This window comes from Peromyscus eremicus, chromosome 19 (genome assembly GCF_949786415.1).
Source record: "Peromyscus eremicus chromosome 19, PerEre_H2_v1, whole genome shotgun sequence".
Taxonomy (NCBI): Eukaryota; Metazoa; Chordata; class Mammalia; order Rodentia; family Cricetidae; genus Peromyscus; species Peromyscus eremicus.
The window spans coordinates 10,186,404-10,258,492 of NC_081435.1; the positions used below are offsets into that span (position 1 = coordinate 10,186,404).

At 40.2% G+C, this 72,089-nt stretch overlaps 1 protein-coding gene across 2 annotated transcripts; it reads left to right on the top strand.

The window, feature by feature from the left end:
• Positions 1-12,579: 12,579 nt before the first annotated feature.
• Dsg1 (desmoglein 1) lies at positions 12,580-45,148 on the top strand. Of its 2 annotated transcripts, XM_059246465.1 has the most exons (16): positions 12,580-12,627; positions 22,091-22,126; positions 22,599-22,730; positions 24,061-24,216; positions 26,002-26,146; positions 27,854-28,020; positions 29,310-29,444; positions 29,722-29,907; positions 32,550-32,809; positions 33,143-33,282; positions 35,395-35,535; positions 35,569-35,766; positions 38,712-38,848; positions 39,179-39,251; positions 42,823-43,031; positions 44,069-45,148. In XM_059246465.1, exons 1-16 carry the CDS (start codon positions 12,580-12,582, stop codon positions 45,146-45,148), a joined length of 3,243 nt encoding a protein of 1,080 aa, XP_059102448.1. The 2 variants fall into 2 exon arrangements, with proteins under 2 accessions (XP_059102448.1, XP_059102446.1); XM_059246463.1 differs by having other exon boundaries at positions 35,395-35,766.
• The last annotated feature ends 26,941 nt before the right edge of the window (positions 45,149-72,089 follow it).

Below are 72,089 nucleotides of genomic sequence, written 5' to 3' on the forward strand. Positions count from 1 at the left end.
CTTGGGCGTTACTGTCATACTGAATGTCTCTGACCATATGCAGATTCCGCTGGGTGTCTGCTCACTGCCTGGAAGTCCACCACTCTGTGACTCAGAATATACAAGTTGGACAGCTTGGATGTGAGTTTGCAGAGGTTAGTCATCAGCATTTCAAAGTGCCTCACTGATTGTATCATGGAATTTTGATGATGTTTGCAGTAGCTTGAGTTGAAAAAAAAAAAACAAAAAAAACCTTCTGCCAAACCAGAAACATGTTTTAAAAACCTGTTCTCTGGTTTCTTGTTGTAACCCTTGTCATAATTGCCAGACTCTACCCTCTGCTCACTCACTACAACTACAACTGAATCCTTGAAGTCATCAATAGTAGAAAAGTTATATAAAATATCAGTGTACATATACATGTTATTACATACCTATCTCATTGTTTGAGACCAAGTAATGAGAAAGCAGTTGATTTAATGAACATTAATTATTCAATTATTCATTCAAGAAACTGTAATGAGGTTGAGTTTGTACAGAAGTTACCATGAGGCAGAGTTGAAATAAATACTACAAGAATAGGATGTCAATTTCTAAAAAATGGAACTTAATTTAACTTATATATTTTGCACACTTATGAGGTCCCCATGCAAGCCAAGCCAAGGGAAGGGAGGAGCTTCTTTGAGGACCTGGTCACTTCAGGGAGTATACACACAGTTCCAGACCATAATTCATGCATTCATAAACACCAGTTCCCAGAGCCACACCCTAAACCTTTTGAGATCCGACTTCCAAGCATGTATACTCTAAGTGAAGGTTTGGGGCCTCAATCTGCTGTCCTGGAGATCTCATTCACATCTGATGTCTCTTTTTACCCCAGGAGACCTCATGCCTTGTGTATCCTAATCACCACTCATTGGTCCATTCACAACTTCCTTTTCTTTGCCTCCCAGAGCAGCCCTTAGTCCAGCTGTGGGGGCACTCTTTCCAAAGTCCACCCTCTCATTATCCGAGATGGTTCTAGAATTCACTAAATTCATTTGTTGTTTCTAGGTACTTAATTTCACTTGCTCATGTTTCTCAATAAAATTTGAAACACACATACTTTATTCTTGAACCTCCACTTTATTTTTTATTGATTTGTCAATTAATTCAAACGTATTTACAAAGCAATGTCATTTGCTTTGTTTCCAGAACCTGCACATAACAGTCCAGTAGAAAGCATAGGTGTTAAGCAATCAAACATATAAACGTAAGCTGCTTCTTTACTAATTGCAAAGAAGCTGTACCAAGGCGATGGTCACTCTTACGTGATATAAGAATGAAGTATAAGTTGAACCTGGAAATCAGGCAGGTGCTAGACAATCACAGACCATATACCTGAGACCAAAGTCTTTTCTTTCCCTTTATTCTAAAGGTCTGTGAGTTTTTTAAATTGCTAGCTTCTTAACTGGTTGTCTCAGGGTTACTCTTTGACATTACTTGCAGTCACTAGTATGGTGAAAAGATCCAGACTTACCACAGTGGAAGCAGACCTGGTAGTATGGTATATCAACAACCCAGGGGAAGGAAAACAGTCGCTTAGTTAAGTTACCAAAATGGAGAGAAGGGGTATTACTTGAGATATTTTAGATGAAAAATCAGGAGACCTTGGTGATGGATCAAAACTAAAAGAGTAAGAAGAAAAAGAGTCATAATGCTTGCTGGGCTTCTGTCTTACACAAATAGTTAGATGGCTGTCTTCATCCACATCTGCCCAGTGGTGATGATGGGAACATGAGTTTTGAACCCACTGAATTCAAATCATATTTGCAAATTCTAAGCTATCAAGGAAACTTGTAAATGTAGAGGTCTGGTGTTTGGGAAAAGGCTGACTCTGGATGCAGTTCCTATAGGTTGGTATTGTGTGAGATCACTTTTAGAAGAAACTATGAGTGAGAACCAAGCCTTAGAGGACACATTTGGATGACTGGTTAAGGGAAAATATAGGAGCAGATAAACAAAAAGCTAATAGCTAGAAAGCTCAGAAGGAAAATGTTCATGTTTGGGGACCTGGGGGAAGGGCTCAGGAGATAAAATGGTGACAGCACAAACATGAGGGTCTAAGTTCCATCCCTAGCAACCACACAAGATCATAGTGTGGTGGCCCATCCCTGTAACTCCTGTGCTGGGGACGGTGCAGGGAGCTCCCAGCCAGCCAATAGAGTAAACAAGCAAGTTCCAGCTCATGGAGAGATCCTGCCTCAAAAACAAAGTGAAGGGCAGTAAGAGAAGAAAGTGGATGTGGATCTCTGGCCTCCCTCCCAACACATACAACCTGCACACATACACTTGAGTGTGTGTGCGCGCGCGCACGCACACACACACACATAAAAACACACTGGGGGGGGGGGACAGCTCTCTTCCCATGTTTCTCTGATCTTCTAGACTCTTCTAGGAGCCTTTTGTGCTGAAGCCTGACTATGATTTGAATTACATGGAACAGAACTGGCTCAAGCACTTCTTTGCAGCAGCTTTTCTGTCTTCTGTGTTGACTTTTTTCTAAGCAAATTTAAGGAGGAGTTTCCCCTCAGGTACCATCTTCTGCCTTTCTCTCTAGGCTCTCTTTAGACAATTTCTTCCACTGAGCAATTTCGTTAGTGCGTTTCAACTGACAGTCTTCTAATACCTCTCTGTTGCAGATGGTCATTCAACATGACTATTGGCTTACACCACACTAGAATGACAGCCATGAAGCCTAAAATATTTTCATTGTTTATTATAAAGTAAGAGTGTTTTCAACTATCGAAATAGCTTGAAAGAGTATAAAATTAAACATTTCCTTGTACTACATGAAGATTTATGTGAAAAATTTCAGATAAGTTTTAGGCATCTATAAATATGTATCCATAACATAGTTTTCATTTCCATCTTGTCTCAGTTACCACACTTACTATGACTTCGACATCTTCCTCTATTGGCACCTAGATGTATCTCCTAGTTTTTTTATTATGCAAATATACAACAGTTTACTTTGCCAACTCTGTTGTGATTGGCATGTAAGTTGTTGCAATTTTTCACTATTCTATCAGCAATGCAGCAAATATTCTCACATGTGGTTCATAATCTCTTGAATTGCTATACCTGCGGCTAAGTTCAGAGCATGAAAATTGCTGCATCAGGGGCTGGAAAGATGGCTCAGGGCTTCAGAGTTCATATTTCTGTAGCAGAGGGCCTCAGTTTGGTTCTCAGCACTCACATTGAGCAGTTTCAGGGGGATCTGACACTTTGGCTTCTGTGCACATTCACACACACACACACACACACACACACACACACACACACACACACAGTTAAAATATATCTTGAAAGCTTGTTGCAACAAAGTGCTTATGCACTTTTAATTTTTGATAGACTTTGTCAAATTGCCAGTCCAGCACATTAAGCCAACACAAATTCTCACTTGCAGAGTGGTGCTTCCTGGGTTTCCTATCCTCTTCCTCAAAAGGTATTGTCTAATATTTTGATGTCAAAGGCTCATGTGACTGGTGAAACACTTTTTGTTTGTTTTGTTGTCGGTGTTATTTTTATGTTTCTGACTGAGGTCAACCATCTTTCCGTCTGCCTGTTAGTCACTGCACATCTGTTTAGTTACAGCTCCTGCTATGTTTGGGTCATGGACTTTCTTACTGGTTCGAAAGTACTCATTTTGTGTTATGGAAACCTAACCCTTGTATTTTACACGTGTAAATGGTCTTGCCCTAATTTACCACTTTTCTTCTGTGCTAATGTTTACTTATCAGATAGACTTTCAACTTCCATGTTGGCAAAAGTCACCAGCCTTTTATTTTATGCGTTCCGGGTTGGCACGGGTAGTACTCAATTCAAAGTACTTCAAGTACTTAAATCTTCACTCAGTTGTTTTCTCCTACAACAGGCGTCTTTTTTTATTTTTTTAAAAACCTTTATTAATTCTTTGAGAATTTTGTATGTTTTGAACATATTCACCCCTCCCCCAACTCCTCCTAGATCCAGCCCACTTCCCTACCCACCCAACTTTGTATCCTCTTTTTTATATGTCTTTCTACCCATCAGGTCCAAATTTGTGCTGCCCATGTGGAGTACAGCAGCTTAGCAGGAACTACACAGTTCCCGACTCTGCCTCCAGCAGCTCTCAGTTGCCCATAGCTCCTCAGACAGGGGTGGGACCTCATGTCACCTCCCCTCCCCATGCTGGGACTTAGTCTGGCTTGAGCTTCCAGGGATTACAGAGTAGGCTTCTCTTTCAGCAAAATCTTCACTCTACTGGAGATTTCTCTGGTATAAGGAGTAGGCTAGCTTCCTTCCAAGAGCCTAGTCATGTTTCTCAGCATTAACAAGATGTCTTTTTTTAGACAGGAGATCATTTCTTAATACACACATGCACACACATGCACAAGCACACCTACGCACATGTATGCACTTAGGGGTCTGCTTACAATATTGAGTTTCTCTGCACAAAAGCAAAGTTGTTTTGTTTTTTTTTTAATCCATGTTGTCTCCATATCCCTGAGGAAATTTTCAAGTTTCATCACATGAGCTCTGCACTCTTCTTAGCTTCACTGTGAAGTACTTTACATTTACAGCTGGTACTTTGAGTGGCATGTGTTTCTTTCATTATACACTGCATCTAATAACTGAATTATTTTTCCTTCACTTGAATAATGTGACACTAAGAATGTTGCTTTTATGATACAAAAGTTTTAGTTTGCTGACTATCCAATTTATTTGCATTCCAGCTTTTCATTTTAAAATGAGGAGTAACATCAAAGTTTTCTAGTTCTGTTTTCGCTCTTTCTCAGCTGTCGATAATCTCTGAGTGAGAGCTCGCTTTTCTTCGACTTTCTCATCCAAGGAGCCCCACGAGCTCATGTGTCTTGCGAATTCTTTTTCAGTCAATGTACCAGGGATGATAAGCATCATTATTCTTTTGATACTTCTTCCATCAAAGACACTTAGGCTATTATTATGCAGCAAAAGTCTGTTATTAAAAGATACAAAGTATAGCACTTGGAATTAAAGTAACATGCTACCTTCAACGTATATTCAAATCTTTTAACAAAATCAAAACAAGAAATATATATGTGGAGAAATAGACAGACAGAAGACTAACGTGACAAAATGTTAATATACTTTAAATCAATTATCTTGCTTTTGCATCTAATTTCTAAAGAAAGAAAGCTTTCCTCCCAAACCCTCACTTCCCCAATCCTCTACTCCCATGTAGCCTCCACTTGGATAATCTACTTCAACTCCATCATGTCTCCAGCATCCTTTCCTAGCTCAGGCTCATTGCCTTAACTATTATGATTGCTTCCAGAGTGGCTCCCTAGCATCTCTTTTCTAACCGTTCCTCACAAAGCTTACTGGACAAACTCATAACACATAATGTTGACAGGCTGATACCTTACAGTGGATCCCTGTGCCATAGAGCACCATACTCATTCCTCAGCAGGGCCATCAGAACCCTTCATAGTCAGTCCCTGCTCTGTCCCTCACCAACCTCTCACAATTCACGGCTTGAGACATAAAAATTCCTTTCTGCCTTTGTTCTTCATTTGTTGTGAGCATGGTCATCATGGAAAACCCCAAATCTCCCTTGTAGATTTCTTCATCTAGCTTCCTTACTATGGAAATTATTATCCTAAAAGGGAAATTTAAGATCTAGACAAATTACCATCATCTTTGTGATGAGAACCTTTTAAATTTTGTTTTTATTGTTTGATAATTTCATATATGCTTATAACATGTTTTCATCAAATCCACATCCATTCCCTCCCCTCCAGTTCCTCTTCTATTACTCCCACCATTCATCCCTCCTAACTTCTTGTGTTTTGTTTTGTTTTGTTTTGTTTTTTAATCCACTGAGTCTGCTTGGAGCTGCCTGTGTGTTCTTGAATATAAAACTCTCTACTTGAGCATAGGTTACCTCCCTGAGACTGTATCCCTGGAGAAAACAGATTCTTCCTCCCCCAGCAGCCATCAATTGCCAATAGGTCCTCAGCTGGGGGTGGGGTTTTAGGAGCCCCTCCCTTGTCCTCGCTGGGATTTTTGGCTGGCTTGATCATGGTCAGGTCTTATGCTTACAGCCATAGCTACTGTGAGTTGATGTATACAACAGCCCTGGAATATCTGGAATATCTTCGCTACAGCCATCTACTACTTCTAGACCTTACAATGTTTCCACTTCTTTTTCCATGATAATTTCTGTGCCTTGGTGAGGGGGTCTCTGCAGGTGTCAGACAGAGAAGTGAACAACAAGGAGATGAGAATGAAAACTTGGGTCAGATTGACTTCAGGAACCTGGATCAAGACTTCTAAAGAGTCTGATATTAGGAGATTTATTCCCAACACATTTAATCCCAGTATAATTTTGGGGGAAAAATCCTGGTATAATACAATTCTTAGTGCACAAGGAAGCCTATTCACTCAACTCAGGGTGCATGTCGTTCCTTCCAAGAAGGTGGGTTCTAGAGATAGGCTACCTGTGCTAGCTTAAGGGCCTAAGGGTCTGGCCTGGTCTTGGTCCTCCAGACATCATAGAGGTCATTTGGGCTATTAGCCACTCCTGGTCCTAGTTATGGGACCTTGGGGAACCCCTGACTGTAAGGGTCAGTTAGGTTTCTTACCACCTCTGGTCTTGGTTGTAAGAGCTTGATATGGCCTGGCCCAACAAATAGCACAGATCATCAGGCTACTAATCACTTCCAATTCTCAGCTTTCTGCATAGAAGAACACATTTTTCATCTTTCCTATTGGTAAGACAATCCTGTGAGCTTAACATTCCTTGTTTGTCTGGAAGTCTGTGAGCACAAGGACCTTCATGCTGTGCTCCCAACAATGTGGAAAGAGGAGTGTGATATAGATGTCCTATTTAGAGATGACTGCTCCAGTCTCTTATTCTCCACACATGACCAATTCTGGGCCTTTGTGCTAATGGCCATCTACTACAAAAGGAAGCTACTTTGACGAGGGCTGAGAGATGCACTAATATATAGGTATAAAGTAAGAACTTAGGGGGACAGTTTATTACTATGGCCATTTTGCAAAATAAAAGGATTAGGTTTTATGACTTATGGACTTTGCATGTCACAGGTTTTTTGGTTCAGTTACTGATACCAACATGAGTTCCATCTTATGGAGCAGATTTTAAATCCAGTAATAAACTGATCTGCCACTGTCTCAGTAATTGTTCTATTGCTGTGAAAAGACATCATGACCAGGGCAACTCTTATAAAGGAAAGCATTTAATTAGGGACTTGCTTACTGTTTCAGAGGGTTTGGTTCATTATCATCATAGCAAGAAGCATGATAGCAAGCAGGCAGGCAGGGCACTGAGAGCTTACATCCTGATCCACAGACAAGCAGGCAGAGAGAGAGAAAAAACAGAGACAGAGGCAGAGGCAGGGAGACAGAGACTGGACCTGGCATGGGATTTTAAAACCTCAAACCCACCCCAGTGACACACTTCCTCCAACAAGGCCACACCCCCTAATCTTTCCCAAACAGCTCCACTAACTGGGAACCAAGCATTGAAACATCTGAGCCTGTGGGAGCGGTTCTCATTCTATCCACCACAGTCACTGCTGTGACATTCATGCTGGTATTGAACCAGAGCATCCTCTGTCAAGCCAGTTGTTATTGTAGCTTTCAATGTTCGAGGTTGGCCGGTGAGACTGTCCATGACTTTTCTTCCCTCATAATATGTGTAGAACACCCAGCACTATGAAATCTAGGCATTTGGGAATGAAGCTTCTATGTCAGTACCAGCTTGATTTCTCATTGTCTATTTATCCAAGTGTGTGATGTCTTCAGCAATATGGTCTTACAATCAAGTTCTGGGGAGTAACCAAGAGCAATGACAAGAGCCTGCAAAGTTTGGGGTGTCGATGAGAGCCTCAAGCACTGGGCTTTTCATTTAATAGCCTATGGTGTCTGTGGGAAGCATTGTGTCCTTACTATATGTATGTATTTTAGGAAGTCTTCAAAATAATAGATTTCCATATGGATTTTTCAAAGGTTAAGTGTTAAAACCTCCCCATACTCTCTCCTCTAACCTGTCCTCCTACCTCCTAGCCCATTTAGCCCTTCCTGATCTATTATTCCCATTTCCTCTTCATACCACCTGTGTTCTATCCCTCTCCCATAAAATTCACCTCCGATGGGCCTCACTAATTTCCTGACTTCTACATGTACTCCAATTTAAGCCCACATATCGAAAGATTCAAAGCTGGCATCCATGTATGAGAGAGAGCATGAGGTTTTTGTCTTTCAGGGTCTGGAGTATTTCACTCTGAATAGTTATTTCCAGCTCCATCTATTTACCTACAAATTTCCCAATTCTGTTTTCTTTACACCTGAGTAATATTCCATTGTGTATGTGTACCACATTTTCATTATTCATTCAGCAGCTGCTGGACACCTAGGCTATTTCCATTTCCTGGTTGTTGTGAATAGATCAGCAATAAACATGAATGGGAAGGATCTCCATAGTAGGATAGAGAGTCCTTTGGAACAAGGCACAGGAATGGTATAAATGGGTCATATGGTCAGTCTATTTCTAGATTTTTGAGAAACTTCTATCCCAATCTTCACAGGGGCTGCACCAGTTCACACTCTAACCGATGGGAAATGAGTGGGAACTTTTGTGATGTGTATTTATCTCCCCCACAACCACTGTAGGTCCATAATAGTCCTAAGAAATGGTGGAACTGAATTCTAAAAACACAGCAAAGACAATAATTTCTGAAAAAAACTGAAGTGAATTGTTTACCTGTTCCCAGACTGTTCTCAAAACCTTAATGAAAACCATTCTGAACAGATTTAAGTCACCACTGTCGATAAAGGTTAGACTGATATTTTTTAGCTTTTCAGACACCCTGCTGTGACAAAACTCACTCTGCCTATGCAGAACGAAATTACCCATAGAAGCTGTAAGTCTGGCAGCCTTCCAATTATTGACAAAAACAGGCAGAGAGCCAGATTTGATCTATGTTTATAATTTTTCACACCTACTCTACTCTATTACTTTCATTTTATTATAGAAAGTTTCAAATAAACAAAAAAGAGAGAATACCTTATGCTACCATTGAGCATTAATAGATGTTAACATTTTACTGTATTTAGTTCATCTATTTTAACTGCTGAATGATCAGAAAGAATTTACATTATTACAAGAGTTCTTTTCATAATCAAGCATATATGATACATATGTGTGTGTATATAAATATGTATTGTGACCTACCCTAGCAAACCTTATATTAATTCTCTAATAATCCTGTTTAAACTTCCCTGAAAGTCCCCATAACTACTACCAAAGCAGCTTTGTTGAGCCAGGAATCTAATAAACATAAAACTGCACTTTATTTTTTTTTTCATCTAAGGCAGAGATGCATCTTTTGGATATCGTTGTGTATGACACTAACTCATTAAGGCATCATCTCATTTTGAGAAACATGAAACACTCTATCCCTGGAAAGTTAGTACAGATGTAAAACAAACTTTATGAACTGGCCACAAATTTACTCTGTAGCGAAGGACGATGACGACAGAATGTCAGGATTACAGGCCTTCACCACCGGCTGGGTTCACACAGCACTGTAGTTGAAAGCCCCTCATCGGTTCTATATAAGAGAACGTGTAGGGCTGGGGAGGATAATTTTGACCCATATTGAAGTCAGAGGTTCACATATGTCAAAATAGCATATTCTCAAAGGTTCCTCCAAACTGTAAGCACTCTGCAAATGAACTTAGATGAGCAGTGAATTCTGTTAGTTATGCCAACAGAATGCAAGCTCTGTAAAAATCTATTACCCTTACGGATTGTGTGTGTGTGTGTGTGTGTGTGTGTGTGTGTGTGTGTGTGTGTGTGTGTGTCTTCCAAGAAAGGGCTATGTTATCCCAAGTGCTGAGCAAATGCAGAAATGTCACCCTTTAAGGTAACATTCTGGGGTTTAGAAGAAAGTCCCTTCACCAGAATTCTGATCCCGTTGTCGAACTTGGTCAGCTCACTCGGGAAACTCCAACTCAAAAATACCCTCTGCCCCCTGCCAAATTTCATGAAATTTCTATGAAATGAAACTCACATACATAGTCACTAACACTGAGGGGTGACTTGGAATGTGTGGAGATGGACAGATGCAAATTGTGTAACAGTTACACCACAATGAGGAAGGGACCACCACGAGGAGACCACTTGAAAGAGCTGGGAACACGTGAAGAGGGGGAAGACGAGCTACGCAGTCTGTTTGAAGGTATCTTCTCTCCTCAGCGTCAGGGCACAGGAGCAGTGCTGAGGCAGGAAAGCATCTGGGCCTAGGATTCAGGGAATTCCTGAAAGGAAAGGGAATGAAAGGATGAGCAGACACTGCAGCACACAGCTCCAAGCCCAGCTCTAGGGGGGCTGTGGCAAGGAGGCGCTAAGTTCAAGGCCAGCTTGAGCTATGTAAAGACACTTTGCCTTAAAACTTAAGTGCTAGTTGGAAATGGGAACGAAAGTAGCACACATGTGCAAACACATATATGCACTACATACGAAGTAAACAATTGCCCTTCCTCCCTTGCAATGGTCGAATTTCAAATGCTCATCAGGCAGTTAACAGTCAGTGGCCTCCATATTGGACAGAGCGGTGACTATCTCTGCGTTGTTGAAACTTAGACAGCACTGAGAAAATGAAAAGACAAGGAAAGAGGCCAATGAAGAGAAAGGATGACTTGTAAGCACCCGCCTCACTTTGCTTGATGGAGCTCCTCTCCTATTGGGACTGCCACTACTCAGAAAGATTGGGGCTCCACCCTAACTCCTCCCCCAAAAAGCTGCTAGATAAGTTGCTGTCCCCCAAACCATCTGGTTGGTTGGGATTGTTGGAACAAGGCCTTGAGTTAGGGTGGAGCCAGGGATGGGCTCAGGGAAAGATAATTCAATGGATGAAGGAGGTCCATGCACTCCCTGGCACCAAGCCCAGAATTCCAGATGGATAGACCAGATGGATAGGCTGTCGCTGACAGCCTACAAGAGTCAGTCCTCCAGCCTTCAGTGCCCAGTGAGTGTTCTGTCGATACTGGCCACGTGATCCAACAACAAATGCGTTGTTCAAACTAAATCATAGTTTGGAGTGTCATAGATGGATACTCACATTCTCATTTACTAATGAGGAATTTTGTCTGCTCCTCTCTTACGTTGTTTATTTACACCAACCAATCCCTACCACAAGCATTTTTACTAACTGCACACACAGGCTCCCTTTATCCACCCCTCTGAGTGCTACAATGAGTTATGTGACATTTCAAACCACTGTCAAGTAACTGTTGCCACATACCCAGAGCAAAATGACAACATTCTGTAGACTGGCCCCCAGAGAGCTCTCTCTGTTCTGGGATATGTTTAGCATTCTCTGACAATAATCTACATATTATCACACAGGTCTTGTTTCAGCGTGCCATAGCAAATGCTGGTGATATCCAGCTCCAACAGGGTTCCTGAGACAGTATTTAAGAGAAGATATCCCAAGAGAGTTTCTGAACGTTGCCTTGTATGGGTCAACGTTCTTGCTAACCTCAGGCTCTTGCAGCTCTGCGTGTGTGGGCAGCCTTTCCCTGTGTTCTAATTGGCTCAGTGTGCAGTCTTGGCTTTGTGCTTGGGAATCGTCACTGACTTTTAACCCACCTCACCTGGAGTGCATCTGCTGTTTTCTCATTAGTATTTCAACACCGGACCTCAACAGGATTTTAACTGGGGGCTGTGGTTGTTTCCTTTACATCTACCTGGGCTAAATTTTCAAGTTTGCTTTACTGTATTTTCAAAGGATGGACTCTGAAAGAGGAGAAAATTGAAGACGGAGAAAAAAATATCCATAGAGAGAAAGTTGAGGCCTCCCGGGACTTAAACAGGTCACTGAAAGGAATTACACAGAGAACCAAATGATTGTAAGGGTTATGTCTTATCTGTTCAGAAATGCTTTTAAAAAAAAAGTCGTCACTAATCATTAGCAATTTTTTCTTTTAAGAGCTTAGGAAATAGCTGTACCTTTCCTAACATCTACTAAAATGAAAAGCTTATGATTTTCTCCTGTGACCTGAAGGTTTGGCTCTGAACAGAAGCTGTACAAGCCTATGAACGTACACCGACACTCCAGATACACTCGTCTTCGCAATCTGACGAGGAGCTAACTTCCTAGCAGCTGAGGAGCCCTCAGCATGAACAGGAGCCCCCGTGCTTTGGCCATTTTGACTGTCTGTCACCAAAAGCCTTCAGTAGAGGAGAGGCACATCCTACCCCCATAGAGAGCAGCTTTCCAGCTGGCAGAAGGGTGTGTCCCTGAGTTTTTACCTGGGAGCAATGATGATCTTGTCAAGCATTTCACTGAGACCAGCCCAAGTTTTTAGGGTGGGGATCCAGACTGGTTATACGTACCTTCCCTCCTTCTCCCAGTGGAAGGCAGAAACACCTCAAAGCCTGCATGTAAGAACATCTACTAGGAAATTATTTTAATCAGACACCAGCTGAGTGGGAGAAAGGAAAAGAGCAGAGAAGAACAAACAAAACTCCCTTGGTCGTGGATGTAACAGAAGCCAGCGGCAGCGATGGACTGGCACTCCTTCAGAACAGCTGCCGTGCTGCTCACTTTCCTGGTAAGTGGATTCTGCTGAAAGCCACGCTTCACCCTCTAGCCTCAGCATAACCGAGAAGGCCTTTTCAGAGAATGTTATTTGCAGGCACTTCTCTGCTAAACCATTAAAAGTTTATGTTAATGACAAGGTGGTTTTTTACGAACTGGGATTTTAAGTGGTGTTTCTCTCTTTAATTGAAGACTCCAGATCATATTAATGCCGCAGAGTCCACTCATCATACCACGTCTCTGGCATCCCAGATACTGATTGGTCACTCTGGGAAAATATTGAACCGAAAAAAGTCCTAAAGTTGCTGTATTTGCTTGTTCAAATTCTCATTGGCGGGGATGGGGCTTTTGAACTAAATATTCCAGGTGTGTCTGGGTTTTCAGTCTAAACACTTTCCCCTTCTTTGGGTGTTTTGATTGACAGACTGATGGCATGTTTTAAAGCCACGAAAGACTTCATAGACATTAGGGTTGCAGCTGTTGTGATGAGCCTCACCGTCTTGGCACTCTCTTCCCTTCCAGATGTTGTCAGACTCCATCCAACTAACACCCAAAACCCTACGCTGTTTGCAACTTGAATTAAAATGTCATTGCTAATGTCAAAAACTGCAGGTACAGGAGATTTGTAACTAATAGAGCAGGTGAGGGAATGAGCATAATTAAGGGGTAAACGTAATTATTGATGTGGCACAGAAGCTGCACATCTGATGCTCAGACCATGCAGTGCAACGATTTATTGTCGCCCCTCTATGGGTCATTCGTTTTCTCTTTGAGTTGATAAAGGTGCCACACCAATATATCAACGTTCAGCAGTAAGCTTTAAAGTCATAGTCTCTCTCAAAGTTCAAAGTAGGATAAATATAATCTTAAAAGGCAAGTGCCAGGTAAATCTCCCTCCAGCTTTGGCAGGATGTGGCTCTTATCTGTTTTTACTTGCTTAATTTTTGAACTGAAATGTTGAATTTGTATTGTAACAAGTTAGAGTTTTGGTTTCCTATATGCTGGCTAATTTGAATTCAGTTTATTTATTAAGAGGGGTCATAGGGCTGGGGATGTCGTTCAATGGTGGGACACTTGCCTAGCATACATGAGGTCCTGAGTTCACTTCCCAGAAGTGAATGATAAAAGGGCAAGGGAATTGTGAGCAGTGACATGTAGTTATAAATGACTCTCACGGGCTTTAGTTCTCAGCTGCCCTTCAAATGTGACTTTTATTCTATAGGCTTTTTAGTGGATTTTTAGGTTCAGTTAATGTCACAACCTGGACTATGGCAAAGATCAATGAGTATTATATACAGATCATTTGACCACAGGAATGTTTGTCTATTGCTAAATAATCAAATACTTTAATTTTTAATTTCATATAAATTTGGCTTATTGTAGCATTTCCATTCATTAATGCAGTTCCAACAACTGTGTGCTTTTATTGAATTTACAAGTAATTCTTTATTTATTGATTATTTCTAATTAATTGCATCTTATGAAATTCCTCCAAACAGCTATTTCCTGGTTAGTCATTCATCAGTAAAATACATCATTTTATCAAAGTTCTCATGGAACTGTCAGCCTGGAGAGAGAAACTTCTGGGGATTTGTACTTTACTCTCTAAGCTTGGATAGTGTGTGTGTGTGTGTGTGTGTGTGTGTGTGTGTGTGTCTGCGTGTCTGTGTCTGTGAATTAGTTTTGGGAAGAGGGGGAGTCTGTGACCATATATACTGTGGAATCTAGCACAAATTTCTCAGATGCCTTACAGTATTTATCTGTTTTCACTTACATGTATGTACGTGTGAGTCTGTGTAAATGTATGCAACAAGTGTGTGGGTTCCCTGGAGCTGGAATTATAGGCAACGGTGAGTCAATGAATGTGGGTGCTAAGAACTGATCTCAGGTCCTCAGGAAGAGCAGTGTGTGCCCTTTACCACTGTGCCAGCCCATCTTTAGAAAGCTTTACTATAATGAATTAAAACACTTTATTTTCAGGTTAATATGGCGTTTTTGGTAAGATGTTTCACTTTTGAAGGTTTTGAAGGTCCTATTTTCACTATTAATTTTAGCAGATGACTTGCAATCCCATCTTCTGTCTCTAGTCTCACTGAGTGTGTTTTTCTTTATCAAAGGAAAAGGTTAAAAATAAGTAAAAAAAATAAAGTTTTTATAGTCTTCACTGCTCAAAGTCAATAAATGAAAATACATGGTAGGAATACATTTAGAAAAATGCAAATATACTTAAGATGTTTAAAATGATAATATTTTCATATAAAGCTATTTAGAGAGCTTAGCAACTATGTGTTGGTGGTATATTGCATGACCTGCTCAGCACATGTGGAAGTGGATGCTTTAAGCCTTGTCCAAATTAGTAAGTTAGACCACAGAGACTAAGCAGAAAAGCTGCTCCTAAAGGGACCAAGGCTGCTGCATGAGCTTTCTACCAATCCAGACTTCTACTGGACAGATGGTAGCTCACATCTGTTACAGCACTACCAGCTGAAGGCATGGGTTGACTCTTTCCCCCTCCTCTTTCTTCTCTGCCTTTTCCTCCTCCCCTTCTTCCTCTTCCTCCCCTTCCTTCTCCTATTATCTATCTATCTATCTATCTATCTATCTATCTATCTATCTATCTATCTATCATCTACTATCTATCATCTACCTATCTACCTATCTATCTATCTACCTATCTACCTATCTATCTATCTATCTATCTATCTATCTATCTATCTATCTATCTATCTATCATCTACTATCTATCATCTATCTATCTATCTATCTTTCCATCTATATATATGCAGGGAGTAGTTATAATTTTCTCCTACCAGAGAACAGTGTTATACCTGTGCATCAAACAGAAAAAAAAAATCTGGGCAGATGGATGTGACAATTATGAAAGGAAATCCTTAACCTCCATGAGAAGGAGCACAGTAAGATCTGAGAACTCTGGGGATTGCTGGGAAAATCACCTGCAAAGTCATCACGTCTGACTACTCTGCTAAACATGAGCACAAATCTGATGACATCCTTTTCTATAGAGGCACATTCTGCAGATTAAGTTCAAAGAACAGATAAAAAACTTATTTTATCTGTTAACAAAAATGATGCTAATCATAGTTTTGGATTTTTCTTCATTTTAGATTTTTGATTGAAGGTCTTACTCTACAGCCCAGGCTAGCCTGCACTCACTATGTAGCCCAGGCTGGTCTTAAGCTTCATGTTCCCCTGTCTCAACCTCCTAAATGCTTGGGTTGTAGACACGCACCACTAGACCAGGCTCTAGTTTACTCTTTTCATGATACTTTTATGAGATTACCACTTCATTCAATTAACTAACACCCAATAAACTAACCCTACAATTTGAGCTTTGTTAAACTTTTTAAGAATACAAGCAGGAGTTAAAATGGTACTCATTTATGACACAGTTGATTAACTTTCTTTATTTGAACCTGATATTGTAAGTTCTTTTATTTACATTCACTGACACCAAAAAAGAAAGTACTGAAGTTCACTGATACCAAGAAAAGTACTAAACAGCTGGCATAGACCCAACAGAAGACAATCCTGAAGGGACTCTGACACTTTCCTGTACATATATTAAATTGTTGTGCACTGCAGAGGAGAGCATTTCAGCCCAAGATTTTATAGGGAATGACATGGGTGTTTCTATTCCTCTGGTTAGTGAAACAGGAACTGTAGTTAAGCAGGATCATCTTCGCAGATGTGGTATTTGCAAAAGCTTTCTTTATTCACTGAAAATCTAGAAGTAAAATCTTCCTCTTCCTTCCACTTTCCACAAATGGGGAGTCAAATCCATCCCCACTTAATGAGGGCTGTGACAGTGTAGAAGGCATTTCAGTGACAAGAAAAGCTAACACATAAATGCTGGAGGGATGAATCAAGATGCAGCTATTGGAAGATGCTGGCAGATGATGACAAAGGACACTTGGGTCTCTGTGCATGTCATTTACTTTCTGATACTTCTCTACTGTGCGTTCAACAAAGACTCTGGTGCCGAACATCTGGTGTCATCAGAAGAGACATTGCTTAACATACAGGCAGGAAGCTTGATCTGCTAGGCATTGTGCTTAGATTTCTTCTACTCCTTCTGCTGAGTTAACACCCTCCAGGGTACTGGGTCATGCCGCCCATTCTAGTTATGCTTGGCGTGCAAACTCTTGTAATGGACCTAGACAGGTCCAACCTTTCTCATGCCAATGGCTGGTGATCCATGCTCTTAATTGCTCTATGAGCGTGGAGTACAGTCTTTTATACTTGTCTAATTAGAATCACATCCCTACAAATTAACAGCTGATTGCTGCTTGTGAAACTCTTTGACTCTAAGCCATTTGAAGGCAAGCTTCATGTCTGATTAACCTTTGGATCACTCACAGCTCTCTCAACAAAGAGACTCCATACAAGACTGAGAGCCACAGTATCTCACTCTACTGAACAGAAACACCAAAAGGGAAATTGGGGGTAGCTCAAATTTCCTTTCTCACACATAATCCAAAGAATATCCTCTCAAGGTAATCAGTGTAGAAATAATTGTGTTGCCTTTTCCTAATGTTTTGTGGTGTTGTGTTGCATCCACTTCAAATTTCATTCTAAGTTTACCAGAACTTTCAGGGTCTCAACCTTCCCAATGCTGTGATCTTTTAACGCAGTTTCTCATGTTGTGGTGACCCCCAACCATAAAATTATTCCATAGCTACTTTATAACTGTAATTTTGCTACTATTATGAATAGTAATGTGAATATCTGATATGCAGGATATCTGATATATGACCCTTGTGAAATAGTCATTGGACCCCAAAGGGGTCATGACCTACAGGTTGAGAACCACTGTTTTAGCACCATTATGCTGTCTTAGAACATTGTAGTGCACATTTCTCAGAGAAATGAACAATCGTGAATAAATATGAGAAATTCACCCACTGAGGTATAGCCAATCCCAACGTCACATCCTTTGTCAAAGAAAGACAAAAGAAAGACAAAAGAAGGATTTTGTTGTTTTGTTTTTGGTTTTGTTTGGTTGTTTTGTTTTTGTTTTGTTTTTTGGTAAAGAAACAAATTTTATTTTACTATTCTTTCTAGCTTATCCTTGTGATGTACCTAATAGCTAACAAAGACATTTTATTCAACAAATTGCCATTATCTCACTATTACTAAATACAAAAGATTTTCCTCAGCAAGAAATTACCCTTCAAGTCAAATTTTAGTATATGGAAAGGACAAATTTTAATTTTAAAAAAACTTGCTGAAATTCACTTTAACTGGATAATCATTAAAAATGTCATGAATTTGCATCCTGTGGCTTTAAAATAAATATACTTTGATTGGCTGTGGAAGCAGATGTGAAGGGAAGAGCTCATTGAGATGAGTTATTTACTGTTGTTACAGAACTTTTGGACTCCAAGAGAATTTAGTTTTCAATGTTTGTGACAAAACTGTGGCTCAGACATATTAAGTTTCCAGTGGGCAAGAGAGCAGAGTCTTTTTAAACACCTTAACAACCCATGTCTCTAGGGGGAATCTCCATAACTGTCCACATTGCACAAAATCCAGAATTGTTTCTGAGCCCAAGTTACTCCACCGTCATCAGAAAATCACCATACCTATGCCAGGGAAGAGGGCTCTGTCATTTAGAATACCTTCTCTCTGACTTTGCTTCCCCTATCAATGTATCAAAATCCCTATCCTTCCTCTCTCTACCCATCCTTCCTCTCTCTACCTACCCTTCCTCTCTCTACCCATCCTTCCTCTCTCTACCCATCCTTCCTCTCTCTACGCACCCTTCCTCTCTCTACCCATCCTTCCTCTCTCTACCCACCCTTCCTCTCTCTACCCATCCTTCCTCTCTCTACCCATCCTTCCTCTCTCTACCCATCCTTCCTCTCTCTACCCATCCTTCCTCTCTCTACCCACCCTTCCTCTCTCTACCCACCCTTCCTCTCTCTACCCATCCTTCCTCTCTCTACCCACCCTTCCTCTCTCTACCCACCCTTCCTCTCTCTACCCATCCTTCCTCTCTCTACCCACCCTTCCTCTCTCTACCCACCCTTCCTCTCTCTACCCATCCTTCCTCTCTCTACCCATCCTTCCTCTCTCTACCCACCCTTCCTCTCTCTTTGCTCTTTCCCAGCCTGTCTTCTCCTGCTCTCTCTGTCACACTTCTTTTACATGGCTTTTTTCCAATCAAAATCCCTTCTCAACCTTCAAACATAGTATCTCCCTCACCCACACAATTTTCGCTGATTCCCACACCTAAAGCTCATTTGGTTTTTCTCTTTTTTATCATCAAAATTCCTGGGAAAGTAATTTTCTGTCTTCCTTTCCTCTCCACCCCTTATTCTCTTTTGAGAGGGCTGATCTTTGTCCTGTCTACCTGAAAACATCCTCTAAAAGGACACTGAAACTCTACTATTTCCTCAAATTTCTCACAGTTCCGTTTTTTTCAGATCATCTGACTTTCGTGTCTCATCAGTCTCTCAACGTCCCTTCTTTGACAGCTGCAGATCATTTTATCTCCTCTGGTCTACATGGCACACTTTTGTTTCTGCCTTTCTTCCTTCCATCTGCCTCCCTCCCTTTTACTGTCCTTCCTCCCCCAAGCCCCCATCTCTCTTTTTCTCTCTGTGTCTCTCTCCCTCTCTCCAACCTCTTCACAACCACTACCATCACTCCCTCCCTCCCTCCCTCCCTCCCCACACCCCCACGTTGCACTTATTCCCAGTTAAACAAATGTAGGAGTTCCCTGTGCCATCCTCACCCACAGGCTGTTTCTTTACTACACCCTCCTCTAATTCTAATTCTCCCATGATTTTAACAGTTCTATGGGAGTGGATGCACCTCGACATTACATACCCAAGCTAGGGTTTTGCTCAATGGCATTCTTCCAGCACCTCAAACATTGTCCTACCTCTGGCCCTAGTCTACTCTTTAGGACTGCTAGCTCCAGGGACCCCCCCCTGCTCTTTATCTGGCATCCCATCTGCTTTCTAACCTTGCAGATCCTGTCCGTCCAGATCTTTCCCTGTGGCTCTCACTGCCTTTGCATCTACTTAGCTCTTTCTCACCTCTACTTTGATTGGTGCATAGGACCCAACAGCCTTCAGCCTGTAATTTCTAAGTCTTCCCACTGCTCCTACCGACTATTGTCCAAGTAAGCTTTCAAACCTATAATTTTAGCATACCTTTCCCATGACCAAAATACCTCAATATCCTTCTACGGTACATAAGGATTTGATATTAGGACTGGAAAGGTATTCTTGTAGAGTCTGTCTACCCACATCCCAAATGAGATAAAGCTCAGAGAATTACTATACATACATACATACACACACACACACACACACACACACACACACACACACACACACACACATATGTATATCGTTTTCTGACAACCCAATGATCTTTCCATGTCATTATTTTGTCTTTAAAAGCCTAATACTTTGTATCTGAATTTATTCTACACTCTTATTTTTAAAAAAAGGAAGAAGAAGAAGCTCTCATCAACCCACCACATTTTAAAAAGCAGACTAGGCGGTTTTTTAATTACCCATCCAATTGTGAGTCTGACACTGTGGTGAAACCTACTTGGTCTTTTGCCTAAGTTGCTTCTCATGGGAAAGAGGATGACCTGGCTTCATAAAGTTGGGAAGAGTTCTTAGTCACCTGGCCAGTTACCCAGAGCAGTAAGCCCTGGCGCTTCACTCCATGAAGGGAAACGCAGTAACAGACAGCAGATGAGTAAACAAGAGGTGTAGCTATGAAGAAATGACTTCCAAACAGACAGATGAGGCAGTCCTGCAGACCTGTCCCACCCACAAGCAAGAGCAAGAGAAGGGTGCCCAAAATACCACAAGCAGCAAGAACTCACTGGAGTAAGTGAGGTCTCTAGTCAAGCTCGGCTCTATAGACAACATTGCAGTTGTCCACCCTAACCATTAAGCTGTGTGGATTCCTTTGTTGCCTTGTATCACTGTTGTTGTTGTTGTTGCTGCTGCTGCTGCTGCTGCTGCTGCTGCTGCTGCTGCTGCTGCTGCTGTTTCTATATAACCAGTACCAGTGGGTCTGGGGAGATGGCCCAGTGGATGAGAGTAGTGCTGCTCCTCATCCATAAGGATCTGAGATTGAATCCTCAGCATCTACATAAAAAGCTTGGTGGTCACCAATGCCTGTGGTCCTACTGCTGTGGAGATGGGGACATTCCTATATCAAGGGGATAAGGCTGAGAGCATTAGATCACAACACTCAGTGTCATTTTCTCTCCTCTGCACATGTGCACAGGCATTCACCTGGACACACATGTGCTCATACACACACACACACACACACACACACACACACACACACACACACACAAACGATGATGATGATAATAATAATAATGTGAAGTTAGATCAAAATAGTAACTTTTAGTTTTCAAAGACATATTATCAATTCTTGCTAACGTTTCACTTAATAATTTATTTGAGCAAACAGACTATCTTATACTTGATTGTAAAACAAACACATATGTAGGATGAACTGTATGGGACTGCATTTGCCATAAGTTAGTAGCCAGGCCTTAGTTCCCTCCCCTGTGTAAAGGAGACAATAATAATAACGTCCATTACTGGGTTTGTAATGACGAGAATGGACAGATTTTTGTGACCACATTGTCTTATACTTAGTTATCATCCATTTAATGGCAAAAGTAATAATTACAATGACTGACATGGTATCATGGATAATAATTCTCTTCATGATACTCATGTTAATCATAAATACATGTTTGTTTGTTTGTTTGTTTAACTTTTCTGTTTTGACATTTTATTTCAAAAAATCTTCTTAGCAACTGAAATTTATATTTTCCTTAAGGATGAAACTGAAACCAGGTGTGAAAAACTAATCACTATGTTTAAAATTATTGATATTCATTTTTCAATGCACACTATAGCTAACGTCTGATTATGGGCATGGGTTTCAGACTTTGCTGTTACAAGAAAACTCAAGTAGAAGTTCCATACCTCTTATTTGAAAAGATATTTACAAAACTTAAGGGTGTACATTGGTGTTAACTGATCCTCAATGCAATTTAAAACAATGAATGCAAAAAAATGCTTAACTTTTAAATATACATTTGCCATGTCTTAAACAAATATAGACACATTACTTTGACATGTAAATATTGGTGTTTTAAGTGATGACTTTTTTAGATTTTTAGATTCAAAATAATTTAATATATCCTGATACTTCACCACCAGTTCTGTGCAATGCTCAAATCTGGAATTTAACTTAAATGGAGCTCTATTTAATAGCACATGCTTTACTGCAGAGAGAAGTTCCCTAATCAGAAAAAAAAATGGCTAAGAAACATCTACTGCCATTAACTTAGCCCGAATTTGCATTGTTTGGGTTTTTTTTAATGTGTTTTTAGTTATCTGTTAACATAGAATTAAAAACACTCATTAAACATGAACTATTATGACTGCTTTTTACAGGTGGTGCTTGAAGTTAACAGTGAATTTCAAGTCCAGGTAAGAAAAAACAAATTTATTTTTTCCATACTGAAAAATAAAAGGGCCAGGCATAAAGTGCATGCCTGTAATCCCAGCATTTCCAAGACTGAGGCATGAAGATTGTGGATTAGAAGCCAGCTTTAGCTACATTAAAAAAAAAAAAAAAAAAAAAAAACCTGTCTCAAAAATCACATAATAAACAAACAAATTAAAAATAAGAAAAAGAGGGAGAGGGAGAGTGGGACAGAGGGAGAAGACCAAAGGGAAAGATAGATTAGCAATGCCAACATATACTCAAGAAAACCCTCATTCTTCTAAACACAAAATTACTGCAATGTTATGATTGCAAATGTTAAAGTTATCAGAACTCTTAATTTTCCGCTTAAGTGTCTTCTCTTCCTGACATAATTAGTCTTCCCTCAAATCTCCAGTGGAATACCAATAATAAGTAATAGTTAATCGACACTATGTTTTACTCTCTCTATTCAAGGTAAGAGACTATAATGCCAAAAATGGTACCATTAAGTGGCACTCCAACAGAAGACAGAAACGTGAATGGATCAAGTTTGCCGCAGCTTGTCGGGAAGGTGAAGACAACTCAAAGAGAAACCCAATTGCCAAAGTAAGTGTCAACCCCAAAGCATGCATCCAAACAGCACAATGGACAGGGTCACAGTTCTGGAAGGACCCAGCTTGCATATGCTTTGTGCACACATTCTACTGAAAAGTTATGGCCTAACAGCACCTCCCTATTCAAATTACGAAAACCAAAATTCCTAAAGGGATAAACCAAGAAAGTTAGGTACTTGGGTAAACAGCTAAATATTGTCTCATCTCGTTGGCAGAAATAATGCACATGAATATTTGTTTTACTAGACTCCAAAAAGACCATGGTTTACAGATGGATTTACAGTTCAACATTTTCAGAGTGTGTGATCTCTCTGATTAGTAATCTATTAGAACTTAACTCCTATTTGTCTGTATTTATAAACATTCAAAGCATGCCTCATTCATAACGTCAAGTTCCTATCATTTTCCCTATTCTCCTTTCTTCACACACAAACTCAGGAAACTACTCTGTCCATACACACAGATTCACACCTGTAGACATATAGAGACATACACAGATACAAACACAACCATTCATACAGATAGATATGGCAACTGCCTTGTAAGATTTGCTTATATTCATACGTTTATTTGAACAAAAAAGCCAGACTTTAATCCTTTATTGAGATGGGCTCTTTACTTTCCCACTTTCAGAGTTAAAAGTTTCAAATGACTTGTTACTACAAAAATCTATTTAAATATTTTTCTGTTCTTTGTAGTTTTTAAAGTTTTTTTTTTAGTTAAAGATCAATATTATGTGATAACTGCATTATAAAACTCTCTAAGAAAGCAAGGAATAACCTACTTTAGACAAAGAGCTAGCATAGAGTCCAAAAATAATACAAAAATAAAGCTATAAATGTTTTATGATTATGGCATCTATGCATGACATCTATGAAGACTTCTTAGGGTCACATTTGATTTTTCATTGTTTGGTATACATAGAAATAGGGTTTGGCATGGTGGTGCACTCCTTTAATCCCAGCACTCAGGAGGCAGAGGCAGACAGATCTCTGTGAGTTCAAGGCCAACTTGGTTTACAAAGTGAGTTCCAGGATAGCCAGGGCTGTTACTCAGAGAAAGCTTGTCTCGAAAAAACAAAAGCAAAAATAAACAAACAAAACAAAAAAGACCTAGAAATGGAATTATTTTATTACATTGTTATTTACCATTAAAAATACAACACTGACCATGTACCTACTACTCCATTTCCATGTTTTTGACACCTCCCAAGTGATGTCACAGACAACACATTCAACAATTCCCAAAGACAACAGTTGTCATATGTCACATTTAGAAGTGGACACGGCCCCTGTAACATCTTCACCTGTCTCTTTCTGCAGATTCATTCTGACTGTGCCGCAAACCAGCAAGTGACTTACCGCATCTCTGGAGTAGGAATCGACCAGCCACCTTATGGCATCTTCATTATTAATCAGAAAACTGGCGAAATCAATATAACATCCATCGTTGATCGGGAAGTCACCCCCTTCTTCATCGTAAGTGGGCTTTGTTTCAATATCTGTATGCAGGTGTAAATGATTCTTGGAAAAATCTTAGACCATACCAGATTTGATTTCAAGAGTCCCCAAATCAGGATTTCTGAGATCTCTCTTAATTCACAGATACCCTAATAGATGAGAAAAAAATTAATACAGAAACGTTTCCCTCATATGTTAGCAAAAAAGCTAGTTAACATCAGCTCCATGACAAACTAGAGTATTTGTTTGGAAGGGCAAATCTTTAGCTTTTACTCAATCTTAAAAAAGAAAATCAGTGGAAATCAACGCTTCCTTTTAGCTCTACTGCCAAGTGATGAGCCCAGAGCTGCTTGCTATTTGTTCCATGTGAACGTACTTCATCATAACTTTACACTGTTTGAGATCATCTGAGCTCTATAGGAAATCTGAAAACTCACTCATCTTTAATCTCCCCCCACCTCTCTCTCTCTCTCTCTCTCTCTCTCTCTCTCTCTCTCTCTCTCTCTCTCTCTCTCTCTCTCTCTCTCTCTCTCTCCTCCCTCTCTCCTTGTAGAAGCTGTCACACAACTTACATAGCCTCTCTTCTAATGCTCCACCTCATTTCCCTTTAAGCAGTTCACCCTCTCCCCAACCATGCCACTTATCCCAATACCTCCCATTCATACACATAGCACTCTCTTTCTGGCTCAGATACAGTCGTAGCTGAGTCTAAAAGCATGATCAGCTTTCTGCCTTCCTGGAGCTTTCCCCAGGACATGTCTGCCACCCTATTGTTCCTTGTCTCTCGAAGAGCATTATCCTATCACCGACTTTTTCCCTTTTATTCTCCTTAGCCGGTTACTGTCTCCATTTCCATCAATCATCATGGCTAACACTTCTTAATCAAAAACTAAAAGAAAATAAGCGGGGCGGTGGTGATGTGTACCTTTAGTGCCAGCACTTAGGATGCGGAAGCAGGCAGATCTCTGTGAGTTAGAGGCCAGCCTAGTCTACAAAGCAAGTTCCAGGACAACCAGGACTACACAGAGAAACACTGTCTCAAAATAATGGTATAAAAACAATCTTTCCAATGACCTTGTAGTCTCTTCTATTAAAGCCCCATCAAAGGTCTGAGGACGTAACCCAGTGATCATCATTTGCTTATTGTGTGTAAAAGCCTAGGTTCAATTCCCAGGCCTGAAAAAAAATAATATTCCAAACTAAGTCCCTATATCCTTCAGTCCTTGCTGTATTCCTTCACACTGCTCATCTCCATCCCAGAACTACTCTAATTACTTAGCCTCCAAGTCCAAATCTTTACTCTTGACTTCTTCCCTCCAGTGCCTCCCTACAAATTCAGCAAATCAGCAAACCAGTCCACCTTAAGGCACAGTGCATTGTTACACAGAGCAGATGACCTCTGTGAAATAATACATTTTACACGTCTTCACGAGAGAAGAAGTAATAATGAAATAAACAGCCACATAACACCCCCAACACTTAAGAATGACAGGTTGATTTTAAAGTGTTCCTCTGACTCTCTGACTACATTCTCCAAGGCCCTTCCTCTGGTACTTTTTCTTGATTTTAAGCATAGAATCTGTAACATTTCATTTATCTAATGTATCAAGTTACCTTTTTAAGTAGCATTTTGTGCTCTTGTTTGCCTTTTCTTACTGGTTATATGTGTTGCACGTGTCTATATTTCAGTGGGAAATAATAATATGGTGTTCCTTAATCCTATGTGGTACCAGGGCAATATCTCCATTCTGTAAGAACTTACAAATGCATACCTCACCACAGATCCTTCTCCTTCATGTCTAGATCTATTGCCGAGCATTGAATGCACAAGGTCAAGATTTGGAGAACCCGCTGGAGCTAAAAGTTAGAATTTTGGATATAAATGACAACCCTCCTGTGTTTTCCATGACTACGTTCGTAGGACAAATAGAAGAAAATTCTAATGCAAGTGAGTCACCTACACTACTAAAGAAATTATGTGCTGATGACTAAATTACTGTTGCTAGGCAACTGGGCTGAGCTGGGTCAAGGTAAACATCAACTGGGAGAGAAACTGTAGTAAGCATTCAGAACCAACAGCTCAGTAATTCCGAAGCAAAAAGTGGGATTCACACTCATGCCTCATGGCCTAGCTCCTAGGAGAGTCGTGCAATAAATCCCAACAGGATCTACACAGTAGTGGCAGGCTCAGAGGGAAGAGAATTGATTCTCTGCCTGAGTGTGTTGAAAAGGACCCCACTCACATGTGATGCAGTTTTCTCATCTGCTGGCTTTGGCTCCAGGAACCCTAAACATAAAGAGATCTGGGGAGCTCACATCCTTTTACAAATGAAGTCTTGTTTGCATATAACTCGCATACATCCCTTTATAGATTTTAAATTATTTCTAGATGACCACAATGCCCAATGCAATGTAAGTGTCATATAAATATTTATTATCCCATGTTTCTTAGATAACAGTAACTAATGATGTGAAGGGGCCTTTATAGACTCAGCCAAGTTCTTTGAATTTTTCCCACTCGTTATGGGCTGAACTGTGGGCACGGAACCCACAGCTGCAGAGGGCCCACTTCAGTTCTGTTTGCTCTTTGTTCGTGTTACTGGGTTTTTACATTGGAAGTGTGTTATAAATGTGATTGCATGGGGCTCACTGTGAATATTTGTAGCATATCTCTCAAATGGTGAGCTGGTGCTAAGTAGGTAGCACTAAGGAATCTATTCCCCTCTAGCATTTCTCTGCAAGGGCTCTGACAATCTCAAAGCAGAGTTGCTACCCTGTGACTTCCTGAACCTACAAATTTAATTACCAAACACTCAGTCGCCTAAGTGGGACTAGATATTAGCCATTTGTACACCACTAAAAATTATTCAGGAGGTATAGATCTAAGAGGGAGAGGTGAGATGGGGAAAGAGAAAGAGAAGAGAAGGGATGGGATGCCCTGGCACACTTGCAAATTATTTTGAAAACAATTTAAAGAGTAGAGCAGAATTCCAGTAGATGAATGAATGTTTTCATGCCCACTAGTATCATTCATCAAACTACTTATTAGATTAAGAAAGAAGATAAGGACAGGGCAGTGTATGTGATTAAACAAGCATTTCCCATAAGCTCCTAGCTACACAGGACCTATACAAGAGTCAATTCCAATCTAAACAACACTGTCACTTTTTAAATGCCCAAAATGGACAATAACATTCATTAAAAGTACATTATTTGGTAGACACTCTGTCAATATTCTCATTTGCTATTGAATTCTCACATGAGTGTGGTGTTATTACAATTCTCATTTGTAACTGTGGGAAGTAAAAACAAGACCACATAGTAAAAATAAGGTCATATAGCACAGTTTGGAAAACACTGAATTTTAGTGCTATTTTATTTCACCATAAGCATCTTGTTTAAAAGAAGTTGTATCAGAATAAGAAACAGAGAGCTGGAATAAAAGACTGCCTTTTCCCTTCAGCAATGTCTAGGCTCCTATTCAAATATGGTCTTTTTATCAGGGCAAAGGTAAAGAAAGGAGTTAATATATTGATTGGTATGCTGATGTTGTACAAAGCGAAAAAAGTTGAACACACACTGCTTAAACATAGATAACATATTGGACTGTAATAATGTTCATTGTCTAATTGTGGCAATTGCCCTCGATTCCTAGACACGTTGGTCATGGTACTCACCGCTACCGATGCAGATGAGCCGAATAACTTGAACTCGATCATCGCTTTCAAGATTGTAAGACAGGAACCTTCAGACTCACCAATGTTCATCATCAACAGAAAGAATGGAGAAATCCGAACAATGAATAATTTCCTAGACCGAGAGGTAATTCTTCATCTTTAAAAGGTTTTCATTCAAAAGGATATGGTTCTAAAAGTAAGGATACTTAAGAGAAAGGAAAACTAAAAGAATGTGTTCAAATTTTGCATATTTTTATGGTATTTATTTATTTATTGGGGAGCCTGTGGTCATGTGCATGCTATGATATGCTTGTAAAGGTCAGAGGACAACTTCTAAGAGTTGCTTCTCTCTTTCCATCTTATAAGGTGTCTCTCAAGTTGTCAGGCTTTGTGGTAACTACATTTACCTGCTGAGCCATCTCACTAGCCCTATTTTTACATCAACACTTTAATTTAAATGTTTTTATGCACAAGATATTTTGATTATCTTCTTTTCTCTCCTCTAACTCCTCCTAGATTCCTCTCCTCCCTACCCACCCAATTTCATTCTCTCTCTCTCTCTCTCTCTCTCTCTCTCTCTCTCTCTCTCTCTCTCTCTCTCTCTCTCTCAAACAACCATCAAAACAAATAAAAAATACAAGATAAAATATTAAAATAAAAAATTCACATACACACACAAAAAAAGGAGTCTGTTTGGTGTTCACCAACTACTCCTGGACATAGGCCCTGCCCTGATGTGTAGTTGACATATCTAGTGGCATTCCACTGGAGAAAACTGTTTCCTCTTTCCCAGTGGATATCAGTTGCAAGTAGCTTCTTGGTTAAGTTTGTGTCCACTTTACCTCAGTGCTGAGATTTTTGGAATTTTTGTGGCCCTCCACAATCACAGGGGATTCTGGGACCATGAAGAGATGTACTGAAGTTATAACCATAAATTGGAATTATTATGTTTGTGCACAAGTCAAAGGAAGGTTCTATAATTTTCACTAACTTTTAAAAGTGGAGGCACCACTGAATAGAATAAAAAATAGAAACATCATTAGTGACTCCATTACCCACCTCTTTATTTGCATTGGGTACTCAGTGGATCTTTGCTCATGCTATGTATCTTTGACGAAGCATGTCTCTCTCATCTTGAACATTCTGGCCTGCCTCATCCTTTAGAGACTTCTTCTCCCTCTGGACATACAATGAGTAAGAAATGAAGTCTTTAACAAAACTGTTGCTTCTTTGAGATTATGCTAGGGAAGCATCACTGGAAATGGACATGACAAATTCCATACTGAGTGATGTGAGATCTTCGGATTTTCACCTCTGTTACTTTGTCTTCTATCATGGATTTGTGTAAATGTTGAGCCAGTGTTTTAAAAGACCTCTGCATAAGACCAGCTGTCTATGCCTAGTGTGCCATAGCCTGTAATGTGTCTTTTTCAGCAATATAGCCAGTATTCTCTTGTCGTGAGAGGCTCAGACCGTGATGGTGGAGCAGACGGCATGTCTGCCGAATGCGAGTGCAACATCAGAATCCTGGACGTCAATGACAACATCCCATACTTGGAGCAGTCATCTGTAAGCATTTGTTCAATTACATTTATTGCCTTCCAATTCTTATAGGAACCCATTCAGTTGTCAGGTGTACTTGCTACATTTGCTGTTTACAACACCAGTGTAGACACACACTTTCTCTTAAATTGCCTCCTACAGTAGGAAAAGTGGATTTGAACAATGAAGTATGCAATTGTAAGTGAGGATGTTGTATCTGAACAGTTAACTGTAAACAAGCAGCGGACATCCTGGTACAGGCACTCTGCCCCACTTTGCTCTGATATTTTACCTCTTGTTTCAGTATGACATCAGCATTCAAGAAAACGAACTGCACTCACAGCTGATGCAGATCAGAGTCATTGATCTGGATGAGGAGTTCTCAGACAACTGGAAGGCAGTCATTTTTTTCATCTCTGGAAATGAAGGAAATTGGTTTGAAATAGAAATGAACGAAAGAACAAATGTAGGAATTCTAAAGGTTGTCAAGGTATGGCATAATTATCCTAAGTAATTTGTTTTGCTGGTCTTTTCTTTTTCAAAACATCAAAGTTACATTGGTATTAATATTATATGAACGAGTCTATGAAATAATAAAAATTACAATGCTTTAAAATTATATAAAATACAAAAGTCTTTAATATAAATATATATGCTTATATTGCTTCAGGAAAATAAGTATTAAAAATTTGAAACTTTTTATCAATACAGTCCTCCAAAGATCGCATGAGGGGAAAGCATTTCCAAATAAGAGGGCTTTGAACAACAAAGTATGATTAAAGTATAATCTTTAAAGTTAAGGTTTTGTTTGTATTTATTTAAAGATTTATTTTTATCATTTTTAATTACATGTATGTGTGCCTATATCTGTGTGGGATATGTGCACATGAGCATAATGCCCTCAGAAGCCAGAGGCATCACATCCTCTTGAGCTGAAGTTATGTGTAATTGTGAGCCGCCCAGTGTTGGTCCTAGAAACTGAACCCTGGCCATCTGCAAGAGCAGTATGTGCTCTTAACCAGTCTGCCATCTCGCCAGCCCAAAGTCAATAATTAAACTTTTTTTTTTCCAAGACAGGGTTTCTCTGTGTAACAGTCCTGACTGTCCTAGAACTTGATTTGTAGACCAGGCTGGCCTCGAACTCACAGAGATCTGCCTCCCAAGTGCCGAGATTAAAGGCGTGTGTCACCGCCACCTAATAATTAAACAATAATTTAAAAAGCAAATTTAACATGAACTTTAAGAATCTGCCCATGCCAACACTGAGTCATTAACATTCTGCTTTAAGACTATTCATCAAATAAATTAAAAGTTATTATTTTTCCTGGATGATTAAATTAAATCATTGTAATTTTCCAGCATGCTTTTATGGAAATAAACTGTGACAATTGTAGAATTATAGAACCTTCATCCTCCCATCTCACTGTGTCTGTTGGCCAAGGCTTATTTTATTTCTCCTCTGAGTCAACTGTCCACCATATTTACATGCAGTGAAATGTCCTCTGAGATGTAAAGTGAAAACCTGACTTCTGAGAAGGTGATAGTAATGTTTTCACCCTGTGGTACAAGACTCTAGGACAAATGTCTTAAGTCTTCAATAATTCTTCATGATTGTATGTGATGCACAAAATATGAATCATTCGTGGTACAATCAATCCCTCTTCATCTTCTTTCTTTCATCCTGCCTATAGGAGCCCTTCCATTCCCTGGGGATTCTGCCTATTAGTGTAGACCCAGGGTTCCCCTAGCTCTGTCACTCTGGTTTCTCTAGACTTACCCTTAGTCCTGCTGCAGTCTGCTGTTTAGAAAAATCCTATGAAGCAGATTTCCAACGGACTCAGTCTCTTCCTTCAGGGAGTGTGGGCTTATGCCTTCCATGTCCCTTAAAATTTCATTCACTGGGACTATTGCTTCCATTTGCTTAAAACCATTTCCAGATGTTTCTGTCATCTCTTCCAGCACCCCTTGCAGATTATGTTATATCAAATCCATATTGTAGACAAAAAGATGGAGGCTCAGACAACATGCATCTTACCCTAAATTCATTGCTAGTAAATGGCACCAACACTTAAATCTAGGTTTCCTTATCTGTTAAGTTAATTATTTTTCTGAAATATTATCTAGAACTGGATGCGAGGGAAATTAATTTCTAATCTATTTCCCTACAATTTTATGTTACTCTAAAAATTATTCATCTTATTTGTTCTTAATACCTCTACATAAAAACTAGGATAGTTATCCCAAATATGATAGCATACATTAAACCCTTTACTATAATTATAGAGAAGTAATACGAGTATGGTGTGTATACATATGCATATATATTTATGCAATACACACATATATGCTATAATTGGTATTTTAAGTTGCAAATAAAACTAATTCTTTCCTATGAAATTTTAGATGAACAGGAGAGCTCATTGTATGAATATTTTTATTTAAACTACTCATAGATATTAGAAAAATATATTTGGTACATGGAGAATACATCAGCTATTTGGCAAATTTTATGAATTGTGGTTTTGGATATCAACTTTCATAAGAAAACTTACTGCTTGATTATTTAAAGTATAAAATAATTTTTAGAACATATTGAAGAAAAAAGATTTATTCATATATATACATTTATACACACACATATATGTATGTATATATACACTGACATTCAAAAAGTCACACTAAAGTGAATTTTTAAAAATACTTTTTCAGGGATAAAACTAGTTAAATGATCTGTGATATATTTGACTTATATTTTGTTATAAAAAGAGCTACTTTCTCAGAAACGTGCTAACATAAATTGTCTCTGCACTGCAAATAAATGAATTGGATCATATGTTGAGTTTAAGTATTTAACTTCTTTGGTGAAAAATTAAGATTCATGTCCTATGCTTTCAATCTTTTCAAGAAAAGATCCAGAGCAACTCAATCTTTTTCCCTTACTTATATTTGCATGTGTACATCTTGAACTAAATACCCAACAGGTAAGATTAGACTAGGTAAATCGTGTGGATTTATGTTCAATTTTATAACTGAAACAAGAATGTAATAAATTACTTTGACTATTCTCAAAGGATTTCTCTGTCCTCTGAAATGTTTTCTTACAGTAAAACTAATTCTTTCTGTGTTTTCTAGCCCCTAGATTATGAAGCCATGAAGAATCTGCAACTTAGTATTGGTGTTCGAAATGTAGCTGAATTCCATCAGTCAATTATTTCTCAATACAGACTCACAGCAACTATGATCACTGTGACTGTGATAAATGTAATTGAGGGCTCGGTGTTCCGGCCAGGTTCAAAGACATTTGTAGTAAACAGTAAAATGGGAGCAAATTACAAAGTGGGAGACTTTGTAGCTACCGACCTGGACACGGGTCTACAGTCAACAAATGTTAGGTAAGAATGACGTTTTCCAACTAAAGTCATAATCTTAGAGGATCATGAGACGGGAAGAAGCAATCTTAAGGGAGAGGGAAGGCAGGGTAATGGAGTGCATGTGACATGTGACATGGAAGTAAGAACTATGGGAGGGTGGGAACCAGCAGAGGAGGGCAGGAGGTCTGAGGTGGGCAAAGGGAAGAAGGATGCATGAGAACAAAGTGTGTGACACGTACGTATGAAAAGATACAATAAATCCATTATTTTGTATACTAACTAGCCTTAAAAATAATGTTACAAAGTCTCTTTTTAAAAGATAGCTTTAGTTTCTATTGTATTCTTTGAATACAGATATGTAATGGGAAGTAACCCGGCTGACCTCCTGGCTGTTGGCTCAAGAACAGGCATAATCACTTTAAGAAACAGAGTTACTATGGAACAATACCAAATGCTTAATGGGAGATATGAAGGAACAATACTATCAATAGATGGTAAGAAAACAATTTAATTTTGTTAATTTGGATAAGGGCTTGTCTATCTTGTTGACAAACTAGTGGAAACCCATGAACTGTGGACTGATAGTTATGGAGCCCCCATAGGGCTAGAATAGGCCCTCTGGATATGGGAGACAGTTGTTTAGTGTGAACTGTTTGGGGGGGCACCCAGGCAGGGGGATCGGGATTCATCCCTGATGCATGGATGGGCTTTTTGGAGCCCAGTGCCAAGGATGTGACACCTTGCACAGCCTTGGTGCAGTGGGGGAGGGGCTTGGACCTGCCTCAGCTGAGTGTACCAGGCTCTGCTGACTCCCCATGGGAGACCTTGATTTGGAAAATGTGGGGATTGGGGGGTGGGTTGGGAGGGGAACTAGGGTGTGGGGAGAAGGAAAAGGGGGATATGTGGTTGGTATGTAAAGTGAATAGAAAATTTCTTAATAAAATAATGAAAAAAAAAGAATCTTTGCAACAAACTTCCACTAGAGTATGTCCTAAAGTCTTCACTGCAGAGGTTTAAACCTCATATTTAAAGAGTTGGAGTACTATAAACACTGGCCACACAGAATCTGAATAGACCTGTCTTTATGGGCACAGCCCTAAATCCCAGTCTGTTAACTTAACATCCTAACATTTTCTTTAATTACAAAATAAACATATTTCTATTCTTCCCCCCCCCCATGAAATCAATTTTACTTCCTTCCAGGGGAGACCAAATATTCTCAGATAATTTAAAAATTACTATCCTATTGTAAAGAAATCCCCCTTTCAATAAAAGTTGTCATGTTGAACACTGTAAACTCAAACTGTGAGTAGCAAGGAGCTAAGACCGTGAAGAATGTAGTGAGACTGGGTGGCTGTCACGTCCCCTCATCTACTGATTATTGAATCTTATAGAAGCCATCGCACCCATCTATACCCCAGTTTTCTGCAAAATGGGTCAATAACAATATATGCTGATAATGATAAAAATAGCAAAGCATGTAACAATAGCATGAACATCACTGGATGAATGAGGATAGCCTTTGAGGTCAGATAAGCAGACTTAGAACTATGCCTGTTGCACATCTCCAGAGATTTCATTTCTTTTATTCAGAAAGTATTATTGAGTCTTAACTAAATAAGTGCCAGCCTTTGTGCCAGGCTCTAGGGCTCTGACCTTGAAAGTAAGACTCAGGGTTTTGCAATAGCACAAACCAAGCTCAACTCATTTCCTTGTTCCTATCTGATAATCCCACTTCCAATAATCTTTGGGAATGTGCTAAATATAGAAGGCTGGTTGCACAGAGATGCTAACACAGCACTGACTTCACCAGGTACTACTGAAAGCAATAGCCGCAGGTAACTGATTTCCTAATCATAGTCCATTTGCTACAAAATAGTGTACCCAACAGGAACTATGTTAATCAAATGTGTACTTAAAGCATGAAAGAGTGCATAAAAAACAACCCTCAAATCCCATTCAAGTAGGATGAACCATAAGATCATACCAGTGTACCATAGATAAGTATCTTGAGCCCTATCCCTAAGGACAACTGATCATGAAAGAATCTACAAAGTTATCCTTGTGTACTGATGCTATGGGTTAGCTTCTGGTTGTGACTCACATCTGTCTGTGTTTTATTCAACTTAGATGTAATATCAAACTTGCAACACTATAAACTATGCAGTAGACCATATTGCTGGTGATAATGATTAGGTTAGTTATAATGCAATCATTGATTGGCTTAAAAACCGAGTAGAAGAACTAAGGAGAGAGACTGATTGGTGAGAGTCTCCAGAACCCCCACAAAAAGCTGGGCATGTCGGTGGACACTTGTGATCTCAATGACAATGGGGAGGTCACGCCTGAGACTGAGTCTTTTGCTGGCCAGTCAGCCCAGCCTTTACTCTGGGAGTTTCAGGCCCCTGAGGATCCACAAGTGAGGTTGTCCCCCATCCACACACAATCACACATGCATGACAGCCACACAGACTGACTGGAAAGCTACTGAGTTGACGTGACTAAAGACAGGAACAAGCTGAGGTGGGAAAAGAAAGGGGTTCTGGATTTCTGACAATTCCTAGGCTGTGTACAGATGACTATTTCCACTGTGAACCTTGTTACAGATAGTCTCCAAAGGACCTGCACCGGAACAGTCATCATTGATCTTAATGGCTCTGGCTGGGTGACAAGCACAGATCAAAATACAGAAGATGGAGGCAGTACAGGAGGTGGAGGCAGTACAGGAGGTGGAGGCAGTACAGGAGGTGGAGGCAGTACAGGAGGTGGAGGCAGTACAGGAGGTGGCACAAGTGGAAATACTTCCACTGAGCAAACTACAGGATCATGGGACAATGGCGGCAGTGGCGGAAATGGCGGCACTGGAGATGATACCTACGATAATGGTGACGGTAACCGTCAAAGAGTCCCTGGAGACAACGTTCACTTTGGTCCTGCCGGGATCGGACTGCTCATCATGGGGTTCTTAGTCCTAGGATGTAAGTACTTCAACACTTATTTTGACATGGGCCTCTCAAAAAAGATGGGAAAAGAAATAAGATTTTTTATTCTTTGAATTCTTACATTATGTAGTTATCCAGAAATGTTTGTGCCAGGTATTGAATTTACTGGGAGGAAAAAAACTGCATATAAAAAGCCAAGAGCATGAAAGGCATGGCATTGAAATAGATAACTCCCATGGTGAAGAAATAAAGGTTGTGCCTGACTGTGCTGTGGGATAATGCTCTTGTACACTGGTTTAATAAAATGCTGATTGGCCGGTAGCCAGGCAGGAAGTATAGACAGGGCAAGCAGACTAAGAGAATTCTGGAAAGAGGAAGGGCCCAGGAGTCCCCAGCCAGACACAGAGGAATCAAGATGACAAGGCAGAACTGAGAAAAGGTACTAAGCCACATGACTAAACATAGATAAGAATTATGAGTTAATTTAAGTGTAAGAGCTAGTCAGTAATAAGCCTGAGCTAATGGCCAAGCAGTTATAAGTAATATTAAGCCTCTGAGTGATAATATTATGCCAGGCTGGACCCAAGAAACCTTCTGCCTACAACTGTGTAGTAAGGAATCAGTCTAGGAAGTCAGGCTGAATCCTGAGGGATCTCAGGCAATGCAGGGCTGCAAAATTTACTGAAAAGAACCAAATAGGACAAGTGCTCAACTTAACAATATATATCTTCTAAGGATTACCTAACCATTCCGAGTTTTGCTGTTCTTGCAAAATAATTACCACTGCTTCCCTCACAACACCACTAGTTGATGGAAAGCTGCTACAGGTAAAGTCTATGGCACATCCTGGGGCCACTACAGGAGCCTTAGTCATGGACAGAAATACAAACATAGAGTCTAATGGATGTTTCAGGTGAACTTTAACATTGCCCTGGATTATGATGGAAACCAGTGGAAATGGGGTAGTATCTTGAAGCTTACACAATGTCATTAAGTTAACACAAATGTTGACATTTACAACTATGTATGGCCGCACACATCTGCCATCCAGGGAGTTAGGAGGTTGAGGCAGGAGGATCATTAGTTTGAAACAAACCTGAGATATATGCAGCAAAACTCCAAATAAACAAATACAAAAACTGAAAATTGCCCTTTTCAAGTGTAGAATCATAAAATCCTGGTAGTAAAATATGTCTCACATATTTAATTAATTATTCACAAAATGTACATTGAGATAACTCATATACAAAATTTTTAAATATTTTTTCTGCCTTCATTTCTCTCATTTCAAAAAATATATACTTATTTTTACTTTAGGTATATGAGTGTTTTGCCTACATGTATGAAAACTTTATTAACCATGTGGGCCTGGTGCCTGCAGAGGCCATGGAGGGTGCCAGGAATCCCTTGGAACTAAAACTATAGGTGGTTGTGAGGCGCCATGTGTGCCTGGTAACAGAACCTGGGGCCTCTGCAAGAGCTCTTAACCACTGAGCCCCCTCCCCAAATACTCTTCTTTTCTCTTAATGAGTAAAAAGCTACAAACGGATACTGCTTCACTAGGTTTTCTCTGACTTTAACTCACCTTCGGAAACATTTCATTGACATAGATCCATCTAAACCACGGGAAATTTGGTCACGCTGAAGAGAACAGTTTAAAGTTGAGCACTTTCTCTAGAATTTGAAATACACTTCAAAAAATGAACATTCTGGGTTAAGTAACAGAAATTCATCCCTACTGGCTCATAATAAATAGAAGTAAGGACCAGGAAAAGTTCCTGAGAACTTTATGAATGAGAAAGATAATGAATTGAAAAATACACTTTAGCCAGGTGGTGGCCGAGCACACCTTTAATCCCAGCACTCGGGAGGCAGAGGCAGGCGGATCTCTGTGAGTTCAAGGCCAGCCTGGGCTACAGAGTGACATCCAGGAAAGGCGCAAAGATACACAGAGAAACTCTGTCTCGAAAAACCAAAAGAAAAAAGAAAAAAAAAGAAAAACACATTGTTTCATCAAAATGAACCAAATAAAGAGAGATGTGAGCATGCGGACTGGAATGAGAACTCCACAGGAGCACAAATCATCTTCTGCAATTTGTAGTCAACTCTTCGTTCTATTAAAAGCAAACTAATACCTAAGAGCTGATGGGGACCACTCCAAGTAATAGCTAACTTTCAGTTTCAGTTTCCTTAATACCAGTGTCCAATATCAGACAGTATGGCTCATAAAGGCTTTCAATGTTATACATAAGCCTTTGGGTTAATAACTCTCCTCTCAGCTTTACAGATTTCCAAAAAGAGCAAAACTCATCAAATTCTTTGCCTTCTCTCTTTTTCCTATCCTCCATCCACTCCTCCCTCTGTCCTTCTCTGTTTCCTTCTACTATTTACACATCCTTTCTTTCTATCCACTCTTTCAAAATGATCTAGCAAGATTCTCTGACCATAGTAAACATGTGAGTGAAAGCCTCAAACAGATTAGGAAGAAAAGACATTGCTAAAGTGATAGTCTATATTTATGTGAGAAATGTTTAAAGAAAAGATGTCTCTGTGGTGAAAAACAATAACCTTCATGAAGATAATTGAGTAATTAAACAAGATTTCCCCTTAAAATAGAGAAAGAAAAATGTATGAAAATGGAAAAGTAAGTAGAGGCTTGAAAGATCAAAAGTGATGCCTGAATTAACTTCCTTTAGTCTCTGTTGTCCTCTAAGTAGTGATAGGGAAAAGAATCAACATTTTAATCATATGATTTTATCTGTAATTTTAATACTATGAAACAAATTAAAATTCACTACGGTCTGGTGGTTCCAAGCTCATGCTTATTTGGGTGTCTGATTATTATTAATTTGTTGTCCTGGCATTTAAAATAGTAATTTTAAATTCAGACAGCTCAGGAGTTCTCATCTAACGATTGAAAATCAGATTGTTCTCTTTTAACACAGCCCACTACTAACCCCTTACCACTCTCTCTTCCTCAGTGGTCCCATTCTTGTTGCTCTGCTGTGATTGTGGAGGTGCCCCTGGTGGTGGAGCTGGCTTTGAGCCTGTTCCAGAATGTTCTGATGGAGCAATTCACACATGGGCAGTAGAAGGCCCACAGCCTGAACCCCACGATGTAAGTGCTAATCTGTAAGAATGGGATTTGGGGACTCACAAAAACCCAGTCTCCAGACATGCCCTAAAATGGTGGAAATCATTCAGTCTACACTATTCTTGGTTCTTGGGTAGTGAATGAGGAAAGGAAGAGGAGCAGGAGGTACATCAAGACTCCATAGAAGTCACCAGGGAAGGCTTAAACATGAGATTCAACTTTCAAGTAGAATTCGGAAGCTTCCTACATAGTATTCTTTCAGGAATTCTGTGATAATTTTAGAATAAGACTATATTCCAGCAGAGAAAGAAAAGCCTCGTTACTAATAGGAAAATGTTGTCTCTTGTCTTTTAGGGTATAACTACTATCTGTGTGCCACAAATGCCACCTGGTAATGCCAATATTATAGAGTGTATTGACAACTCAGGTAAGCAAAAGAGGATGACTCAGTTTTGTCTTCTTTTGTTTTGTTTACTTTACTTATAATTTTTACAGAGAAAAATACATTTTTTTGGCAGAAGTATAAACACTGACCTATTAAAACATTTGTCTAAATTCTTAAATTGAAAGCAAATAGACAAAACACTTTTAAAACCTTCCAAAGCCCTCAGCTAAGGTTGTGTACACATGGGGAATTTCTCCTTGCATGGTATTAAGACTGGATATCTACAACTCATCTTGAACCAATGTCTGGAGTAATTCCCAAGCAGAAACCAGGAAGCTACTACTGTAATAAAAAGAACAAGTAAAATAACTTCTTCTGTCAATAGAAATAGTCTTACTACTTTATATTTTTAACAGTAAATGTTACTTATTTCTTTAGTTTTCTTTTAATCTTTTGAGCAATTATTACTTTTTTAAGACTTAATTATTTTTATTTTATGTATATGAGTGTTTGCCTACTTGTATATCTGTGCACAATGTGTGTGTAATGCCCTCAGAGGCCAGAAGAGGACATTAGATCCTTTGGAGCTATAGTTAGTTGTGAGTTGCTATGTGGGTGCTAGGAACCAAACCCAGGTCCTCTGCAAGAGCAGCCAGTGTTTTTAGCCAATGTGCCACCTCTCCAGCCCCTATATAATTACTTTTCTACTTTGAATGCTATAAAATGCATCAGACATAGGAATGTTTCTATTTTGTAGAATTTGATTCAATAGTCTGCATATCTCCTGTACAATAGATCACTAGTCCCATTTCTCATCATGTGTTCATTTTTGTTAGTGTTGCCAATATCTCCTCATGCAGAAAATAGAAACTCACTGGATCACATCTGCCCCATTAGTCTGCCAGAGACCCATCAATTCATCAAAATCATCAATATTTATTTATGCATTGGTTCTTTCATTAAGTCTATGAATTTTCACACAAGTCCTAAAGTAGCATGGAAGGCATCAAGATAATTGGAATATGAAAAGTACTTTTCCCTCAAACTCAAATTAAAATGCTGTGCCATGGGGCAGGCATCCTATTGTTTCTTTCTTTCTTTCTTTCTTTCTTTCTTTCTTTCTTTCTTTCTTTCTTTCTTTTTTTTTCTTGTATTTGTGGGGGGTTTTGGTTTTTGGGGGTTTTTTGCATTTTTTTTTTCGAGACAGGGTTTCTCTGTGTAGTTTTGGATTTCGCTCTGTAGAAAAGGCTGGCCTCGAACTCACAGAGATCTGCCTGGCTCTGCCTCCCGAGTGCTGGGATTAAAGGCGTGCACCACCCCCCCCCCCGGCTGTTGTTTTTTTGTTGTAGTTGTTTTGTTTCTTTCTTATTATTATTAAGAAATATTTTATTCATTTTACATACCAATCACAGATCCCCCTCTCTTCCCTCCTCCCACCTCCTTCCCTCCCCAACCCACCCCCCATTCCCTCCTCCAACAAGGTAAGGCCTCCCATGGGGAGTCAGCAGAGCCTGGTCCATTCAGTTGAGGCAGGTCCAAGTCCCTCCCCCTGCACCAAGGCTGTGCAAGGTGTCCCACCATAGGTAGTGGGCTCCAAAAAGCCAGCTCAGCACGCATCCTATTGTGAATTCCCCGCTTCTGTCCACCTTTTATTTCACTCCCTCAAGCATGTGGCATGCTTCTTCCCACTTCTCACATCCAAGCGCTTATTCAAGATATTTCCAGAAGCCTTTCTTCTCATTATTAACTATGACCTCTTTTGGAAACCCAGTGGCCCTTACTCCTTCTACAGGATGCCATGTGCATCCAGGAATGCATTGTGGGTATATTGGTACCATTATTATATTTAACTTTTAGAAATAGAGCTACATAACTCAACTTAATGCAGTTTGAGATCAAACTATTCAGCCCACAAATTTTTACTATTTCATTTCACTTCTATCAGTGCCTCACATAGAAAAGATGTCAACAGATGATAAAATTAGCAAACTTACTTGTTGCTAGAGTTTTCCTGCCTGGCCCACATTCATGACAAATCTCTCTCACCTGCCAGTCCCACAGCCACTCAGACCCGACCAAGTAAACACAGAGACTTATATTGGTTACAAACTGTATGGCCATGGCAGGCTTCTTGCTAACTGTTCTTACAGCTTAAATTAATCCATTTCTATTAATCTATACCTTGCCACATGGCTCGTGGCTTACCGGCATCTTTACATGCTGTTTCTCATCGTGGCGGCTGGCAGTGTATCTCTGACTCAGCCTTCCACTTCCCAGCTTTATTCTCCTCCTTGTCCCGCCTACACTTCCTGCCTAGCCAATGGCCAATCAGTGTTTTATTTATTGACTATTTAGCAACACATTTGCCATACAGAACATCCCACAGCACTTCCCCCTTTTTTTTTTCAAAAAGGAAGGTTTTAACCTTAACAAAGTAAAATTACATATAATTTGGGAATTTGGGCATAGCTTCTCTTACTACTTCCTGCTGGAGGGGGGCGCTGTATCTTATGGGGACACAAAGAAAATTTTAGAATTATGGAATAGTCCATGAGGGTGTATCTTTGAGCCAGTTGCCTTTAAACCATTCTGGATGTTGGATCATCTGGGCCATGGTGTCATCGGAGACCTTTCAGGGGGTCTTGGCTGGTCAAACCTGAAGTATCTTAATCTTGAACAAATCCATAGCCTCTGGCTTTCTGTGGGAACAAAAGCAAAGACTCTTTTCCAAAGTAACATATCCTTATATCCAAATTTTGAAGTCAAGGTATCTTTAAAATATACATATTGGTTTAACTCAGCTTCATTTACAATCAAATATCTCTCTGCAGTTAAGAATCCCAAAGACAATACAATCCAGATTCTCTGTGTAATATTCATCTTTAGGTGACTTATTTTTTATAATAATTTTACTGTTTCTTAAAGACTTTATTTTTTCAAACTATGTATTTGTTTATATAACTGTATATATCACCTTTTTTGTCCCTTTCAAGCCTGTGTATATTTTACACACATTGTAAACTATTACATCTGAATCTGTCTTATTGTGAATCTATTGCTTTAAACTGCAGCAGCTGTGGCTGCTGGCTCCGCCCACCTCAGCTTCCCAACATGGCTACATTTACCACCAGCTCTGGGAGCTATGGTGGGTCTATGCTTTTATCCAAGCAGTGTGTAGTCCAGAAACCTTTTTTTTGTTTTGTACCTGCAAAGGCTAAATCCACCATGCAGCTTAATGTGCCACTTGCAGAGGCCTCATTCCTGCCATACTGCAGGTGGAGCGCGCTCGCCAGGAACCCGCCAGTAGCTCAAACAGGCAGCTGCCGTTCATTTGAGAGAGACAATTAGGAAGCTGTTTTTAGCTCCATTTTAGAATCCTTTTTCTCAGTTTTTAGGTGGAAACTCTTGCCACCACGTTGGACGCCACTTATTAGTATTGTTTTTATTAATAATAATTTTAAAATAATATAATTATCCATTTTTTGTGCATCATCTTCTTCTCTTCCCTGCTCATAAATACAACCTTGAATAGAGAAACTATACGTGAGAGCAAGTTAGCTTTTAGCTTACACTATACTAAAAAAATCAAATTTGATGTGTTCAATGCTTTTAGGAGTTTATACAAATGAGTATTGTGGCAGAGAAATGCAAGATCTGGGAGGAGGAGAAAGAACTACGGGATTTGAACTGATGGATGGAGTTAAAACATCAGCGGCACCTGAGATATGCCAAGAATATTCAGGAACGTTAAGAAGAAATTCAATGAGAGAATGTAGAGACGGAGGTCTCAATATGAATTTCATGGAAAGTTACTTCTGTCAGGTAAGGCTTTTAGCCACAGCTTTTCTCTCTATCCACCATATTCCAAGCTTTCACCGACTCCCCGGAGGGCCTCGACAGCAATCTAATCTTCATGCCCAACAGCCCCTGCTTGATGCTGAATGTTTCTGAAGCTCTGACTGGAGAGCAATTTACTCCTCCACTTAAACACTGCCAGTGGCTCTCTTTTGTCTCTAGTACAGAGTCCTAAATCACGGTTCAGGTGCCACCTTAGAGCTCCATCCACCCCTCAGCATCAGCTGACTTGCCTTATTCGCTGCCGACTGCTCGCCTCGAACCTCTGGTTATTCTGGTCCACTCTGGGATGCTGTGTGTTGTTGTTGCTGTTTGTTTGTGTTTCTCATCCCTCCTCTCTCATACATTTCTTCCCACCTTTCAAGATTCGGTTCACAGAAGCTTTAGCAGTGAACTCTCTCATCCAGAACAGGAGCCACATTTATTCCACACTTTGTTGTGTTTTCTTTTTAACACAGTCTATAAAATTTATCGTTGCTAAAAGTTTGTTAGTTCGTGTGTCTACTATTTTTAATTCCAACCCATGAAGTATTTACATGATATTGCCAAGTAAAACCTGAATCCAGAATCAAATTGTTCTGTTTTACAAAAAAAAATCAAAACTAGTATCCAGAATCACTGCACCACCTTGCCTAAGTGAAAGAAAACATAATCTTTCGTGAACCTGTCAACTGTAAATACCCCTTTGGACCAAACACGGTTCCTCCCGCTAACTTTTTTGTGCACGCTATTTTTATTTCCCTCCTTCTAAATAGACATATGTGAATTTTTGTATGTGATTTTTGTGTTCAAAGTGCACTATTTTAAGCAAGTTCATCTAAAGAAAATTTTAAAGATCAAAATGTACTGTAATTATAGCTAAAATAACTTCGAACTAAATTCCTTCAAGCACCTATGAAATCGTGTTTAAAGTAATTCTAGTGAATATTAGAATTTAGATACATTCAGCTCTAAAAAACGTTGTTACTGTTTGTTTTATTTTTCTCTTTCCTGTACGAATTCAGAAAGCTTATGCTTATGCGGATGAAGATGAAGGACGCCCATCCAACGACTGTTTGCTCATCTATGACATTGAAGGTGTAGGTTCCCCTGCAGGCTCCGTGGGCTGTTGCAGCTTCATTGGAGAAGATTTAGATGAGAGCTTCCTGGATACCTTGGGGCCCAAGTTTAAGAAGTTGGCCGACATCAGCCTGGGAAAAGATATAGACTCATATCAAGGTCCCGAGCCTTCTTGGCCTCCTCAGAGCACTGAACCAGTGTGCCCCCAGCAAACAGAGCCCCTTACTAGTGGACACCCACCCATCTCCCCACATTTTGGCACTACCACAGTAATTTCTGAGAACACCTACCCCTCTGGCCCTGGTGTACAGCATCCTATGCAGATTCCTGACCCTCTAGGCTATGGTAATGTCACTGTGATGGAGTCATATGCCACTTCTGGCACTCTGAAGCCCTCTGTCCACTTTCATGATAACCGACAGGCTTCAAATGTGGTGGTGACAGAGAGGGTGGTGGGCCCCATCTCTGGTGCTGATTTGCATGGGATGTTAGAGATACCCGACTTAAGAGATGGATCAAATGTCATAGTGACAGAAAGGGTAATAGCCCCAGGCTCAAGTCTACCCACCTCTCTGACCATTCCCAACCCTAGAGAGTCTTCAAACGTGGTTGTGACAGAAAGAGTGATCCAACCAACTTCCACCATGATGGGCAACCTGAGTATGTCCCCTGAGTTATCAAATGCCCACAACGTGATTGTGACAGAGAGGGTGGTTTCTGGTGGCGGTGTAAGTGGAATTAGTGGCACCGCTGGGATAGGTGGTGGCATTGGAGGTATAGGCAGCAGCGGCCTGGTGAGCACAACCATAGGTGCTAGTGGCGGGGGTCTGAGCGGGGCTGGCGGTGGCACTGGGCTGAGCAGCTTTAGTGGAGGCGGGGGCCTGAGCAGCATGGGTGGGACAGCCACTATCGGCCACATGAGGAGTTCTTCTGACCATCACTTTAGCCAGACAGTAGGATCTGCCTCCCCTAGCATGGCTCGAAGTCGAATAACGAAGTATAGTACGGTACAGTATACCAAGTAGTCAGGGTCCCAGAGTACTGTTCACCATCATCACTGTGATTTACATTCGACTCCTGCCCCCCAAATCTAACAGTACAAATTATGATGCAGAGCAGGTTACAGGAGACCTGGAGAGTAAGGTGAGGGGCCACAATGAGAACAACAAATGGCAACATCGCAAGGCGGGATCGCTCCCTAGCACTGGTAAAACTTTTCTTGCGTTAACACTAATGAAATAATGACGGTGAACTTGAGGCACAGTCTTATTTGTGGCTATGTGGTCTACAGGGTTGGTTTTTGCTTGGTTATTTGTTTAATCTGTGTGCCCTGTAGGCTATCACCAGCATGTTGAATAAATAAAATGTGGTTATGAAAAGCATTGCCTTTAAACGGGAACTGGAAGGATTCTTCTTAATGTTCAGAAATTAACCAAAAGGATTTCAAAGTGTTGCTTGTGCTCCCTGAGGTGAGGAAAATCTGACATTTTCTTCACATACACTTTGTCTGTTTCACAGGCAATACAAATTAAAAACCCTCCCCCAGATTCAGACCAAGGCTAATGAAATTCTAACTACATAGTTAAGTTAAATCTATAAGACTCCAGTTATTCTCACCTTGACCACATCTAAACTGCACTTAATGGAATAATTTTCAAATTAAGAAATATGTCCTAGGAGGAAACCCACAGACAGAAACAATAGAGGGAGACTTGTTCGGCACAAACTGAGCCTGATCTCAAGCTGGAGTTTCAGGTAAGCCTGTGGAGTCAAGAACTTTGCAGGTTCCGGCTGTGTTTCATAAATATGGTTGCGAAGAATCTTGCTTACTGGGGAGGATACAGGGCACAATGCTCATTTTTCTCTTTACCATTGTAGTCGTGAATTAATAATAAAGGAAAGTTGCCAGGTTTACATTAGACTAAAATAAGCGACCATGATGTGGCTGCCTCACCAGTGTTAAATTACCTCCTAAGTACACAGACGGGGCAGTATTATATCTTCAGTCTAAGCAGTAAGTGACACTCAATCCAATGCAGGTCTTTAGTGCATAATTCCAAAGATAAAATAGTTTGCTTACGCTGAGCTGTGGGGCGGGGTGGGTGGGGCACCTGCAGTATGGCTAAGCTTTGGGGTAATTTTTTAAGGGATCTGAGGGGGAAACCCCTGTTTTTAGAACATGAAAACTGTCTTGAGTGGGGAATGTTGGAAAAGAATTGTTTGTTCAGTAAAGGAATGGCAAACTATTAGATAAAATTGAGTTTAGTGTTTTCCTTTGATGGCCCTCCGCTGTCAATTCGAAGTGATTAACCAGGACCCTTTACCAGAATTCATGTTACTTTGGAAAGAATAAAATAGTCACTAGACAAACCCATTCCTCAACTAAAATTTTTCATGCACATAACTTTGAAATTCTTCATTTGATTTGTCAATAATCTCCTGACTTCTAAGTGTTCTGACTTAAAGACAGTTTACAAGTTATAGTATGATATATTTTTCTAGCTTTGAAATTTAGTAATGTGCTATTTATGATGTGTTGTTTCTGTTTGCCATATGGTGTTACCTGATTTAAAATCTCTCAGAGGAATCAAAGCCTTCTAAGAGACAGTTGCATTTGCTATATTACAAGGTAGAGGAATCTTTTCTTGTTTTTAAATTCAAAGTTAAAATAAGCACACTAAAGTGAAATGGGACAGGGCAAAATAAAAATAGAGAAAATACTGGCCCTGGAGTTGTGAATTACATACAGCCTTTAAAATTTGTTTTTCTCCTCACTACCCATTTCTCAGGTTGTTACAGCATCCTTATACAACTTCCAGCACTTGTCAAAGACCTAGGAGTGATTGATTAATCCAGCAAGAGTACTCTGTTCTGTATAAGAGCAGATGCAGTGAATGTCTTAAAAGCCAATAATATGTCTAACTTTAACTGTATAGAACATGTAAAATTTTGCTAACTTGTAGCATGCCAAAATGCAGAGGTATAAATAAAGTCACTCAAAGGGAGTCTTTCTCTTATTTTGTTTTAACATTTAGGGTAATGCACTGAAGCTATGTATTTTTTTTTAAATAAACTCAAAAGGTATTTGTTGAAATATACTTGAAGATGCATTGGTTTGGAAGTTTGAACACATAGAGAAAATGTAATTTTACTTCTTACTTCATCCAAAGGAAAGATCTCTGGCTACAGAAAGTAGTGTACTATATCCTTGTATCTTTACTTAGATACATGATGAATTCCAAAGATTTTGGGGGGTTGTCTAACAAGTGACAATAAGACCATCTTCAATTAATGTAATTAGCATTCATCAGTTATATAAGACCTGGGAAAATAAAATTTTAAATGGAGAACTTGTCTCCCATCTTCCCAGGAAAAGTAACTCCAGATCAAACTATTTCTTTCAGGATTATACATTGGTGCATTGTTTAGTCCTGCATCCTATAATACTTTAAAAAAATCATTGCATCATTGAAAGGTAGTTGCTCATGAATGGCCTTTGGGCAGGACTTTGCTCCTCTCTTTCAGTGATTTAATCTGAATCACAGGTGTTATTCCACAGATATAGGAGAGAGGTGAGATTCATAAATTAGGCTGAATCTTAAACTCACATAATTTCAACCAAAGGAAAAAGAAATAAATAGCCACGTAGTGTTATTTGTGTGTGGTTTGAAAATAAATCACAATACAACATCTGGTTTTCTGAAAAGGTAGTCCCTAGGGACAGAAAAAAGATGTGTCACAAATTCTTTATTGTTGAATATGAACCAAATGACATGCACGACTGATTTTGACATACAACTCCAGATATGTCTGTTGTGTGCTATTTACCTCCATGAGTGTTGTGGGACACACTACATTTGCACAGAAAATTTTGCAGAAAAAGTATTTTTGAGGATTCCTGATATAAGTTAATCTGGACATCTGTTCAGCATTATATATAAAGATTGTAGTGTTCTATTTCACTCAGTGTAAAGTGCTAACAGAATTTTAATTATGCATCTTCAAAAATCATACTTATGTATTAAGTAGATGCTTTCAGTTACACCATTTACTTCTGAATTCATGCCAAGATTTTGTTAACAACTAAGGTACATTTTGCATGACTTTAATGGAGCCCTAAAAACATTATAGTCTCTTTCAGAAAGACACTGAAAATCCAAGTAAACTCCCAAGTGCTTAGCACACTTTTCCATGTGCATAACAAGCCCTAGCCTGTGGGATAGTCCTGGTGTTTTAGACTCCACCACACATTGCCCTGGGGTATTCATAATATAGCTCTCACACCCATGCAACTCAGTCTCTGCCCTCTGCCTCTAGATTACTCAGGTTTTTGTTGTTTTGGTTTGGTTTGGTTTAGTTTAGGTTGGGTTGGGTTTTGGTTTTGGTTTTTGTTTTGGTTTTTGGGTTTTTTGGGTTTTTTTTTTTTTTTTTTTGACACAGGGTTTCTCTGCGTAGTTTTGGTGCCTGTCCTGGATCTTGCTTTGTAGACGAGGCTGGCCTAGAACTCATAGAGACCTGCCTGGCTCTGCCTCTGGAGTGCTGGGATTAAAGGCATGTGCCATCACCGCTCGGCAGATTACTCAGTTTTTGTTAGGACAAGGCTTGAGTAGATCATACTGACATCCACCAAATACTTTAAAATGATGAATAGTTTATTGTTTAATTCTCTATATTCCCTTCTATTTAACTGTATTTGCATAAATGCTTTATGACCAATGTGTACTTACTTTAACATATTTTTCTTACACTGTTTTCCAAGCATTTTAATTTCTCATATCCACCTTTTTCAGTCTTTAAACACAAAGTGCTTTCTTTCACTATAAACATTTGGGGATGATAGGGCTGTTAGTTCCTTGCTTCATCATCTGTTGACTATTTAAGACAGTTTTAATTTCTGAATAGTTGTGTTTACAACAATAAAATGATTGATATGCCTCCATTGTCTTTCTGGAATTATATGGTTGGGGAGATTTTAGATTAGAAGAAATAATTAAAATGTATCAAATCCAGTTATTATTTTAATTCCACATTCAAGGAGATCATTATGTTACTGTCACAATATTTACGCATGTTTTCATTCTCCTTTGCTTAGCTTCCTTTCTTTCTGTGTCTACTGGTAGGCATGTCCTTCCCAATACTGCCTAGTGACAACACAGAGCAGCCATCACCAGGAAGCTAGCCACACTCAGGAGTTCAGATGAAAGCAACAATAAGGCTTGCATTTAGACTCTCTAAGGGACAGTGCTTCTCTTACAGGACATATTTCTGTAAACAAGAAGGCTAAAACAGCAATAACCCACTCTTAAGGCCGAAGTGTATTTGACACCCTCCCCTCAAGCCCTGGCATTTTCTGGGAGTCTCACTAATGAGATTATTAGTTGTGGATAGTGAAGGTACCCTAGCTTTCTGCAACTCTGCCATCTACACTTCCACCTCAGCGTTTGGAAGCCTAGGAGGTGGCCCCCAGGAACCACCCGCTGATTTCACTGAAATTCCTTAGTAACCATTTAAGACAATAACTTCACAAATGATCCAAATCCTGCCTATTACTGTTGTAAAGACCATGGAGTACAGCTCTTCTCTGAGAAGCCGAGAGCCATCCTCTCGAGGATAGCTCATTTTTTCTCTCTGTCTGTGAACTCACATTCTTAAATCTGTTTAAAAATGTCTTTTAATAAACTTCAGCTCTGCTTTGTACTGACTCATCTTTAAATTGTTTTCTGTGACAAAACCAATCATCAGGCGTAATTACCCTAGATGGCAAATCTTGGGGGACATTTGACATTCTGCCCCTGGCCCAGTAGACTGGTGGCCAGCTCATAGTGGAGGATGCTTCATTGCGGCCTCCAGAGTCTCTGTAGCCTTCCTTACCTGTGTGTTTGGGCTGACTTTTTATGTCTCTTATTAAAATATACCGATTATACGTACGAATGGGTTTCATTATGGTATTTTCATACATATGTATAGTGTTTCCAATCATATTTAACCCTCCTCCAATTTCCCTCTCTAGCTCCAATCCCACTCTCAGCCATCTCCTTCCTCCTCTCCTCTAGCTGTGTGTCTGTTTGTGTGTGTGTCTGTGTCTGTGTGTGTCTGTGTGTGTCTATGTGTGTGTCTGTGTCTCTCTGTGTGTGTGTCTGTGTGCGTGACTGTGTGTGTGTGTGTTTGCGTACTTGTGTGTCTGTGTGTGTGTGCGTGCATGTGTCTGTGTGTGTCTGTGTGTATGTCTGTGTATGTGTCTGTGTGTGTATCTGTGTGTGTGTGTGCATGTGTCTGTGTGTGTCTGTGTGTATGTCTGTGTATGTGTGTGTGTGTATCTGTGTGTGTGTGTGTGCATGTGTGTGTGTGTATCTGTGTGTGTGTGTGCATGTGTCTGTGTGTGTGTCTGTGTCTGTGTCTCTGTGTGTGTGTGTCTGTGTGTTTGTGTACTTGTGTGTCTGTGTGTGTGTGTGTGTGTCTGTGTGTATGTCTGTGTATGTGTCTGTGTGTGTATCTGTGTGTGTGCGTGCGTGTGTCTGTGTGTGTGCCTGTGTATGTGTCTGTGTGTATCTGTCTGTGTGTGTGCACATGCACGTGCGTGTGTGTGTGTGTCTGTGTGTGTGTGCGTGCATGTGTGTGTGTGTCTGTGTGTGTGTGTCTGTGTATGTGTCTGTGTGTGTATCTATCTGTGTGTGTGCACACGCACGTGTGTGTGTGTGTGTGTGTGTGTGTGTGTGTATTCCAGTGTGTTTCATTAGGGTTGGCCACATGAGCATAGGTGAGGTTTGTTTACAGGAGCGTGGCCACTTCACCAGTGACTATACCACTAAAGAAAACACTCCCCCTCTCCCATCAACTGTTAAGTGTTTTTAAATCCTCAGGGGGGGGAGGGGACCTCATGAGCCCCTCCCTATTCCATGACAGACTGTCAACAGGCCCAATCTTGTCTAGATCTTATTAATGTAATCACAGCTGCTGTGAGTTCAAGAGTTCAACGTCTGTGTTGTGTCTGGAAGTCATTTCTACACCACTCCCCCACCCCAACCCCAACCCATCCAGGTCTTACGTTCCTTCCATCTCGTCTGTGATGCTCCCTGAGCTCCAAGGAAGTGATACAGGTATCCCATTCATGACTAAGACTCCATCAGTCCCTTACTGCCAGTACTTTGACCGGCTATGAATCTCGGCAGTCACCACTGACCACTCGGAGAAGAGGTTCTCTCACCAAAGCGAACACGGCACTAACCTCTGGATGTGAACACTGTTATGTAGAGAATAATTTCATTGTGTCCATTTAGTAAAGCAACAGCAGCTTTTCCACTGGGGTCTATGACCTCTCGGCAACAGGCTTTTCATTTTATTTACAGTTCCACAAAAGCCCACAGAGTCTGTAACATCCCTGACACTGCTCAAAAGTCCAACACAATCTCTCATCCACCTCAAGGCTCCCCTGGATTTGCCCTGTAGCTATGGATGATTTTGAACTTGCGATCCTCCTTCTTCCACATCCAACATGCTGGGATTACAGATGTGTCCATTATGCTAAATTTCTGTGGACTGGGGATTGAACCCAGGGCTTTCTGCATGGTAAGCAAGCAGTCCACCACTCCATTCTCAAGGCAACCCCGTAAGTGTGTGCCATTGTAAAATCAAAACACAAGTTACATGTTGTCAATACACACAATGGCCCAGAGTAAAAATTCTAGTTCCAAAAAAGAAGTAGAGAGACAGCAAGGAGAGATTAGACCAAAGCAAGACTGAAACGCAGCAGAGCAAATACCAAATCCTGTACCTGCACATCTAGTATCTACTTCCCTGTCCTTTATCTACCCACCTGTCTAGTATATATCCACCTGTCCAGTATCTACCTGCCTGTCTAGTATTTGGAGCTCACGATGGAATTATCTGGGCTCCAAAGGGCATGAGTAGCTCTTCCCTTTCAGCTCTGCCTCTAACAGCACGCACAGCCTCTGTGTAGGAGCGGGCTCCATTCTGTGCCAGCAGCCTGCCTCTACAGGCCTATTGCTAGCGGCTGAAGGAATTCTTTTTAGAGACAAAAAATGTATTTTGGATCCACAATGTGCTATTTAATAAAATTGGTTCCTCTGGGTGTCGCTCCAAGTCAGTTTGCTTCAAAGAGGTCTCAAGTTGCCCTCTTGAAGTCAAAAGGGTAGTATAGGATATCGGTGGAAGTGTCCTTATAATGATGCCCTTCAGGACAATCTGTGTATTGTTTCATTTGGCTCAGGAGTAGGGTATGGGCAGCCCTGAGGGATTTCTCTTTCTGGTGTCGGTGGCATTCATTAAACATTACATGAGTCTCTGGCCAGAAAACAAAGACGTGCAAGCAAAAAACATGGCAGAGCAGTCATTGAGGAGACACACCAACAATGCTTCAGATAGATGATGGACAAGCCCACAGTAATGTCAGCGTTGGCAGCAGCAGAAACTCTGCTCCATGCTGCCTCTTGGAGTGCCTAGCAGGGCTTTTCTAAGATCTCCACCAACAGAAGCAAGAGTCTTGGTTTTGCCTCGGCAAAGAATTTCAGGATGAGCCAGGATGGAGCAGAGTTGGAGTTCAGTAGAAGATTTTCCAACGGGTTTCAAAATGGGGGTTAAAAGAAGAGATGCTCAGAAGAGGAGAAAGAGAAATCCAAGATCAAAGAGAGAGTCAGGGTTCAAGAGAGTATCGAAAGAGTAGGGGTTCAGTATCTTTGGAGACACTGGTGTTGGTGGCTTCTGGGGTGGATTCTCAAAGAGCATCTAGGGAAGCTTTGTTTTTTGGGAAAATGAGAAACAAAGGTTTAGTCTTATGAGATTCCCAGAAAAAAAAAATGTCTGAGAGAAGAGCGAGGACACACTTCAAGTCAGCCAGTTAAATTTAAATTTCATTGTGTATTGCCTTGAGAAAAAGTTGAGAATAGTAAGAACATTATTACATTGATCAAAAAGTATTGAAATACTAAGTGTGGTGGTGCATGACTTTAATGGTGCCATTTTCTTGCCATGTGCTTGGTACCTGAGTTCAAATAAGACAAATTCTGACACTGTAAGAGAGACTGACTTTTCTTAGTTTGGCACCCAGTCTGCACACTCCAGTCTACATGCCCCTGCCTGCACACCTGTTTCCTAGTGTTATCCCTTCTTTCAGACTCTCTCTTTCTTTTTTTTGTTTTGGTTTTTCGAGACAGGGTTTCTCTGTATAGTTTTGACACCTGTCCTGGATCTCCCTCTGTAGACCAGGCTGGCCTCAAACTCACAGAGATCCACCTGGCTCTGCCTCCCGAATACTCAGATTAAAGGTGTGTGCCACCACCTGGCTCTTTCAGACTCTCCTAAACAAAACCCAGGGGAAAGAAATTCTGCCCCCAGAACATCAGAATATCAGACTCTGGTCTCACCAAAACTCACATGTGGTTTGACCCAGAATGTAAATGTCACCCTTTTTCAAAGGAAAACACCTTATTCAACCTGTGAGATATTACTTTCAGACAAACCCCCTGATCAGTTAGTTGCAGGCCTAGGCTTCTCTGACCTGTTCTGGCTGTGATCTAATTCTAGGTTTACACAGAATTGGATCACAAAACAGAATTTGGAGTGTGTAGTTGGTTGTTTCTCCTCTTTGCTCTTCAAGGGGCTTGCCACTCAGCTCCCAAATAAATACATGGAGGCTTACTCTTTTTAATTAATGCCTAGCCTTAGCTTGGCTTATTTCTAGTCAGCTTTACTTAACTTAAGTTATTCCATCTACTTTGCCTCTGGGCTTTTTCCTTTTCTTACTTCTGTATATCTTACTTTCACTCTTACTCCATGGCTGGCTGGGTGGCTGTGTGGCTGCGTGGCTGGTCCCTGGCATCCTCCGCTCTTTGTTCTCTTGCTCCTTGATCTTTTGCTCCTCCTTCTGATCTCGCTAATGTTCTTCTCCTTCTATTTATTTGTTCTGCCTGCCAGTCCCACCTATTTCTCTTTCCTGCCTCGCTATTGGCCATTCAGCTCTTTATTAGACCAATCAGGTGTTTTAGGCAAGCAAAGTAACAGAGCTTCACAGAGCTAAACAAATGCAACAGAAAAGAATGCAGCACATCTTTTCATACATAAATGTAGCATATCTTAAACTAATATTCTACAACAGGGATGATTTTGGGAAAAGGTAATGAAATCACTGATAAACATGAAAAGAGAAAGGGAAGGGAAGGCAGATGACAAAAGCCACAAGACAATACCAATTGCTACCACAGGCAACCAAAGTGAAGTTCGGTCTGCCTGACAAACAACTGGAAGCCAGTGAATTTTGTGTTCACTGCAGAAGTAAGCACGCAACGAGTAAGGGAGGTTGTACATTTATACATGCCGACTGCTTCCAGCTAATAACCTAGGCCGCCTGCCACCTAGGTGGGTAAAGCAACTCGGGCATCACTGAAGTAAAGAAATGCATATGCTAACTCTTTGGATAGGTGGACATGAGCAAAATATGGAGAGCATTTCATGAAGATCTGTCAGTCATCTGTGCACCTACTCTCTGAATTTTTTGATGGGACAGGACTTGCTTGAGCATTCCTCTATAAATAAAGATGGCACCTGAGCCAAAATATTGGTGCATTGAGTAGCAAAGCCAGATGGTGTAAAGGCCCCCTTGTCACTAACATTGGTGGGTTTATAGCACCTACATCAATTAGATGCTTGCCCCTGCTGAGAGCTCAGGCACTCACTCACTCTCCTCTAATGCATGACTTTGCTTGTTATGAAATGACCTGGGTAGACAGATGTTTGTGAATCTGTTTATTGCCAGAAACAAAGGTGACTGGTTTACCAAAGTTATCACTGCACCCATGACCTCAGCATCTTCCAACACATTGCTAACAACATCATGCCGGTATGCTCTGTATGAGACATCTATCTTATCTTAAAAGAGACATTGATGTTTAATACAGCACTATTCACAACTAAGTAATGGCACCAACCTAGATGCCCAACAAGAGAGGACTGGATAAAGAGAATGTTGCTCTTACATACAGTGGAAGTTTTTACAACCGTGAAGAAGAATGAAATCATGCTGTGTGCAAGAAACTGGAGGTAATCATGTTAGATAAATCATCAGTCTCAGAAAGAGAAATATCACGTTTTCTCTCATTTCTGGGCCCTAGACAGTAGACACATGTTGAGTCATAGATGTACTGATGATGTGAAACAAGCTAACTGGAGGGAAAGGGGACTGACTAATAAGAAAGGGAAGGAGAAAGAGGATACTGAGAGAGCGTGAGAATACGTTCAAAGTGTATTACATACATGCGTGGAAATGCCCTCATGTAACCCTGTACAATTAAAAAATTAAATCAGGAAATGAAAAACTCAGAGCTAGATCTACAGTCCACAGTCTCACATGACACAAGACGGAGTCTTAAAACAGGTGTGCTTAGTAATGAGATTTCTAAGTTTGTTTGTTCAGCATAAGTAAATAAAATAAAACACTGTAAAGGGAGAAAAGGGGCACACTAAAAAATTACATCGTCATAAGATGTATATATGTGTGTGTGCATAAAATTAAGTAGCAAATTTTGAATTAACATACAACAATTTTTAAATTAACACGTTAAATAGAAGCTTCACAGTTGCTCGCTGAATATGCGTAAACGCTGGCTGTTCGCTGTTCACATTGTTAATCCTGAGCTTCACCAGGGAAAAATCAGTTCCACCCTTTGGAGTCGAATTTAAATCAAGCTTTATTTAAATATTAAATACTGACCTAGAGGGACTTTGGTCAGGACCACTCCCTGGAACTTCCAGCTGAATGGCCCAGAAACATATGTTAAAGAGCTATCATCGAAGGCCACCACTTTGCTTTCCCATGTGACTTTGTTGTTATTTTCCAAGAACTACAACTCCCAGCATCTCAGGAAGCTATGTGGTCCTCGGGCAAGTGAGGTTTACAGGTTAATTTGGGGTATTACAACATCACCCTGAAATCTATCCTTGCTCTGAGGGTCTGCTGTGAGAACTGAGCCCTGGACCACACCACGCTGCCCCTCAAATTCCTATCCCTTCAGAAACAGCGGCTTGCTCTGAATTGTTCCTTAGTGTGATCAGGTCTCTACAAATTGAGTGGCAAAACATCTTAACTTTGTCAGAATGCAGATGTTTCTTGGCCAGGTGTTTTAAATATTTCAGGGGAAAGATGAGATTTGGAAATATTTGACCTAACTAGTGTCTTTTTGAACCGTAAGTCAACTAAAAAGATAATAAAAATGAAAAAAGGGTTATTTTCTAAATATCTGAAAAAGACTTCCTCCTCTAAAAACCTTCAAAATGGGGTAAAGCACGTGATTTTGTTCAAACCAGAGCCACAGTAACATAGAACTATGCCCTGAATGCAGTGAGGTCCATAGGTAGAGAGAAAGAATGGTTCTGCACTTCCCATTGGGATAACAAGGTACCTGAGAGTGTGAGCTTACGAGAGAAAGGCTGCTCTTACCTCAGCCTCCGAGGTTTCAGGACATGGTTGCATGGCCCTCTTGCTTTTGGCCTGTGGTGTGGCAGAACATCATGGCAGACACAGTAGTAGAACCAGCTCACTGCACTGTGGTCTGAAAACAAGGAAGCAGCCAGAAAGGCACAGGCACCCAGTACACCCTCTCAGGACTCTCCTTATGGGAGTAAGACCCACTATCTACAGGTTGTATCACCTGTCAATCACATCACCATCTGGGAACTAATCCTACAGTATACAAGCTTTTGGAGGACATTTAAACTACAAAACGTAACAAACAATATATTAAAAACTGCCTAATCGGTGAGGTAAAATCTATAAAAACTTCTAAAAATTTCCGCATGCTGTTCATTGCAAGAGAAAAAAAAGAAGCATTTCCTCTGTAAGGGAAAAATGCTATCATTGCTCAATCCCTGTGCAATGGTGTATGTCAAAATATCCCTTCATCTTTCCTCTACTCATGACAAATAGGTCATGTTTAGACTGACCCCTCGGTTGCTAGGACAAGCAGAGAAGACATGGACTTCAGGTTCTCATCCACAGACAGCGTTATTCCACACTAACAGAGTAACTCCTTCTCTGTGCAGCATCTTCTACCAGGTGGAGCTGAGACTTCATTGCCAACAAAATGAGCTGCTTCCAACATAAACAAGAGGGCAAACGTGAGCCTGTGGGAACCTTTCACAGGGAGAATGCAATGCAAGGGAAGGAGGGCCTCCCTTGTGGCTGAGTCAGCCTTGGAAGACTGTGACACTTCCAAGCTTCTCTCTCCAAAGCAATGAAAAGAGACCAGAACCTCGGAAGATACACGTGAAGTGCTTGAAAAGCCAGTACAGACAGGAACACATTAAAACAGGATACAATTTCAGGTAACAGGAGAAAACTATCAAGAAGGAGATGCTATGAATGGAAATAACAAATAAGAAATAAAACCTATATTCAGTTACTATCATTCAAAATATATTAATGTGTAGAAAAACAGCTTATATCTATGTCCAGTGCCATAGATCTCAACAAATATCAAATATGTTGAGGATTAGAGGTGGTAGAAAGTTGAAAAGAATTACTGCTTAAAGAGAATGTAATGCATACTAGTTTTGTTGCATCGATATATCTAATTTGACTCCCAAAGAAAATAGAAGAGGGAATTTATAATTAAGAGCAATTAATTAACTCATGGTGGCGGGCGGGGCGTGAACAGCATGTGGGTGGCAGTAGTGGAGCCAGATCTAAATGTCCTGTGGTTCTGGATCACACGCTATCATGCTGGCATAGCATATTTAGCTTAACTTCAGATAAGGATCTATTTTGATAACCGTCAAAAAACTGGAATCCACAATTGGGATAGGCTTTAAAAATGTGAATACATTGTAACTCCTATGTAACAAGACCTGATAATACTGACAAATGAAGGTGTGGGGCAGAGTCCATGCGTTTTATTCTACCAGGCTCCAGAAAGTCAAATAAAAATAGCATTCAGAGTAAAAGTGGAAACTAATCCCCTTCCTAAAGGAATTTGAGGGTGGTAACTAATTCCTCTAATCAAATATGCATATAACACAAAGAATGTCTGATAAATCTAGTAAAATCTACATCCAAAGTAGGAAGGTCTCCCAGGTATGTCTAACCTTTTTTTTGTTTGTTTGTTTTAAGTCAAATTCTTGGTTTTTAAATTTTTATTTATATGTATGTGAGTCTGTGTGGGTGTATATATGCACAGTAGATCATTGCTTGTGGAGACCAGAAGAGGGCATCAGGTCCCCGGGAGCTGGAGTTACAGGAATTTGTGGATCCCCAGTAGTTACATTGATGCACAGATCCCAACTCCAGTCCCCTCGGTTTCCAAGCAAGCATTAACTACTGAGCCATCTTTGCAGCCTCATTCCAAAGCCTTTTGACACTGTCATCTACAAATCCTTGAAGCCAGGTACGATGGCTCACACCTGCAAGCTCAGCATTTGGGAGGTAGAAGCGTAGGATTCCCACAAGTTCAAGGCCAGCCTGGTCTACTTAGCAAGTTCCAAGCCAGCCAAACCTATATAGTAAGACCTTGTCTCAAAAGGCAAAGCAAAGTTCAAGCTCAAGGATCCTGCACTCTAATTTAAAAAGTAACACGTGCACAAAACCTCACGATGTTTCAAGTAAGTTTAGAGTTGTAAGTCGGGCCACATTTGTAGTGATACTCAGCCACGTGCAACCTGTGAACATACCTGGTAGCACTACTCCATTTCTAGCTGTATTTCAGAATCCGTGCTGTCTGATTGCCTGCATGCCTCCAAACCAGTATGTTGAAACCTTTGTTATGGTTCACATTGATTGTCAACTTGCCAGGTTCTAAAATCACAAGGAGACAAGCCTCTGGATATCTGATGAGAGATTACTAGAGCAAATTAATTGAGGTGGGGAGAGCCACCTTGACTATAGGCTCCAGCATTCCATGGGCTGGAGTCCAGGACTGAATAAAAAAAAAATGCTGAGCACCAGCATTCACCTCTCTCTTCATCTTGACTGTGGATGAGATGTAATGAGCCTGTCAAGTACCTGCTGCCATGATGTCTTCACCGTAATGGACAGCATCCCCTCACACTGTAAGCTGAATTCAACCTTCCATCCCTCAAAGTAACTAGTATAATCCTAAACCTGAGGGGTCAACATTAGGAGTGGGACCTTCAAGAAATGATGAAGACTTAGTACAGAGCCTTCACAAATGGAATTATTACTCTGATAAAAACATACCCAAAGAAGCACATCACCTCTTCCACCATGAAAGCAAACACCAAGGTGTCACCTATGAGGCAGGAAGCAAGACCTTGACATAAACAGGATCTGCCAGTGCTTTGGTCTTAGACCTCTAAGTCTTCTGTGCTATAAGAAGCAAATGTGCATAAGCTCACCAGTCTCTGGCTTTTTGTTTTAAAAATATGAATGAACTGAGACAAGAAATTAGTATTCTCCAAAGGTGACATAATCCTTCATAATATAGAAACATCCAGCTATAAAATTATCTGATTCTGGAAACCTGCTTCTACATCATTGATTAGCAGGGGAGGGAATGTGGAAGGTCAGACTCCCAAAAGATGTCACCTGTGCTTTTTTTCTAAGTAAGTTGGCATGTTTATAAATTAGTATTAATTATATCATTAACCAGATGGACTAAAGGGGAAAGGATGTAACCCTCTCATATAAAAATAAATAATGGCTAATATTCTCCACCTCCATGAAAAGACATTAAATTACATCAGAAAAACTGTCCAGACTAGCAAGATGGCTTAGTGGGTAACAATACTAATCTACCAGGCCTGATAACCTAAATTCAACCCAGCAGGATTCACACAGTACAGAGAAAGCCAGAATCAACTCACACAAGTTATCCTGTGTTTCACATATACACCATGGCACATAAGGATGCTACCATACACATGGGTGTATGCATACACACACACACACACACACACACACACACACACACACACACATTAAATAAACAAATAATATTTTTAAAGAAAAAAATGACATCCTTTTTCTCTGGTCCATCCACAGAATAAAATAATGACTCTGAATCAACAGTTCTTTTTAAATGCTCTTATCACACATTGTTTACTTTGTGTATAGGCATACAGGAATGGGCACACATATGCATGGAGTATTGAGGAGGTCAGAAGAAAACCTCAAGAATGAGTCCTCTCCTTCCACCATATGGATCCTGAAGATGTATTTCGTTGCTATAATAATATACCATGATCAAAAGCAACTTATGGAAGAAAGAATTTACCTGGGCTTATAGCTACAAAGTCCAGTCCACAACTAGAGAGATGTGTCAGGAAACGGCCAGGGCAAGAATCTGAGCAGTCGTGTTCTTAATATCAATCGTGAAACAGACAGAGCAAAACGGAAGTGGGATTAGGCTATGAACTCTCAAAGCCCGTCCCAGTGACATTCTCCCTCCAGCAAAGCTGCACCACCTCCCAAAGAGGGTCAACAGCTGCAGACCAAGTGTTCAAACACCCGATCCTGCGGGGGACATTCTCATTCAACCCACCACAAGATGAAATTCGAGTTGTCAGGCTGGAGGTAGGCACATTTACCCACTAAACTATCTCATTGGCCCTTGAGTCAAGAGTTCTTAACTCCAGCCAGCAAAATCAAAATTACCTCAGGAGTGTGTAACAACTAAGTAATTCTTTGACTCATTCCAGATTTGAATTCAGTAGACTAGAGGACAAGAAATCTTCATTTTTCCCCACATTACCTAAGAAATACATCTCAAAAGCCATACCTACTTTTAGATCCTCTTATTCCTTGATTTATTCCCCAGACTGAGTAGCCCAGATCCTATATTTGAGTTGGCCAGATACAGAGCTGGCCATTTGTGAAGACAGAAAACCTTATGTATCTTTCAGAAGAAGAAAACATGTAAAATACATCTGTCCATCAGACAGGTAGACAGCAATAAAGTGAACAATATACTCAGTATAGCTTTGCCACAAGAAGGGCACAGCTGATGGCCTTGAGCAAGGCAGAATGACATCTCAGTGATAATAACACGCATAGGTACCTCTGTCAAAATCAGGAATTCAGAAGCCAACGAAGAGGCCATTTTCAGTCTAAGTATGTAGTGAATATGTAAGCGGTACACTTTAATTAATACAGAACCAGAAGCCAAGCTGTTTTGTGTCTACGTGTTTGGAATACATCCTACACACAAAGAAAATCAGCAGGGCACCTCAGTTAAGGTGCATGTATGATTTTAGGGTACAAACTAGCATCATCCTTATGGTATTAACATGACTCTTCGGGAAACTAACATTTAACCTCCATGATTTCTAACACTTACTAAATAACCTGGTGGCTGGTCCTTTGTCACCATACATAAATTAGCTTTAATGAGGGCACAGAATGTTTATCTTCAGAGCTGTAGGCGACCCATCAGATACATCGTCACAGCAACCCCTCTGGGTCAACACAAAGACAAGGCTGTTTGTGTTTGTCCATCTCCTAGGCCCAGGCTAATGAAAACCTCCTTGCCTGCACCAGTTCTAAAACTATTGCTTGTATTTGACAAACTAGTTCATGGCCATAAGAATTTCTAAGTTCCTTTTCCTCTAACATCAACTTTCAGAAGAAAAGTTGTCTGGAGATGGCCAAATAGCACTTTCTGGGACCCCTATACTGTCATAATGTGAGGGGAAATATTCACTTGACATTCTCACCATAGCCTCTTGGCCTGTGTATGTTACCCGTCCTTTTTCTTCCCAAAGAGAACTTGCCATGGGGGAAATCACATTAGAAAATTTCTGTATCATTACTTCAAAAACCGGAAGTGTTAGAAGTTCTCACTGTGTTTCACATGGATGTGTGAGAGAGGGGTGTTCTGCTCTTTTGGAAATAGGAAGATAAACCACAAACAATGATAAACTACCTAAAGCATCCTCAAAATTCAAGGAGCATTTTTTCCTAAGAAAGTACCACTAGTTTGATGTCAGATATACATATAGTAAAGGACTTACTAAAATACCATTCTGCTCATAAGAACAACTACCAAACTCAAGAGTTTAGTAAAGTCTGATGTAGCTGGAGTTTTCCTGGTCCTGCCTGGCCCAGGGTCAGGACAAATTTTTCTCACCCGCCAGTCCCGCAGCCACTCAGACCCAACCAAGTAAACACACAGAGACTTACACTACTTACAAACTGTATGGCAGTGGCAGGCTTTTTGTTATCTAGTTTTTTTTTTATCTTAAATTAACCCATTTTTATTTGTCTATAAGTTGCCACATGGCTCGTGGCTTTCCGGTACCTTACATCTCACTTTTCATGGTGGCGGCTGGCAGCATCTCTCTGCCTCAGCCTTCCACTTCCCAGAATTCTCCTCTCCTTGTCCCGCCTATACTTCCTGCCTGGCTACTGGCCAATCAGCGTTTTATTTACACAGAGTGATATCCACAGCACTCTGAAGTATGGTAAAGTCATTTTTAAGGTGTAACATTTGGCTATCGACTATTTTCACCTTCACATGTGCAGCTAATACTGAAAAGTAGCTGCTGTTTAGAAATCTGTATTGGCTTTGAAGCAGGAGGTGGAATTGTTGCCTATCTTTGGCCTGTCTATCAATAAAACTATCAATAAAACAACGGTCGCAGAGGAGGAAGAGAAGAGGGACTGGATTCTAAGATTTCCACAGGACCTCAGGCACTAATATTTCTTGCTCTGACCCTGCCATGCCTGGAAGTCCCCAGGAGAAAGAGAATAGCTGCTCTTTGTCTGTCTGTACCGAGTGTCGCCGCCACACTTCATCTTTCAAGATTGTCATTGCGGATCTGATCCCAGAAAGTGTTACTGTAGTTCTTGGGGGATCTGGCTAGTTCCCAAGAGTGTGTGTGTTGTTACAAAATGAGCAAAGCTGAACTCTGACTTTTGTTTGCTTTGTATCTTCTATATGATACGTCCCTCCCCCATGAGGCCATTGGCCATGTTGTGAATCACCAGAGATCCTCATGAGAAGGCACACCAATAGGCTCATTCAATCTTGTACTTATCAGCTTTCAAAACTGTATAAAAAATTAATCTCTATTTTTACTGTATCTAGCCCTTTATATTTTGTCATAGCAACAACAATAACAAAGACTGATACATGGTCATAAGTAAAAAATCTCTAGATTCAGGTTTCAGGAGACACTGAGCTCAAGAGTTACAAATGTAGAAACACAGCCAAACTATCTGGCACTTCCTTCTGTTGCTTGATTTTTTTCAAAACTCATTCTATGAATTGCATTTGTGAAGACAGAAAACCCTATGTATCTTTCAGAAGAAGAGAACATGTAAAATACGTCTGTCCATCGGACATGTAGACAGCAATAACAAAACAATTATATTTTCCCCTGTGAAAAGCAATGTGACACGAATATCTAAACTGGTTACATTATTCTTTCAGAAAAGTAGAATCACCCTAATTCAATATTACCTGGATGGAAAAAAACGGAACTACCACATTAACTGGCTAAACAGCAGAAATTTGGACGACGCATGTCAATGAGACGCAGCAGCTTACGTTACCTCAGGGTCTTCTTGAAGTAGTCACAAATAGAAAACCATTGCTGCAGTCCCTTTCTCTGTTCCCTTGGTTTCTTTTTATGTTCTGGCTGACCTGTGGTGTGTAGCCATGAGTTCTGCAGAATTCTCACATTCTGTGGTGGCCTAGGCCTTCAGCAGAACCTCTGCAGGTCCTCGTGGCAATCAAGTCGTAAGCAGCCTGGCAAGAAGGTTTAGCAGGTAAAGGTGCTTGCCGCCAACCCTGATGACCTGAGTTTGAATCCTGGGACCCACGTGGTAGAACGGCAGACCTGACGCCCTCAGGTTGTCCTCTGACATCCACATGTGTGCCATGGCACACACATGTATGTACAGGTACACACAATTAATTAATTAATATAAGTAAAATAACTTACAATCTTAAGTCTCCCATATTTATTTTTGGTTGCTATCCCCAGAGCACAGTACTTGAATACTGAAATTTCTAAATATGCTCCAACAGCCTCTGATATTCCCTTTCTGATGAAGACCAAAAAAGGCTTTCTATTCAGGAGCCACAGTGGCTAAAAAATAAAAGAAAGGTGCCTGCCGTATTTTATCTAGATGTCCATTAACTTGAAACACTCTTTATATTCTCCTGTGCTTCTATGATTCAAATTTTAGGCAGCTTTGCATCTTAAATTTCCGAGATACAAAACATTTGTATGTGTGTTGACAATATGTCTTTAAGGCTAGAAACACATATCCGATTATTAGCCAAGGGCTATCCCACATGCAGTAACACAAATTCTCACTGTCTTTCTTATTTCAAACTAAACCAAATACTTTGTGAACTAACAATTTTCAAAAGGCTACAATGAAGGTATAGCCAATGAAAAAGTTGACATACTGTGTTAGAAAGAATCATTTCCACTGTTTCTTGCAAATGGTCTCCAGTCTGCAGCATCATGTGGACCTCCTCCACACTGAGAACCAAGAGGTGCTTCCCCTTTGCCCAAGCGTCCACAGTTCATTGCCATCAGTAACAGGCCATACATATTGTTAGCGGGATGTGGGCACTATCTAGTCTGGATAGAACAATGAAAGCCTATTTCTACATAAATAAATTATAAAAGAATCTCTTTAAATGGTTACTTGAGTACATCTTATTCCTCCGTGGTTTGCTTTAAGGACCTATTAAAACATGAAACCATGGGTTAACAAATCACTGGCAAATATTGGTTGTACTGCTATTCTAAAGATTACTGCAAACACCATGCCAAACCAAGTGCATGCTCTGCTATTGAAACACGCTGAAATGAATTATAATTTAGTGCTGATTTCAAGCCAACTTTTTTTGCTCTTTCAACTATTTGTTGAGACAGTACAGTTTGTACTCTGATTAGAAGTCATTTTTTAAGGTTTTATTCTCCATAGCACCTACCATCAAAAAACCCTGGGCTATCTGAAGAAGCATTTTAAGACTGATGTGAGCTTTATTTGTTCACTTTACGTAACTTTGAATTAGGCAGATCCTCTAAAAATTGAAGCTTCTCTTTGATACGGATCTTCAAATACTGAATCTTTGTAACAATTCATTTTTCCCACTATGCAAACAAAACTAAAACTCCCTTCTATCTTTCTCATAGGAAATTCAAATATATAATTCATTTCTCTTCTTTTGGGCACACCACACCAACCTTCTTATTGCCTGTGCTCTGTCCTATGCCTCCAATTTTAAAATGTTAAGCTAAGTTTCTCAAGAGACCAAGGACTTTTAGAGACACTCCTGTAGTGTAGTCTGTGAGTTATAGTGCCGGGGACCTAAGACGCAATTTCCCTTTGAAACTCTCCAGCCAGTGTGGATTAGCAATTAGAGACCATTTAACTGCATTTTCTTTTCATGTTTGTCGGAGTAGCTGCCAAACTGTATTTCCTTTCTATTCATTAGAGACTCTCACTCCATTCAAGGTGTATCCTCACAAACAGGAAAAGAGGAATTAAAGAGAAAAATGACATCCAAATGATCTGGATACTACTTTGGTGTTTGTTTTCTCCTAAGTCATCTAATTTCTAAGTTCAGCTTCTTAATAAATATGTGTGGTGATTTAAAACACGTTCCTCATTTGTGCTATTTACTTTTACTTAGTCGGTTGGCTTGAAATTGGCACCAATTTCTCACACAAATTCCATGAGCAGTAAGAAAACTAAGTTTCATAAGCATTGTATCATGGAGGTCCATCTCTGGAAAGAAACACACTGGTACCAGTTAAGTCAGAGTCTCTTCAACTTAACTGCCTATTCCTGGAAATCTTTAAAATTGAGATTGTCTTTCAACCACGGAACTTAAGAAGAAAGCAGAAACCACCAGAATGAAAAGAATTTCATGACTCTGTCTCCCCTTCAGTGTCTCCTGCCTGGTTCCTTCTCACAATGCCCTCTGCTAAAGGTTCTATCAGTTGAAGCTGATTGTGTAGTGGCCATGCCGTGTGTGTGTGTGTGTGTGTGTGTGTGTGTGTGTGTGTGTGTGTGTTGTTGGTCTATGTAATTTTGCTTTTACAATGTTGGCAGTCAGAAGGAGCCTTCTAATTTTATTCGCCATGATGATAGGCCCTAGCATTTTAATTATTTTTCATGTTGTGAGTAATTTATTATTCATTGGGTATCTTCCCTGTAAATCTTGCCCTCACTCTGTAAGATTTTTCTTTGGTGTCCAACAAAGGGTTTCATTGCAATAAGAATCAAGGTGTGTCTAAGTTCTTACCCAGAACCCAAACAATGCCAGCCTTCCAGACCAGCCCAGGAGTTTGGGGTGGAGAAACAGAGTCATTAGAGAATATCATCATCCCTCTGCCCAGAGAGCACCACAGTTATCACCCATGCCCTCCTGACAGGGCATCTCCACGCACATCCTGCTGCAGAGCCTAATTTGGGATCTGCAAGATCAGGACTAAAACTGACTCTAGCTGGGCTCAAGGGCAAGGAAGACTCAAGGAAATGGATTGGTTTCTCTTCAGAAATATTTGCCTCCTGATTCTGCTCATGGTAAGTGAAAATTGAGGTCCTGGAAGAAAAGGTCCAGCTCCTGCCTTTTCTGTCCACCTCCAGCTTTCTACACGGACTTTCTTATTTTTAATCTGCTTTCTGCACAGGCAGAACAGGGAGCTAAGTCTCTGTAGGTCCCCCAAGACTTCTCTGTAGCATGGGGGAGTGAATGGGATGAGAAACAGGGTGAGTACGGGGCTGAATTAGATTAACTCAGCATGACATCAAATCAGAGTTAACACTAGGGAATTTCTAAAGTTCATAATTGGACATAAAAAATTTTACATTCTCTTTCACTTATACTTAAATTAGACAGATTGCTATGAAAATTCTAAGGGCTTGAAATTTGAAGGGAGCTAAAGTTTAACAAACCCAAATATTTACCTGTGAGTTTCTTGCAAAGTAGAGGATTGTCAACTATGTCAAAATTATGTTGTAACTACTTATGAAATATTTAAGTCAGATTATAAAAACATCCCTACAGGCTAGGAAGGAAACATCTAAATGATCTATTTATTTAAAGTAGACACTATTTTTAACTACTTCCATCCTACTCTGTGGTGGCTCAGGTGTGGAAGACTTCCCACCATGCAAACATAGCCAGCATCCGACCCTGGAAAGAAGAGTGACAGCTACCTCTAATTCCATGTCTGTAGAAAAGCCGAGGTTGGAGTGGACAAGCTATCAAACTGTTGTCAATTAGAAAATTTTGTTTGAAGAATCAATTAAGACAGGATCAGATTTAAGTCAACTGATGATCAAGTGACGGAGCTGGTCAGTCAAAGTATATCTTAAAAATAAGATAGAGAGAAGGGGGGAAAGCATATTTTTTTTCAAAGAGAATCAAATTCCTGGCTGTCTATCAGTCTCTCAGAAATGTCCACATGTGTGCTCTGACAGAAGCTTGCAAAGTGGCAGCCATGCTGTTCTCAAGCAGTGGAATTATCCAGGCTCATCGGAACATTGTTTTCATCAGTCAGGGCATCCAGGCAGGGCTGGGAGTGGTGGGAACGCATCCCTGACCAGTTGGCACAGTAAGTCATTCTGGAGTCTACATTACAGTGGACTGCAAATGTGGCACAGGTACCAACTCTGCCCAAGGGCACACAGCCCAAGCTTGACTGGAGTATGAGAACAGTGGTAGAACATTCCATCTTCCATTTAGGAGATAGATTATTAAAACATTTCTTTAAAAAATTTAGGAAGTGATCTCCTATGCCAATGCGTTCAAGACTACTTCCTACTTTCTCTTCTAGCAGGTTCAGAGTAGCTGGATTTATGTTGAGGTCCTTGATCCACTTGGACTTAAGTTTTGTGCATGGTGACAGATATGGATCTATTTGCAGCCTTCTATATGTTGATATCCAGTTTTGCCAGCACCATTTGTTGAAGATGCTTTCTTTTTTCCATTGTGCACTTTTGGCTTCTTTGTCAAAAATTATATGTTCATAGGCGTGCGGATTAATGTCAGGGTCTTCAATTTGATTCCATTGGTCCACATGTCAGTTTTTATGCCAGTACCAAGCTGTTTTTATTACTGTAGCTCTATAGTAGAGCTTGAAGTCAGGGATCGTGATGCCTCCAGACTGCTGGCAATGGTCGAGAGACAGCCCAAACTGACCTACTCTGGTGATGGGATGGCCAAACACCCTAATTGTCATGCTAGAAACCCCATCTAACGACTGAGGGATCTGGATGCAGAGATCCATGGTTAGGCCCTGGGTGGAGCTCTGGGAGTCCAATTAGCGAGAAAGAGGAGGGTTTATATGAGCAAGAATTGCTGAGACCAAGGTTGCATAAAGCACAGGGACAAATAGCCAAACAAATGGAAACACATGAACTATGAATCAATGGCTGAGGGGTCCCCAACTGGATCAGGCCCTCTGAATGGGTGAGACAGTTGATTGGCTTGATCTGTTTTGGAGGCATCCAGGCAGTGGGACTGGGTCCTGTGCTCATTGCATGAGTTGGCTGTTTGAAACCTGGGGCCTATGCAGGGTCGCTTGGCTCAGCCTGGGAGGAGGGGACTGGACCTGTCTGGACTGAGTCTACCAGGTTGATCTCAGTCCACAGGGAAGGCTTTGCCCTGGAGGAGGTGGGAATGGGGGGTGGGCTGGGGGGAAGGGGAGAGAACAAGGGAATCCGTGGCTGATATGTAGAACTGAATTGTACTGTAAAAAATAAATAAATAAATAAATAAATAAATAAATAAATAAATAAATCTTACAACTTTGTTAAAAACCATAAATAAATCAAAATAAAATAAAACGTTATTTAAAGGAAAAAAATAGTCTAGAAAATACTAGGTATCAGTGCAATACCCTGTTGCAATGGCCAGCAATAATAATAATAATAATAATAATAATAATGAAAAGGGGAGTGAAAGAAGACTCCAGAAGCTACTAGGTACTTCAAAGCTAGAGTCAAGTGTCAGTATGTCCCTCTTGCTACAAATTTATGGGCTATTTTCATGCTTCCATTGTAGTATACCTTTTTTTTTTTTTTTTGTCATGGGAAACTACACCTGTCAAGATTTTAGAAGCAACGAATAAGCATTCAATCCAGCTTATTGCTTACTGCACAGGCATGTTTAATGATAAAATTGTTTAATTGAAGAGTTCATTCATTTCTTTGATCTGGAATGAGTATCGTAATTCAGGTTCTCAGGATCTCACTTGGGTAGTGCTAATTTATTTCTCCCTGGTAATCTTAATGGTCATTGATGCTGAATTCTTCTTCAATTGTAACTAAGACTGAAGTTTTTTGTTTGGCTTTCATGGCAACTGTGGAGGATGTAAGCTCTTAAGCATTTGCAACATCTCCCTTAAGATATCAATTGCTAATGTCTACAACTGGAAAGTAGAGATGTCTAGCATGTATCAAGACAGACAAGTGCAAATGACTGAAGAGAATCTATATGATATTATATGAAAATAGGTATCTTCCTACTTGTCTTTAGTTTCTTGCTCTTGAACTCTGTCCCTTTTCTCATCAACTAAATCAAAGACTGTCTAGGGCATCACTGTAGCTTACACTTATGAGGGCGTGGCAACCTCTCAGGGTTACTGGCACTTTATGTCAGCTACTTCTCAACCACAAGAAATACTTATGACAAGGTTTTGATAGATAGCCAATTAAAAATATTCAAGAGGTTTCAGTGGGATGTTTCACTTCATCACAAGGGTGCTTTGCTATTTTTCTCCTAAGGATATTCATCATGGTCTTCTGCCATAAACCGGATGGGGAGGTGAGAAACAATTGACACTGTCAGAGACTCGGCTGTCTGAGGTTTGAGTCACCTCAAAGAGGCTGTGTAGCTTTGGGAAAGCAATCTGTTCTTTCAGGGCCTCATTGTGCCCCATGGAGACTGTGCACTTAGACATGATGTCACTAAGTTGCTTCCACAATAGAAACTCTGAAATTCTCTAATTACTGCTACTGGTAAGTTATCCAGTAGAAGTTCATGTCTTTCTACGGAATTCAGTTTTCACAAATTTCCTGGAGAATCGAAAGAGGTGGGCAATGCTATACACTGTATACATTTTATTAGGCAGGAATCACCAGAGGCTGGGCAGTTATTAACCAAATGAGGCCTGTATTTTATAGAGTTAATAAGATAATAAAAAGTAGCCATTGATCAGATATGAGTTTTTAATCCACATATGGTGACCAATCATCTACAAATGAGATGTAAACATTCCAATCAAATACCCTGGTTCTTGGAAAGTAAAATATGCAGGTGATGACGCAGGTGATGTTATCTTACCCTAAGCTGAAAACAGGCATTAAAATGTAAAAGCATACTTAGAACTAACCTAGCCTCATTAATTTAGTCTTCACAGTAAACAACATTATTTTGGTATATAGAACCCAACTGATCTTTTCAAAATTGGCATACAAACTTTCAGAAGTACAATGGCAGGTGGGAAAAACACATTGTCTTAATTTTCCTTTGTACTAGATAGCCAACCCTAGAAAGCATTAGATGATTGGCTTCAGTACTGACTATTACAGAGGCTGTTAACATCCTCATCACACCACAGACTGTTGGGACGAAATCTGATCTCTTATTTTGGTAGTGGTGATGGTGATGCTGGTGTAAGTGCATAGTACATATATTGTATAAGTCAACTGGACACTTTTATATTTTCACCTACAAATGATTGCATACTTTGTGGCAGGAATTCTACATCAGAATAATTTTTATATCCTAAAAGATACTTAGTATTACTACCATACTATAATCTCTAACTTTAGCACAGCTTCCTCAATAGTATCTACCTAGAGAGAGAGTTGCAGGACAAAAATCCTCCCCTAATCCCTTGAGCACACTGGGCCAGCCAGCCTATGTGAATGAATGAGTTCCAGGCCACCTGAAAGACTCAGAAAAAGGAGAATGGAACATGCAAGGAACAAAACCCAGAGTTGACCTCTAACCTCTGTGCACATGCACCCATACCCACATAAATATACTATGTACACACACACACACACACACACACACACACACACACACACAGCACAGAGACAGAGAGAGAGAGAGAGAGAGAGAGAGAGAGAGAGAGAGAGAGAGAGAGAGAGAGAGAGAGAGAGAGAGAGAGAGAGGAGAGAGATGAGATGAGATACCAGCTTCAGAAATATTTCATGGCTTTTTAGACTAAGATGCTTTTTATTTTTAAAAGATACTCTTCTTCCTTTAAGAACATCCTGCATCCTAAATACCTAGTTTTGTGGTTCCTTCCTAAAGCCTAGATAAGCCAGGGAAAAGTTCTTTATGGTACAACCAAACCATTGACTGGGCTGTGGTCATGTGTCCTTCCGGTTCCCAGGTGCTATTGCAGCTGGAATTCCCCACTGACACAGACCAGTTCTGATGATAGGCTGTGAGACGGGAGTGACCAGCATAAAGCCCTGGAACATTACTTGCATGAGAAATGTTTGCCCTTCCTTTCTACATAGAAAATTACATGGCTTACAAACGAAAAGGCCAGTACTTGATATACCTTCAATTACAAACAAAAGTAGTATAATTAGGCTTGAACTTGGCATCTCTACCATGTGCCTAGGAAGATGGTAACTGCTTTACTCAATAATTTTATGAGCATTATTTGAGGAAGAACTGCTCATTAATAAGTTGGTTCTGGATGTACAAATGACTCCAAAACTGACTTCAAAAAGACAAGCCTTATTCAGTAGCTAATACTTTCAATAAAAAATAAAATGCAGACTATAAGGGAATAACGTATTTTAATATTGCAATGAGCCCAGGTAATAATGTTCGTGCAAAAGTCACCAGATGGCCTGGGAACAGGAATGAGAAGAAAACATCAGGCCAAGAAGATTTTCTGGTATTTGCTAAAACTAGATAGGAATGAAATACTGTATATTTTACTATTCCTTTGGAGTTTAATGTTAGAACTTGCCTTGCATACAAAAGACATTGCCCTGCCATT

Excerpts from the sequence above, each read along its gene's own strand:
- Dsg1 (XM_059246463.1), top strand. The coding sequence starts at position 12,580 with ATGGACTGGCACTCCTTCAGAACAGCTGCCGTGCTGCTCACTTTCCTG. Across the intron at positions 22,127-22,598 it reads ACAGTGAATTTCAAGTCCAG|GTAAGAGACTATAATGCCAA; the intron begins GTAAGAAAAAAC and ends TCTCTATTCAAG. Across the intron at positions 33,283-35,394 it reads AACAATACTATCAATAGATG|ATAGTCTCCAAAGGACCTGC; the intron begins GTAAGAAAACAA and ends ACCTTGTTACAG.